Here is a 72,089-nt window from a genome sequence, read left to right as displayed (position 1 = left end):
ATTATTAATAAAATAATAGAACTTTGTTTTTAAGAAATATTAATTATGAAATTTTTTCCTACGTATGATCTATAATACACTTTATTTTGCCATTTTTTAAAGAATATTGGTACCCCAAAGATAGGTGTAGCAGTTATAATTTTTACATGTTGTTTCAGATGTGAAGGTTTCTTTTAATGATTGAAACTTCTTTCTAGTTAGTAGAAATTTCTATATTTGGACTTTTTATATCTGAAACATGAGTTCACATAAGATAGTTAATCGAATGCTATATCTGTTAAATCAATGTTTACAATTAAAATAATATGTATATAATTCATACAATTGCACATTCATGTATTCTTCTCATATTTGTTAATAACTTTTTGTGTTAGACTGTGTTTTGAGCATTGAAAATGCAAAGAATTAAGACAAGTTCTCTATACTCAAGAACTCACCATTGAGAGGGGAAGTTCTATTAATGTTACTTATCTTCTCTCACAGTTCTCTATCCATCCATCCATCCATCCATCCATCCACCCACCCACCCACCCATTCACTCAGTCTTTAATGATGGTCTATTGTGTTCCAGAAACTGCAAAAGGCATGAAAAGTAAATGTTGCCTTATCAAAATGAATCTTGGGCACTTGAAGCTGATGTGGAATAATTTTCCTAACATATGGAGTTTGTATAGAATATGATTTCAATAAGGGTATTCACTCAGCATGTGTTTGCTCAGGTGCTTCCTATGTGCTGGTACGGTGCTGGATGAAGAGATAAATCTGGGCCTAAGGACCTGGATTATATATAGGACGTGGGAACTATACCTAGCTCAGTGTTTGAGGAGCCTATGTGTGGAAGAAGTAACAGATGAGGTTAGAGAGAGAGGAACATTATGGAGAACTTTCAGCACTGTGGTAAATAAGGTAGATAGACTCTCACAGGACAATGGGGATCCAGAGAAGAGTTTGAAGCAGGCACAGGATTCTGTCTTCATTAGAGAGACCACTCCAGCACCAATGTGGAGGCAGTGGCAGCTCTGGAATGTCTGTATCTAGCAGGTTTAAGGAGCAGCAATCTGTTGGAAGGGGGAATTTGGAAATTATCTTGGAGCAGTGTTTTCATAGCAATACCCAATTCTAACCTATGGTGAATGCTTACTAGGGATGGAAGTGTTTAATGGGAGGGAATGACAGAAACTCATATTAGCAGGGGAGGCTGAAAGCTTCCAGTGATGGAGGAGGAAGTGAGGCTAGAGCAGGGTGATTAGTTAGGAAATTATAGAACAGGTCTGAATTAACAGAGGCTGTAGAGATGGAAGGAAAGTAACAGGTAAGAGGGGTTAAAATTAGTTTGTTCAGTGATAATGAGTTTCCATAAAGACACAAGAGGAATTTGGGGGCAGGGCCAGGAAAGAGTGGGCTGGATTGGAGTGTGGGGCTGGCAATGGGCTTCTCTACTTGTCTTGCCTCATGGTGCAGGAAGTAATTGGAAAGAAAAGTGAGGCCAAGCGAGGCTTTTTTTTTTTTTTTTTTTTTTTTTTTTGTCATGGAGTCTCGCTCTGTTGGCCAGGTTGGAGTACAAGGGGAGGCTATTTTTAAGGTAAGAGGAATAACAGCATATTTAATGCTAGAGGGACTGATTCTACAGAATGGGAAATTTGACTGAGGTAGGTTTACAAAAAGGAAGAATTGGTGGTATAATATTCTTAAGTAAGTGAGGGGGATGGGTCTTGTGCAAAGTGGAGGAGTGGGTCCTGGATGGGAGTGCAGAGAGTCTGTCTACAGTTGTAGATGGGAAGTGGAGTATGCAAGTGCAGATGTGGTAGGTGGGTGGATGTGGTGGAGGGAGTCTGCAAAAGTCCCATTCTGATTACTTCAATTTCCTCAGTGCATAGGGAGCCAGGTCATCAGCTCAAAGTGAGAATGTGGAGTGCGTATTGCAGGTTTGTGGAAAGAGAAGCAAGTATGGAATAGTCATTTAGGAGAACAGGGAAAACGAAAGAACTAAGGAAATGTAATACTGATTGCCAGGAGGCATTCAAGACCCATTTGAGGTTTATGGTCATTAATTGAGGCCAAAGAGTTGTGTGATTTTTCTTAGATGCCTATGATGAGTTACAGGTGAAGACTTTATTTTAACTAGGGTGGTGGTTTTGCTAAGCAAACACAACCAAGTGATAAAGGGACACTGGAGTTGAAAGTATAGGCACAGCAGTGATTGAAAATAAGTGATTATGTACAAAAATTAGCTGGGTGTGGTGGCAGGTGCCTGCAATACCAGCTACTTGGGAGACTGAGGCAGGAGAATTGCTTGAACCCAGAAGGTGGAGGTTGCGGTGCACCAAGATTGCGCCACTGCACTCCAGCCTGGCTGACATCTCTAAATAAATAAATAAATAAATAAATAAATAAATAAATAAGAAAATAAATGATTATGGAATTCAAGCTTGGTGAGTAGGGGGAAGTTAAGACATGAAAAGACCAAGGAAGTGTGAAAAGGTGGTAGGGTCAAAGAATTGGAGTTCCTACAGAGTTGAAGGATTTGTACTACAGGGTCTGGAGAGATGACTGAAATGGAGATTATGAAGGAGATGCCTCTAATGCTGATGACAGGTCTAGGGAATGACCACGATGGGTGGAGGGGAGTAGGAGATGAGTGAAGTAGTGTGAAGGACAAACTATTGAGGTGAAGGAAAAGAGTTTAAGGAATTGAGAGGCCAGGATGCTACAAAGATATTGAAATCACCAATTATTAAGACAAAAATAGTGATAGGAAAGGTAACAATAAGCTAGGGTTTAAATTATCAAGAAATGAGAGTATTCCTCAAAAAACTAAGCATAGAATTACCATATGACCCAGCAATTTCACTCCTAGGAACATACCCAAAGATATTGAAAGCCAGGACTAGAACAGACTCTTGTACAGCATTATTCTCAATAACCAAAGGGTGGATCCATACTACAATGTGATAAACCTTACACCACAATGTGATAAACCTTGAAGACATTGTGCTAAGTGAAATAAGCCAGATCAAATGACAAATATCGTATGATTCTAGTTACATAATATACCTAGAATAGGCAAATCCATGGACACAGAAAGTAGATTAGAAGTTACCAGGGGCTAGAGAGAGAGGGGAATGAGAAGTTGTTGCTTAATAATTATAGAGTTTCTGTTTAAGTTGATGAAAAAGTTTTAGAAATACATAGTAGTGATGATTGCACAACATTGTGAATATAATTAATGCCACTGAATTATACAATTAAAAATGGTTAAAATGGCAAAGTTCGCTGTCTACATTTACAACAATTTTTCAAATTAATAATGTAATATACCCCAAATCATTGAACTGTACCTTTTAAACGGTAAATTCTATGGTATGGAAATTATATCTCAATAAAGTGGTTAATAAAAAAGAAGTGAAATAAGGGGACTGTGCAAATGATCATGAGAGGCGCAGAACAGTGAGAGGCAGTGAGTGGCCTTGTGGGGTGACATGAGATGCAGACCTTCCATTGGGCTGGGGAGCAGGGGTGGGCAGAATGGTCTAGCAGCTTCATTATGTAGAAAACCTACCACATAGAAACCTCCAGCCCTAGACCACATCTAACGGACCAAATTGCAACCGGAAAGATTTGGTGGGAACCCCATAAAAGTCTGTTCTTATGACAAAGTTCATTCTAAGTCCACAGGTCAGAAAATCAAGCAAGTTGCAATTACCTTTCTCCCACCCACCCCACTTCAGGGAAATCCTGTTCCTACATGTCCTTTACCAGATGCAGGGGGTAGGGTTGCTCCTGTCCTGCACCAATAGAGTCAGACTCAGATATGACTCTGTTAGAATTATCAGAAAGAATATTTAACTAGTAATGATTAATATATTAAAGTATCCAGTGGAAAAGGGGGATAGCATGGATGAACATATAAGGGTATTGGCAGAGAGATCGAGACCATAAAAAGGGAACAAAAGGAAATACTGGAGTTGAAGAACACAATGAAAGACTAATAATTTTATTATTCTCAGTAGTAGACGTGACTGTGCTGAGGAAATAAGGTTCTTGAAGACAAGTCAGTAGAAACTGAAGCACAAAGGAAAAAATAGTGAAAACTAAGACAAAACAAAAATAAACTCAGAGCATACTATCCAAGAGCTGTGGGACAATATCAAACTAATAGTTACATAATTGGAAGCCCAGTCAGAAAACAGGCAAGGAGACTGAAGAATATTTGAAGAGATGATGAATAGAGTGAACATTTTATCCCTAGTGAAGGAATGAAAGGCTTTGCACTTTTCTTTGTCAGCCTGGGCCTACATTTGCAGTCTGATTCTTTGTTTCATTAATCTGATCTACTTGGACAAACTTACCTTTCTAATTCAAGTTTTAGAATGTGATGTATTCATTTATTCCATTTAAAATACCTATGAAGTATCTACTATGGGCTGGAACTGGGAGTTACTTTCTGAATTGATTTTATGGTCTAAATGGAGACCAGAGTAGCTAGTCTCTAGTTCTGTGGTCAGGGAAAAGAGTAGGACTTTGGAAAGAAGATAGCCATGGGTCTAAATTCTGGCCCTGCCATTTAATGTCTAGATCATATCTGAGCACAGCAGTACCTAGTTTATGAGGCTGTTGAGAGGATTACAGTAAAGTCATTGTTCTTACTGTGAAATACTTGGTTTGGAGTGGTCCCAGGCCTTCCCAGGTTTCCTTCCTATTTTTCAGGTGATGATGAACTGGTTGTCAGGGCAGAGAAGTACTAATGTAAAGTGTTGCATGGGACATAGTTGGCACTCAGCAAATGTCAGTGCACCTCCTATACCCTAACTAAACCTGGACTCACCCCCAAATCCTAATCATTGCCAGATGCATCCTCGAGGACAAAGCTGATTTCCTCTTTGTTATGATTGATATGGGGGATGGATGGAGTCAGAAGAGAGAAGGTCTCCAAGTGAGTCAGAACCTGGATGGGCTATGCTGCCTGTCTCATTTCCCAGGGATTACAGGGGGCCTGTCTCATTTACCAGGAATTACAGGGGGTTAAGACTTTGTCGTCCTTCCTTCTAGCTTCTCTCAGCACCTAGAGACCCAGGGCTTTAGCCCAAGGCAACATATGAGGCAGTCCCTGCCCTGTCAGAGGGGATAGTGCTCTCTTCCAATTTCTCTGCCCCCAAACAGCCACGTTTGTTGGATTTTTTGTGAACACACATACAAAAGATTATAGTATAAGACATTTATAAATTGACCTTTCAAAAGTAGTTGAATTGGCAAAATTTGATAGTTAACTGGTGATGGGGCTGATAGATATGGAAAGGTGTCTACATTATTCTCTGTACTTTTGGATGTTAAAAAATTGAGTCCTTGGTGGCTTATCTGTGCTGTCTATATTAATTGTACCTTTGACAGGAGAGTGACCTTGTAATATATTAATATATTCTTGGCATTCATATTTAGAGAGATGATTAAACTTGACCAGTTCAGCAAATATCCCGTATCAATGTTCCCACAGGATTTGACTAATTACAGTGAATTACAATGCAAAAAGAAATCCAGCATAGAGTATTTTAAATGTTTATTCTGTATTTATTTGGACTTTTTGGGGTTATTTTATTGATAGTCTGTAGGATAGGTGATTGGTTTTTTTTTGGTCCAAGTGAACTTGAGAAACATATAGGCATATTTGACTTTTTATGGTGTTTACAGAGAGCAATACAGTCACAGTGCTTGTGGTTATGTACTGAACCACTTGAAAGCACAGCTATTGGGCAGAGTAGTAGCTCCCTAGCTGTTTGAGTTAGATACACCACATCTTACTACAATAAATAGTAAATATTTAGAGGATAAAAACCATATCTTACATTGTGGGAGAACAGAATAGAACTAATTATTGGGACTTCTGGGGGCACTTGTCAATTTGGGTTATAGTTTTTGCTTTGTCCACCAGATCACTTCATGAAAAAAATGTAAGTACTTCTCAAGGAAGGTATTTAAGGGTAAGTGGAAAATAAGAACTATTTATTTTCTTAATTGGCATCTAGAGAGGGATGCATTGGAGTCCCAGGGTGCCCTGGGCAGCAGGATGGGATGTGGGCTGTGGTGGGATGTGGGGTGCGGTGTTGGGGAATGGAATGAGTAAGAGCATGTGCATGTGCATGTGTGCAGGATGCTGACCCAATGTGAAAGCGAAGGCTCGATTCAGATGTCTTCAGCTGAAATACAACATTTCAACTAAGCTGATAAAATCATGCATGAGGGAATGTTATTGTAGAAAAATCTCCAGAGTGGCACTATTTTTTTAAAGAGTAAAGATGGAACAACTTTTATGATGTAGCTTGCCCGGCTGGTTTATGTTGGAGCTGGGACTAAGACCCAGGTAATTGGCACTTCTTGCCTGACGCCCCAAGACACTTCCCGATCAAGTTCATGGTATTGTACCAGGTATTAGGGGATGGTGTTATAATTCCAGTCTCTTGCCCTCTGGGAGATTACAGTCATGTAACATGTGGCTAGACCAGTGTTTTTCAAATATCTTTTTTTTTTTAGAGGGGAAACTTGCCCCCTCATTGAATCTTCCGTGGAAAACTAAAATATAAAATAGACGAAAGTCAGAGCTGCTGTGACTGAATGTGTGTGTATACGTGTGGGGTCCCAAGACTTGCCACCCCAGCCTACTCCTCACAGCTCCTTCTCCTTGGACGATAGGGCTCCAGGGAACAGCTGGAAAGTTTGTGGTCTATCCTCAGGCTCCCATGTTGTGAGGCACAGGGATGGGAGTGTGCAGAGAGAGGGCTCTGTGGGTCTTATTGCCTGCCTGCTGTTTCCAAAGGGCAGGGGTTTGATGAAGATGACATGTCCTCCCAGTGCAGCATATATTTCCTTCAGTGATGGGGGAGCAGGGCATGACTGGCTTCTGCAGGGGTACCTGAGTAACTAATAGTGGCACAGCTTTTTCCAGGCTTGCTGGACTTTTCTTGTAGAATTTCATTTATTCATTCATTGGTTTAATTATTTATTCACTCATTTGTGAGATATTTACTGAGTTCTTGTTCTGAGAAAGATGCTGATCTAATATACTCTGGGGGAGGGGACCAATAGACCAGCCTGAAAACTGCCTTCCTTGAGGCAGTGATTTTGACAACCATTCTGAAGAGGGCAGGTGAACCAGCTCTCAACATAGACACCACTGGCCAACCCGTGTTGCCAACTCTTTCTGGACATTGAAGGCTCCTGGCTCCTCTTCACCAACACTAGAAACATGCAACTGCAAGTGAACTGTATCTTGGAGGAAGAGCTCAGGTCAAACTGTTGTATTTTTGGATCAAATGCTGGCTTTACTCTAGCATGAGGAAGACTTTGGGTGCGAATGAATTTAGAGTAAGGATGGCAAGAACATCAGAGAGCCCCGGAATGGCTATTGCTATTTTCACAGGCTCTAGATGCTATTTCAAAAAGCGAAGTATGTATAGCATGGCAGATATTGAAGAAATTAATGTATATCTTCTTTTTTGCTTAAAAAACTTCATGTTGTGGCCTGTAATAGTTCATTTGCTTATTTTTATTTTTAAATTTTTTGCAGGATTCTTTATATTAAAGTAAGACATATACAACATGGAATTTACCATTTTAACCATTTTTAAGTGCACAGTTAATGGCATTAAGTCCATTTACATTGTTGGGTAACCATTGCTACCATCCATCTCCAGAGCTTTATTCATCTTCCAAAATTGAAACTCTATACCCATTAAACAATAAATCTCCATTCCCCACTCTATCTGCCCCTGGCAACTACCCTTCTTCTTTCTGTCTCTATAAGTTTGACTACTCTAGGTATCTCATATAAGTAGAATCATACAGACAGTATTTGTTTTTTTGAGACTGGCTTATTTCACTTAGCATAATATCCTTAAGGCTCACCTATGTAATAGAATATATCATATTTCCTTTTCATGGCTGAATAATATTCCATTTTATGTACATACCACACTTTATCCATTCACGTGTTGATGGACATTTGGGTTGCTTCCATCTTTTGTTTGCTGTGCATAAAGCTACTCTTAGCAAGGGAATACGAATATTTATCTGTTTAAGTCCCTGCTTTTAATTCTCTTGAGTGTATACTCAGGAGTGGAATTGCTGAATCATATGCTAATTCAATTTAAAATTTTTTGCTGAACTACCATACTGTTTTCCACAGTGGCTGCACAATTTATATTCCCACTCAACAATGGGAAAGCGTTCTGATTTGTCTACATCTTCCCCAATACTTGTCACTTTCTTTCTTTTCATTATAGCTATCTTTTAATGGGTGTAGAGTGAATGAACACCTTTTGAACAAAAACAATGCATTCATCTTTCTACAATGTTGATTATAAAATAATTTAACCCATCTCTTAGGTACCTATTCTAAGTTTCACATGAGTGTTATACTAACCGACTTCTTTCTAAAACTTGGACAATTAAAGTCTGTTCTCAAAGCAAATAGAAAAGCAGTAGTATAGTAATATGATAAAATATTATACAGTTATTGCACCTGATTCTCTCGTGCCATGACCACACAACCTCAGGACTTCCCATTCATATGCTTGCTATCCAGTCACTTCCAACTGTAAGCACCTGCAAATCTTTGCCAGTGAGCTTTCTCTGAGTGCTGAAGCCCTCTGAGCCCCTTAGCAGGGCAGCCTTAAAGTACTGAGGATTAACACCCCCTGGAAGCATCTCTCAGCCATTCGCCGATGAGAGTTAGTGAATAAATACCCCAGCAGCTTCACTCCTTGGTTGGGTTAACTCTAAGGTGTGTTCCACACTGTCTCCCAGGGATCCCCGGTGGGGATTGAGCCCTGGTGACTCACAGTGGTAACTTGCTCAATAATACATCCTTCACTGGTTTCCTCATTTTTCCAATTTTCTGCAAGTGTTTCTTGGAATTGCCTCCTAAAAGAGCTATTTGTACTCACATCCATGTCTCAGCACCTGCTTTTTGGAGGGACCCAACCCAAGACAGTTGTTATGATGATGACTATGTAGACTTTTTTATTACATAGTAAGGAGTTTATAAAAGAATGCTAAGTTAAAAAAAAAGACTACATCTAGATTAAAATTACGGTTATGTGAAAATAAGCTTCAGAACTGACTATATACATTTATGTAAACTGGTTTTATTTTGAGCGGAGGCATTTTATGTGTGTTTTCCTGGTGAAGTTTCCTTGAGCATTTCAAGGCTTTGATCATCCTCATATATACATTTGAAAATGTTATGTCTCTGTTATCCTTAGAGTACAACCCATGTCCTTCTCAGATGGCTCAAATTACATGGCATGTTTCTGGTTCATATAGCACCTTACTGTGGAAAGATGGCTTCCTGCTCGCTCCTGGGTTTATTATTATTTCTAGCTATGCTTAATTTTAAAAGGTAAATAGGGTTTGAAGTTCTACTCTCTTAGCTTTACAAATGTAGACAAATATTTATTTCCTTTTCCTTTTGTGCCAGTAGATCTCATTTGCAAAATTTCAGGAAATCTCACCAATCAAATCTATGCCATTGTAACAGGCAATATTTTTAGTTTTCTTGTGATAGACCATTCTTTTGAATTTCCTATTACCAAATGTTACTTTCATTAGTGTCTGGAAGGAATGTAGTTTAATGATCCTATTCATGTTGCTTCTGGTTATGTGAGAACAGGACTCACCATATGTTGCATACTCTGTATCTCTTAAGTGAGGATTTATGTGGAATATGAAAAGTATGTCGGCAAGGAGTTGTTTTTGAGTTTTTAGTGTTGTTGGCGGTCTAAACATTTCACAGAAGATTCAGTACAAATATTTACATCAGATGAAATGTATAGCCAGGAGCTTAGGGAAGGAGATCTTACTGAGGGAGAAATGTTAGACCCCAAAGAGGTAACTTCTGTTGGGAAAATACAGTTTCCCTCAAAACTTTGGGGTCAGGCCCTGGGGAGCCTCAGTTGGTGGCTGACAATCCTATAAACCAACATGAAAGTTTCCTCAGAGAAACTAAACCTGTCATAGGTGACACCATTATTATTCTAAGGGAAACTGACCTTGCTGTCATGTTCACTTAGTTGTTACAAAATAGATGACAGCAAATTGATCTTCTCTAATAATTCAAGGCTGTTTAGAAGTGAGGCGTACAACTTAAATCTCCTTGTAAATCTTCCAACAAGACAAACATTCCTTACAGGCTCTTCCTTAGAACTCTGGGCAGGTGAGCTGAATTTTCTGAAAGGGTTAATTCATTTTGTTTAATAATCCCTTCTTTAGATAGGTCTTACTGCATTCAAGGACACTTAGCTTGCTTCTGAAGGTTGGAGGAACCAATAGTCAATAAATAAGGGCCTGATATCTATTGTGCACATATCAAACACCATGGTGGGCTCTGGGGACACCCTGATGAACAAAATCTTCAAGAGCAGGGATTATCTGTATCTTTGATCTTTAATGCTTAAGTGCATCCTGCTGATTTTCACCTATCCATTTGCTTCTTTGATCTTGGGGAGCAGTATTAAATGTAATATGAGTTTGTGGAGAGTGAAGTGGTGCTAAATCACCAGTTTATCTTCTTCATATTCATTCTTTCCCCATCCACCCTCTGTCTCTCACTAAATTTATTTTTGAGAAGATACAACTATAAAAATGATACCTATTATATTTTATTACAGGGAAACTTGTAGAAGACTGAGTTAGGCCTTTAATATATTCTATAGAGGGGTGACTATACAAGAGAAGTTGCAATTCAACAAATTATTAACATTGAAGAAACCAATAGATGGCAAGTTATGGTAAAAATTTGCAAACCTACACTAATATGGTGGAAGTGAAAAAGCCCTCTAAGATTACTTTAAAACTTCTTTACTTTTTTGTGTTACCTCCTTGGATGACTTGCCCCTTTGTAAAAATCCCATTCCTTTGCTAGTTCACCTTTCAGTCAATAATTCTTCATAAAGTAAAACACTGGCTGAGAGGTATGCTGGAGCTGGCTTGTCCTAGCTCACAAGAGCCAACTGTTAAATTTTTAGGGATTTTGAAAGCCAGTTGTTTACTTAGCCAATATTGAAAATTAAGTTAGATAAACTTACAATTAAATAAATCATATAAAAACAACAGTCAACCCTTGAAAAACATGCGTTTGAACTTTGCAGGTCCAGTTATACACATATTTTTGTCAATAAATATATTGGACAATTTTTTGGAGATTTGCAACAATTTGAAAAAAATCCAAAGATGAACTGCATAGCCTAGAAATGTTGAAAAGTTTTTAAAAAGTCAGGAATGCATAAAATATATGTAGATACTACTCTATTTTATCACTCACTTCTATAAAATATATTTTTACAAATATATTATAAAAAGTTAAAATTTATCAAAACGTATGCATGCAAATACAGAGTGTTTATGCTGCCATTTGCAGTTGACAGAAATTTCACCAAACACAAAGATGCAGTATTAAATAATAACTATATAAAATTGACTGTATTATACACTGTACTGCTGTAATAATTTTGTAGTCACCACTTGTTGGAATTGCAGTGATTTCAATTGTTGCGAGTATCCATTTAAAATGCTGGGTGCTGGCTGGGTGTGGTGGCTCACACCCGTAATCCCAGCACTTTGGGAGGCAGAGGTGGGAGGATCACTTGATGTCATGAGTTCAAGACCAGCCATGGCCCACACAGTGAAATCCTGTCTCTACTAAAAATACACAAATTAGCTTGGCGTGGTAGTGGGTGCCTGTAATCCCAGCTACTTGGGAGGCTGAGGCAAGAGAATTGCTTGAACCAGGGAGGTGGAGGTTGCAGTGAGCCAAGCTTGTGTCACTGCACTCCAGCCTGGGCAGCAGAGTGAGACTCCATCTCAAAATAAATAAATAAATAAATAAATAAATAAATAATAAAATGCATATGCCACTCATCATCTTCTTGTGAGCAGTTTATCTCTCCAGTAAATTACATATTGCAGTAAGAAGTGATCTTTTGTTGTTCTCTTGTATTTTTCAGTGTGTTTGATGTAATACTGTAAACCTTGAATAACACCATGAGACCCATAGAAAGTGTCACCAATGATGGTGGAAGTGCCCCCAAGTAGCAAAGAAAAGTCATTTCGTTACAAGAAAAAGTTAAATTGCTTAATGTGTATCATAGATGAGATCTGTAGCTATGTTTGCTCACCATTTCAGTTACATGATTCATCTTATAAGCAGACAACATAAACTTACAGTATTGAGAAATACAGTGTAGGGCTGCGTTTCTTTTCCCTTATGATTTGCTTTTTCTTTTTTTCTTTCCTTCTTTTTCTGTTTGAGACGGAGTCTCACTCTGTCACCCAGGCTGGAGTGCAATGACGTGATGGCATGATCTCAGCTCACTGCAACCTCTGCCTCCCAGGTTCAAGCAATTCTCCTGCCTCAGACTCCTAAGCAGCTGGAATTACAGGTGCCCGCCACCACATCCAGCTAAATTTTTTGTACTTTTAGTAGAGATGGGGTACCATGTTGGCCAGGCTGATTTTGAACTCCTGACCTCAAGTGATTCACCCCCCCTTGGCCTCCCAAAGTGCTAGGATTACAGGCATGAGCCACCACGCCCGGCCTCCCTTATGATTTTCTTAATAATATTTTCTCTTCTCAAGTTTACTTTATTGTAAGAATACAGTACATAATACATGTATTATACAAAATACGTGTTAATAGGCTGTTTGTGTTATCTGTGATGCTTCCCGTCAACAGTGGGCTATTAGTAGTTAAGGTTTTAGGGAGTTGAAATTTATATACAGATTTTTGACTCTGAAGAGGGTTGGTGCCCCTAACTCCCATGTTATACTTCTTAATTATTTTATCACATTTTCCTAATACCTATACTGTTGACATCACTTATGTCTGTTGTGTCTGCACTATGTAGTGGTGCGTTACTGAGCATCTCTTCCCAGCATCACATTTAGTGACGTCACATTAGTAGCCTGAAACTGGCAATGGTGGGAGTATTTACACAACGGAAATCAGCAAACAATACAAATCAGAGCTTTTTCTTTCAAGAGCTGGCTGCTAACCATTTTACCAGCCCACCACTGACTGCTGTGCTTTCAAGGGCACTGCACTTCCATCTCACCTTCACTGAGATCTGGGGGTCATCGTGAAGGTCAAAGCAGCAAACCTCAGCATTCTGAGATCCCAGCATGCTGGCAGCGAACCTCAGCATACTAGGATCTCAGGACATCAAGACACACAGAGGTTTTGCTTCTGGGTCACTGGCATAGTCTGTCTGGTGCTGACTGACTGGCTCAGAGAGGTTTCCTCTCCACGTTGAAGATGTGGTCAGGAATGACAAAAGGGTTGTAGTCATAACCAGTAGGTCAGACTGAGAACCTTGGCCATCGTGATTCTTGTGGGTCTACCTGCTTCGTGTGATCTCTCTGTGAGGCAGGAGACTAGGGTCTGGAGACAGGGAACCTAAGGCTGATTCACACTGACTTCCTAGAACTAAATAACAGGAAAACCCCAGCTTTCTATGACCATGTGACAAAAGGACCAGAGGCTACTCCCTTTACAACCCTCAGGCCCCTTTTCTGGGTGGCAGATGAAAAATTGAAAGTACCTCTGATTGGTCCCCTCTTGCAACCAATCAGGCTGGTCAGGGCCAAGTCTTCATGTGCATAGGAGTATAACTTTGTAATTTCACTTCAGCCTCCGATTGGTTGCTTTTCACAACCAATCAGACTGATTGAGGGCCTCTACTTAATTTACATAGGGTGTACACCAAGTAACCAATGGGAAATCTCTAGAGGGTATTTAAACTGCAGAAAATTCTGTAACCAGTGCTCATGAGCCACTTGCTGAAGCCCACTCCCGGTCTGTGGAGTGTATTTTTGTTTCAATAGATTGTGCTTTTCTTGTCTTGCTTTGTGAGTTTTTTCCCAGTTCTTTGTTTAAAATGCCAAGAATCTGGACACCCTCCACTGGTAACATCTGTACAGTGTGCTTTTCATTTTCTATGTTTTTCCTCTAACGTCATGAACTCTGCCTGCATTCAATGGATGATGCCTAATAGACTATCATTGTTTTTTTTTTTTTTTTTTTTTTTGAGACGGAGTCTTGCTCTGCTGCCCAGGCTGGAGTGCAGTGGCCGGCTCTCAGCTCACTGCAAGCTCCGCCTCCCGGGTTCACGCCATTCTCCTGTCTCAGCCTCCCGAGTAGCTGGGACTACAGGCGCCTGCCTCGTCGCCCAGCCAGCTTTTTGTATTTTTTTTAGTAGAGACGGGGTTTCACTGTATTAGCCAGGATGGTCTCGATCTCCTGACCTCGTGATCCGCCCGTCTCGGCCTCCCAAAGTGCTGGGATTACAGGCTTGAGCCACCACACCTGGCCTATCATTGTTTTTGAAGCAACATACATGACTTCATTCAGGACTTAGCTCTGTCTGGATTGGTTGGCCATTCACTCCCTGGCTAGAAACATTTCTATCTCTTCTAATCTTCTTGGTCTCCAAGGCTTCTCCAGGCTTCTAGTGTCTTCTTCCTAGGTAGCATCATTAGAGTGTCCACTTTCTAAAGGTTCCCCTCATACTGTTCATAGAGTTTAATTAAATCTGCCTAGTCCTCCATGCATTTGTTTTTCAGAACTTCCCCTCTCCCTTAGTAAACACAGCACAGATTCTGAGGTCAGTCCAACTTGGTGCAAATGCCAGCTCTGTTATTTACTGGTTGCTATTACTGTTACCACCTGTGGGCTAATATTACTTGTCTGTGTAATAGGTATGAAGCAAATAGCCCTTAAGTCTCACTTATTTGAGTATATAAAGGGGATTACATTCTCACTTTTTTGAGTTTATAAAGGGGATTACATTAGCAGGTAAACTCAAAATCTGCTGCTGTGCAAATGTTCCCACTCAGTGTCAGCAAGACCCCCTCCCTCTTTGCAAGGTTCTCCCCTATCCAGCTGTTCTGGGGGACGGTCTGGCAGATGTTGCCTCATCAGTTCCCACTGCATCTAAGCCTTTGAAGTCACTTAGATGTGGACTGCCTCTTCCTGCTCAGCCACAGGCCACTGTGTCTATAGCTCTGGATGCCCCTCCTTCCTCCCCCCACCAACTCCTCAGCTAATGCTACCCCTTTCATTTCTCTAGCGTGAGTCTATACATAGCCTTTCTTCTAACTTCCCTATAGAACTGTTCACCTGTGTTGTACCTTTTAATAACTCAGTGGTGGGGTTGGGGGGGTACCCAAGATGGCCAAAAAGGAACAGCTCCAGCCTCCACCTCTCAGCGTGAGCAACACAGAAGATGGGTGATTTCTGCATTTTCAACTGAGGTACTGGGCTCATCTCACTGGGGCATGTTGGACAGCCGGTGCTGATCAGCGGTTGCAGTCCGACCAGTGAGAGCTGAAGCAGGGTCAGGCATCGCCTCACCTGGGAAGCGCAAGGGGGAAGGGGATCCCTTTTCCTAGCCAAGGGAAACTGAGACACACAACACCTGGAAAATCGGGTATCTCCCACCGTAATACCGCACTTTACCAAGGGTCTTAGCAAATGGCACACCAGGAGATTATATCCCACACCCAGCCCAGAGGGATCCCACGCCCACAGAGCCTCCCTCATTGCTAGCACAGCAGTCTGAGATCTAACCGCAAGGCAGCAGTGAGGCTGGGGGAGGGGCGCCGGCCATTGCTGAGGCTTAAGTAGGTAAACAAAGCCGCTGGGAAGCTCGAACTGGGTGGAGCTCACAGCAGCTCAAGGAAACCTGCCTGTCTCTGTAGACTCCACCTCTGGGGACAGGGCATAGTTAAAAAAAGCAGCAGAAACCTCTGCAGATGTAAATGTCCCTGTCTGACAGCTTTGAAGAGAGCAGTGGTTCTCCCAGCATGGAGGCTGAGATCTGAGAACAGACAGACTGCCTGCTCAAGTGGGTCCCTGACCCCTGAGTAGCCTAACTGGGAGACATCCCCCACTAGGTGTAGACTGACACCTCACACCTCACATGGCTGGATACACCTCAGAGATGAAGCTTCCAGAGCAAGAATCAGAGAGCAACACTTGCTGTTCAGCAATATTCTATCTTCTGCAGCCTCTGCTGCTGATACCCAGGCAAACAGCGTCTGGAGTGGACCTCAAGCAAACTCCAACAGACCTGCAGCTGAGGGTCCTGACTGTTAGAAGGAAAACTAACAAACAGAAAGGACACCCACACCCAAACCCCATCAGTACGTCACCAACATCAAAGACCAAAGGCAGATAAAACCACAAAGATGGTGAAAAAGCAGTGCAGAACACCTGGAAATTCAAAAAATCAGAGTGCATGTCCTCCTCCAAAGGAATACAGCTCATCGCCAGCAATGGAACAAAGCTGGACAGAGAATGACTGACGACTTGAGAGAAGAAGGCTTCAGTCCATCAAACTTCTCAGCACTAAAGGAGGAACGACCTAACCAGCACAAAGAAACTAAAAACCTTGAAAAAAGAATGGATGAATGGATAACCAGAATAATCAATGCAGAGAAGACTATAAAAGAACTGATAGAGATGAAAACCATGACATGAGAACTATGTGACAAATGCACAAGCTTCAGTAACTGACTCGATCAACCGGAAGAAAGAGTATGAGTGATTGAAGATCAAATGAATGAAATGAAGCAAGAAGAGAAGTGTAGAGAAAAAAGAGTAAAAAGAAATGAACAAAGCCTCCAAGAAATATGGGATTATGTGTAAAGAACAAATCTACGTCTGATTGGTGTGCCTGAAAGTGATGGGAAAAATGGAACCAAGTTGGAAAACTCTCTGCAGGATATCATCCAGGAGAACTTCCCCAACCTAGTATGGTAGGCCAACATTCAAATTCAGGAAATACAGAGAACACCACAAAGATACTCCTCGAGAAGAGCAACTCCAAGACACATAATTGTCAGATTCACCAAAGTTGAAATGAAGGAAAAAATGTTAAGGGCAGCCAGAGAGAAAGGTTGGGTTACCCACAAAGGGAAGCCCATCAGACTAACAGCAGATCTCTTGGCAGAAACTCCACAGGCCAGGAGAGAGTGGGTGCCAATATTCAACATTCTTAAAGAAAAGAATTTTCAACCCAAAATTTCATATCCAGGCAAACTAAGTATCAAACGTGAATGAGAAATAAAATCCTTTACAGATAAGCAAATGCTTAGAGATTTTGTCACCACCAGGACTGCCCTACAAGAGATCCTGAAGGAAGCATTACACATGGAAAGGAACAACCAGTACCAGCCATTGCAAAAACATACCAAAATGTAAAGACCATTGATGCTAGGAAGAAACTGCATCAACTAATGAGCAAAATAACCAGCTAATATCATAATGACAGGATCAAGCTCACACATAACAATATTAACCTTAAATGTAAATGGGCCAAATGCTCCAATTAAAAGACACAGACTGGCAAATTGGATAAAGAGTCAAGACCCATCTGTTTGCTGTATTCAGGAGACCCTTCTCACATGCAGAGACACACATAGGCTCAAAATAAAGGGATGGAGGAAGATCTACCAAGCAAGAAAACAAAAAAAAGCAGGGGTTGCAATCCCAGTCTCTGATAAAACAGATTTTAAACCATCAAAGATCAAAAGAGACAAAGAAGGCCATTACATAATGGTAAAGGGATCAATCCATCAGAAAGAGCTAACTATCCTAAATATATATGCACCCAATACAGGAGCCCCCAGATTCATAAAGCAAGTCCTTAGAGACTTACAAAGAGTCTTAGACTCCCATACAGTAACAATGGGAGACTTCAATACCCCACTGTCAACATTAGACAGATCAATGAGACAGAAAGTTAACAAGGGTATCCAGGAATTGAACTCATCTCTGCACCAAGCAGACCTAATAGACATCTACAGAACTCTGCACCCCAAATCAACAGAATATACATTCTTCTCAGCACCACATCGCACTTATTCCAAAATTGACCACATAGTTGGAAGTAAAGCACTCCTCAGCAAATGTAAAGAACAGAAATTATAACAAACTATTTCTCAGACCACAGTGCAATCAAACTAGAACTCAGGACTAAGAAACTCAATCAACACTGCTCAAGTACATGGAAACTGAACAACCTACTCCTGAATGACTACTGGGTACATAATGAAATGAAGGCAGAAATAAAGATCTTCTTTGAAACCAATGAGAACAAAGATACAACATACCAGAATCTCTGGGACACATTTAAAGCAGTGTGGAGAGGGAAATTTATAGCACTAAATGTCCACAAGAGAAAGCAGGAAAGACCTAAAATGGACACCCTAACATCACAATTAAAAGAACTAGAGAAGCAAGAGCAAACACATTCAAAAGCTAGCAGAAGGCAAGAAATAACTAAGATCAGAGCAGAACTGAAGGAGATAGAGACACAAAAAACCCTCAAAACATCAATGAATCCAGGAGCTGGTTTTTTGAAAAGGTCAACAAAAATGATAGACCACGAGCAAGACTAATAAAGAAGAAAAGAACGAAGAATCAAATAGACACAATAAAAAAAGATAAAGGGGATGTCACCACCAACCCCACAGAAATACAAACTACCATCAGAGAATACTATAAACACCTCTATGCAAATAAACTAGAAAATCTAGAAGAAATGGATAATTTCCTGGACACTTACACTCTCCCACGACTAAACCAGGAAGAAGTGGAATCCCTGAATTGACCAATATAGCAGGCTCTGAAATTGAGGCAATAATTAATAGTCTACAAACCAAAAAAAGTCCAGGACCAGATGGGTTCACAGCCGAATTCTACCAAGGTACAAGGAGGAGCTAGTACCATTCCTTCTGAAACTATTCCAATCAATAGAAAAAGAGGGAATCCTCCCTAACTCATTTTATGAGGCCAATATCTTCCTAATACCAAAGCCTGGCAGAGACACAGCAACAAAAAAGAGAATTTTAGACCAATATCCCTGATGAATATCGATGCAAATATCCTCAATATAATACTGGCAAACCGAATCCAGCAGCACATCAAAAAGCTTATCCACCATGATCAAGTGGGCTTCATCCCTGGGATGCAAGCCTGGTTCAACATATGCAAATCAATAAACGTAATCCAGCATATAAACAGACCCAAAGACAAAAACCACATGATTATCTCAATAGATGCAGAAAAGGCCTTTGACAAAATTCAACAGCCCTTCATGCTAAAAACTCTCAATAAATTTGGTATTGATGGAACGTATTTCAAATAATAAGAGCTATTTATGACAAACCCACAGCCAATATCATACTGAATGGGCAAAAACTGGAAGCATTCCCTTTGAAAACTGGAAAAAGACAGGGATGCCCTCTCTCACCACTCCTATTCAACATAGTGTTGGAAGTTCTGGCTAGGGCAATCAGGAAAGAGAAAGAAATAAAAAGTATTCAGTTAGGAAAAGAAGAGGTCAAATTGTCCCTGTTTGCAGATGACATGATTGTATATTTAGAAAACTCCATCATCTCAGCCCAAAATCTCCTTAAGCTGATAAGCAACTTCAGCAAAGTCTCAGGATACAAAATCAATGTGCAAAAATCACAAGGATTCTTATACACCAGTAACAGACAAACAGAGAGCCAAAATCATGAATGAACTCCCATTCACAATAGCTTCCAAGAGAATAAAATTCCTAGGAATCCAACTTACAAGGGATGTAAAGGACCTCTTCAAGGAGAACTACAAACCACTGCTCAAGTAAATAAAAGAGGACACAAACAAATGGAAGAACATATCATGCTCGTGGATAGGAAGAATCAATATTGTGAAAATGGCCATACTGCCCAAAGTTATTTATAGATTCAATGCAAATGGCCATACTGCCCAAGGTAATTTATAGATTCAATGCCATCCCCATTAAGCTACCAATGACTTTCTTCACAGAATTGGAAAAAACTGCTTTAAAGTTCATATGGAACCAAAAATGACCCAACATTGCCAAGACAATCCTAAGCCAAAAGAACAAAGCTGGAGGCATCAGGCTACCTAACTTCAAACTATACTACAAGGCTACAGTAACCAAAACAGCATAGTACTGGTACCACAACAGAGATATAGACCAATGGAACAGAACAGAGCCATCAGAAATAATACCACACGTCTATAGCCATCTGATCTTTGACAAACCTGACAAAAACAAGAAATGGGGAAAGGATTCCCTATTTCATAAATGATGCTGGGAAAATTGGCTAGCCATAAGTAGAAAGCTGAAACTGGATCCTTTCCTTATTCCTTATACAAAAATTAATTCAAGATAGATTAGAGACTTAAATGTTAGACCTAATACCATAAAAACCCTAGAAGAAAACCTAGGTATACCATTCAGGACATAGGCATGGGCAAGGACTTCATGTCTAAAACACCAAAAGCAACGGCAACAAAAGCAAAACTTGACAAATGGGATCTAAATAAACGAAAGAGCTTCTGCACAGCAAAAGAAACTACCATCAGAGTGAACAGGCAACCTACAGAATGGGAGAAAATTTTTGCAATCTACTCATCTGACAAAGGGCTAATATCCAGAACCTATAAAGAACTCAATCAAATTTACAAGAAAAAAACAACCCCATCAAAAAGTGGGCAAAGGATATGAACAGACACTTCTCAAAAGAAGACATTCATACAGCCAACAGATACATGAAAAAATGCTCATCATCACTGGCCATCAGAGAAATGCAAATCAAAACCACAATGAGATACCATCTCACACCAGTTAGAATGGCAAACATTAAAACATCAGGAAACAACAGGTGCTGGAGAGGATGTGGAGAAATAGGAACACTTTTACACTGTTGGTAGGACTGTAAACTAGTTCAACCATTGTGGAAGACAGTGTGGCGATTCCTCAAGGATCTAGAACAGAAATACCATTTGACCCAGTCATCCCATTACTGAGTATTTACCCAAAGGATTATAAATCATGCTGCTATAAAGACACATGCACATATATGTTCATTGTGGCACTATTCACAATAGCAAAGACTTGGAATCAACCCAAATGTCTATCAGTGACAGACTGGATTAAGAAAATGTGGTACATATACACCATGGAATACTATGCAACCATAAAAAAGGATGAGTTCATGTCCTTTGTAGGGACATAGATGCAGCTGGAAACCATCATTCTCAGTAAACTCTCACAAGAACAGAAAACCAAACACTGCATGTTCTCACTCATAGGTGGGAATTGAACAATGAGAACACATGGACACAGGGTGGGGAACATCACACATCACACACCGGGACCTGTCTTGGGGTGTGGGGAGGGAGGGATAGCAATTAAGAGAAATACCTAATGTAAATGATGAGTTAGTGGGTGCAGCACAACAACATGGCACATGTATACCTATGTAACAAACCTGCACGTTGTGCACATGTACCCTAGATCTTAAAGTATAATAATAATAATAATAAATAAAATAAATATCTTTGATTAAAGATTTTAAGTAGAAAAAAATAACTTGGGGTAAACAAAGGGAATTATATTATGAAGAGTGACTATCAACTGGCTACTGGACGTGGCAGCCCTTGGGGTCCACAAGCCCAGGAGCCTCTATCTTGGTCCCTTGTCAGACCCAGCCTGCTGTTCTGGAGAAGAGCCAATGTCTCCTTCCCCACAAACTTATTTCTACTCCTCAGTATCAGGTTCTCTGCAACCTGTGCCGCCCATTCAACCTCAACAGAGAGGAAGAAGTTCTCTATTGCTATATTATCATTCATTTACTTTAAAATCGATCACTAACAATATTAACATTAATAATAATAACAACCACAGTTTATACTTCTATAGAGTTTACTATATAAAGCATTCCATATATTAACTCATTTAAGCCTTATAGCAACCCTGTAAGATTAGTACTATCATCATACCAATTTTACAGAGGATGAAACTGAAATACAGAAAAGGTAGGTAAGTGATTTAAGGTCAAACATTGACTAAAGGGTGCATCTAGATTCAAAAGTAGGCTCTAGAAGCCATGTGATGCACGAGTGTATGTGCAAGTGTACTTTTTTGTGTGTGTGAGTGCATGCATGCATGTATGTACATGCACGTATGTGTGTACAATATTGTATATTTATGTGTGTGAATATGTGTGTGTGTGTAGATGTGCATATGTATGTGTGTATGCATGTTTGCATTAACATTCATCCACATCCTGGTTAGGGATGATTCACACTCAAGGGAGAGTTAGATTTTGAAGGACTCTAATGAAGAGTTTTCACCACTCAGAGGTACTTCAAAGTTCATTATGTAAATCTGTATCAATGTACTGTTTAGGTAGCAGAAAGGATCATGGGAATGCATTTTCATTGATGAAATGAGTCATGTCAAAATATAGCCATGCATTGCTTAATCATGAAGATACATTTTGAGAAATGTGTTATTAGGCAATATTGCTGTGTGAATATCACAGTTGTACTTACACAAACTAAGATGGTATAGTCTACTACACACCTAGACTACACTGTATATCCTATTGCTCTTAGGTGACAAACCTGTAGAGCATGTTACTGCAGGCAGTTGTAACACAATAAGTATTTGCATATCTAAAAATAGAAAAGTACAGTAAAAGTATGGTTCTACTGTGTAATCTTATGGCACCATTGTTGTATATACAGTCTGGCATTAACTACAACATTGTCTGTGTGGCACATGATTGTAATAGGACTGTTTAGAAAGATTATGTAGACACCTTAACCCTTGAATGAATGACATATAAGAATCAGGGGAGTTCTTCAGGAAATAACTGCAGGGCTAAAACTGTGTGGTCTTGTGTGGTATCACTTAATGGTAGGAGTCTGTCCTATTACTGCTGTCAGAAATTTTGTTGTATTTGCCTTAGAGGTAATATTTCATGCAATGGGCTTGTCCGAATTTCTAAAGGACAGCTAGAGATTTTCTGAGCCCCCAAGTCACACTGAATATTTTTGTTCCTGCTTGCTGAAAAAGATGTGGCAGAATTCTGTCTGGCAGGAAGTTCTAGGGAAGAAGACATGCAGCTCCCATTCACCTCAAAACTAGAGGCTCCAAAACTAGATTTTTAGAATTAAAACCTGATGTATGTGAAATGCACACATTGGCTTAGGTCAGTTTGCAACATTTTCCCATTCTCAGTCTAGGGCTCATTCTCCAACTTCTTATTTGTTTTTATGGGTTCTTTTATTCCCAGGATGGTTAACAGTGGGAATATACACCCCTTTCAGTTTCAGAAAACCCCATCCCCTACCCATTGTGGGTGGTCTTACCTTTAGGCCCCCAAAGAGCACTCCTATTAGTTTATGAGTACTTCATCAGTTCATTTTGCCAAAGCTAGATAATTTATTCTTAAATAATTCCACAAATAAGACAAAAGTACTAAGCTTTCTCTAGATTGGTTCAGTTCCAGTTTCAACTATAATGAGGATTCATATCTTGACTTGTGGTTTCCTGTGAGCAAGTCAAATGAGGTCATATATCTTTCTCTGAAACAGAAAATGAATTTCAGGCCCTATATCTTTGCTTAGGAAAATATATTTTTTACTAAAGCAGAGGTTGTCAATTGGCTACGCATAGAGTATATTCTGATGACTGTCGTGTTTAATTTGGTCTTATGATGTGTACCAATACATTGTTTTAAATAATTTAAATTCATTTTCATCATTTTAAAATACAGAAATTACATATAAAAATCTGGATGCCTGCCTTCTCCTAAAAGGTAAGAATATCTAATAATATTAGACTTACAATCTCCTTCATCAACAACCAGGAAGAAGTAAGTAGCAGCTACCACCTTATACAGTGCAATTACCCTCCAGTTTGCCACAGTCCCCAGCACTCTCTGTTGTCCCACCATAATGAGCTCTCTACTTACCATTTATTATTGTGCTTATACTGTTGTTTTCCTTATAGTTGAATTAAATGGATTATGAAATGTGTCCTGTACTTGTGTCTCAATTATGAGTGGGAACCAAATGCAATCTTGAGAAATTCACCTGATACGGTTTGGCTATGTCCCCACCCGAATCTCATCTTGAATTATAGCTCTCATAATCCCTATGTGTCATAGGAGGGGCCCAGTGGGAAGTAATTGAATCATAGGGACGGGTTTTTCCTGTGCTGTTCTTATGATAGTGAATAAGTTTCACAAGATATGATGGTTTTAATAAAGGGCAGTTTCCCTGCACATGCTCTCTTGCCTGCCGCCATGCAAGACATGTCTTTGCTCCTCCTTTGCCTTCCACCATGATTGTGAGGCTTCCCCAGCCAGGTGGAACTGTGAGTCTATTAAACCTCTTTTTCTCTGTAAATTACCCAGTCTTGGGTATTTCTCCATAGCAGTATGAGAATGCACTAAAACACCACCTGTACCCAACATATCCAGGTTTCAATCAAAAATAACTCATTATACTAAAAACTGGGAAGAGCTCAAACTGAATGAAAAATCACAAAAATTTTAACACTGAGATGACAGATATTAGAATTATCTGACAAAAATTTTAAAGCAGCCATCATAAAATTACAAAATGCTTAAAACAAATTAATAAATAGAAAGTCTCAGCAAATAAATAGAAGATGTAAAGAAGAACCAAATGAAAATGTTTGAACTGGAAAATACAATAAACAAATAAATACCTCAATAAATGGGCTTACTAGAAGAGGGGAGGGAACAGAGGAAGAATCTGTGGACTGGAAATTTTGTGACCTGAACAACAGAGAGAAATAGATGAGAAAATATGAACAGAGCCTCAGGAACCTGTGAAACTAAGCAAAAGATCTAACATTTGTATCATCAGAATTTCAAAATGAGTCAAGGAAGAGGTTGGGCCCAAAGAAATACTCAAAGAAATAACAGCTGAAAATTCCCCAAATTTGGCAAAAGAGATAAACCTACAAATTCAAGAAGTTGAGAAATTCCCACCCAGAAAAACCCATACTAAGATACATCACAGTCAAACTTCTAAAACTCAAGACAAAGGAATAGCTTGAAAGCCATATAAGAGAAATAACATCTTACTTTTAGGGGAGAAATAATTCAAATTACAGATGATTTTCACCAGAAATCATGGAGGCCAGCTGGAAATGTGCAATATTTTTCAAGTGCTGAAAGAAAAAAACTGTCAGCCCAGAATCCTATATCCAGTAAACCTTTAAAGAATAAAGAGGAAATCAAGACATTTTCAGATGAAGGAGAACTAGGAGAGTTTGTTTTCAGCAGGCCAACCCTAAAATAATGGCTAAAGACAGTTCTCTAAACAGAAAGAAAATGATGAAAGAAGGAACATTGGAACATGAGGCAGTAAGAAAGGACATAGCAAGACAAAATATGCCTAAGTACAATAGATTTTCCTTCTCTTGAGTCTTCTAAATGACTTGGACACTCAACAGATATTACTTGACTATCATCATAAGTTAGAGGTATAGCCTATAGCTCTTGGAAAACTTTCTCTAGGCCTGGTTGTTATTTCCCCTTCCCCCTCCCTCAAAGCATGGGCAATAAAGCAGATCAAATAGGAGCTGAGTTTGTGGTCCTGCTTAGGGTCAAAGGGACTTCAAACTGTCCACAATAGGGGGACAGCCAGTCCAAGAGAATTCCCAAAAGCAATGTTGGTCGACTTCGGAGGGCCAGATCCTTCCTGCGATTATAGCTATTGCTTCTGCAGCCTGTCAGAGGAATATGCTGTTCTGGCCAAAGCCCATAAATTTCAGGCCTACATCTTTCATATGTGGGCCTCCCATTTGTGATAAGATTTAGTATGGAGCTTTAGTTTAAGCCATTTCTGCCAGCCTTATTATCTTTATTTTCTTACTTTCTCACTCTTTTTTTTCTACCATTTTCATTTTCAGGGCAGCAGAAACATAAATAAACATAATGGCAAACAAACTGTTTCTGGAACTTTAAATTGCTGGCAGACCCAAATGGACCATTAATTAGTTAAGAGAAGTACAGTAGTCCCTTCTTTTTTTTGGGTATGATTGTGACAATGCCTGGGGGAGCCTGGAATTGACAAACTGTTGAGTGAAATGTGCTTTGGCTGGATAAAGAGGGTAATTTTTTTATTTTAAAAATCCTATTGTGGTAAAAACACTTAAGATGAGATGTACCATCTTAACAAATTAAGCATATAATACATTATTGTTGACTACAGGTACATGTTGTATAGCAGATCTTTGGAGCTTATTCATTTTGCTTGACTGAAATTTTATGTTTGTTGATTAGTAAATCCCCATTTACCCCTTCCTCTGGCCCCTGGCAACCACCATTCTACTCTTTAATTCTATGCATTTAACTATTTTAGCTACCGAGATAAAGAGAGTAATTCTTAACAACCAGGTATGGGAGGAGAGTCATTTCTGGCACAACCCAAGGGGAAGTGTGCAGTGCTTGCCATTGGTTCAGTATAGCCTGCATAAGTTTTGCTTAGGGAAAACTGTGTCTGTGGCCTTTTGTGACAGGGACCTTATATGATCTGTTTCATAATCACTTTACATGATCATCTCTCATCACGTTTTCTCCCATCCCATGCTCCAGCCACACAGAGTTACTTACTGTTCCCTTCTCTTTGATGCCTCTGTGCCTTTGTTCATGCTGTTCATTTTGCTTACAATGACATTGGCGCCTTATGCTTGGAAAACTCCTTCTTATTTTTAAAACTGGCTTAAATATCTCTTTCTCTGGGGAGACTTTTCTACATTTACTCCACCCTCCCCTCCACCCCATCCCTGTGAATTACTTTCTCCTCTGTCTCCTATAGCTCCTTGTATGGATATCTATTATAGTCTGTATCACTTTGTACTGTCCCTGTACTTGATTGTGAAAGTGAGATCTTGTGCATCCTCATACCTTTGGGGACTAGCTCAGAGTTGGGGATATGGTAAGAACTCAACAAATTCTCATTGAATTAACAAACAATTGAATGAGGATATACCCAATGTCATAGTGACAAAACATTGCCTAACACATCACTGTTAGAAAAGAGGGATTAAAAAATGCAATGTCAGGCTTTAACTTCTGGGAAGATGGAGTGATGCTTTCCCTATTCCTTTTGGATAAAATATACGTTTCCTCATTTCTTCTGGAGTAGGATATACTTTTCTCTATTCCTTCCCTGGATATTATATAAAAAACAAACATAACAAGACTCTGAAAGTTGGAGAGAAGAAGGCAGACTAGATAGCACCTTGAGACCTAAGGAACTCAGTGGTGAGTTCTGCAGGTTTTCTTTTCTCTGCGTGGATCCCAGACTTATTGCCTCAGAAACTGGCAACCTGGAAACAGGAATGTTCATGGACAAAGAAAATAAACCTCAATGAAAGCCTGATCTTTGTACTCGGAGGGCCAGGAAAGGAGAAGCCTCGCAAGGCAGAAAACTTTTAGATAATAGCCACTCTACTCCAGCCAAATACCATAAAACTGTGTACCCTCCTTCTCACCATGCCAGCACAAACCACGTGGGGAATCCCAGACTTCTATCTAGTCTGTGATAAGTCTTTCCTGATCTCTCTTCTAGGGGCTAGGACCTGTATTCCCGCTGAGTGGCAGTGAGCTGCCTGTCTCCACTTGGTGCTGGTGGAGGGCCTGGGGGAGCAGTCATGAGGCACTCCTAAACTCCCACTCTGGGAGGTACCCATGGGGACCTAGTGGGAGCCAGAACTGTCCCATCTTCCCAGAGTAATGAAGGACTTTCTCCCTGTGGGTGTTGATGAAGGCTGAGTCAGAAACCTGGACTTTGGCTTCCACCTGGCAGTAATGAGGTAGATGGTGTCCCCTTTTCCCTTGCTGGAGTGGTGTCAGAGGATGCCAGCTAAAACAGAAGGTTTAAAGTCAGACTTGTTGCACAGTAACTTTTTCATTTGCAATGGAAAGAGGTGTTGCCTATGAAAACCCTGGATTCATCAATTTATTCAGCAAATGTTTATTGAGTATCTACCATGTGCCAGGTTCAGTGTGGGACATTCAGACATCAGACACAGATAGACATGGTCTCTGCCCATGAAGCTTACATCCTAGGAGGGGAGACAGACTTCACAGAAATGAATGACTTATAGCACAATGAAACAATCACAGCGTCACTAAGTAGTGCAGACTTCCATAAGAGAACCACACCATCACTAACCCTTCAGTGGTGCCTACCATGCTCTTAATGGAGAAACAAACACTTAAGACCTAGACTCTATTATTTGTAGTGGTTTCTTTTATAGTGGTTTATCTATTTTATAGTGGTTACCACCACTTCCAACCCCTTGGTAAAAAAATTGGCCAAGAAAGAGAGCCCAAGACTCTGTGCTTCACTGAGAGTATCTTTAAAAAATACATATTTAAAATGCATTAGCTCAGAGAAGTTTTTGGACTCACAATATACATTATGCTACCTTTCTTACAGATAAATGAGTCTTTGAAAAGATTTGCATTAAACTCACCAACATTTTCCAATTTTCACTCATGTAACTAACTGGTCTACTTGTAGATTGCACACATAAATGGTTGAGTTCTTTACTCGGCAAACATATTGAGCATCTACTATTTGTCAGAAACTGTACCAAGACTTAGAGACACAAAGATATAGAAGACACAAAGTGATGACAATTGAAGCAAGGAGAATTTTTCCAATTCTTTATGTGTGAAACTTAAAAAAAAAAGATAAATGAGACATCGTATTTATTGCAGCATTATCTGGGATTGAAAAACACTGGAATGAATCCAATTGTCCATCAATAGAGGACTGGTTGAATAAATTATTAATATATCCATACATTGCATACCATGTTGCTGTAAAAAGGGATAAGAAACAGTCATCTCTCCATATACATGGGGGATTTGTTCCAGGACCCTGCGTCTCCCCACCCTTGTAGTCACTCCTGTGGAATCCACCTACACTAAAAGTCAGGGTGTACATCCCATGAATACTGTATTTTTGATCCATATTTACTTAAACAAATCTTCATATAAGTGGACCTGCTCAGTTCAAACCTGTGTTGTTCAAAGGCCAACTGTGCTGCTATGCAGCTATATCTTCAGAATACGATATTAACAAAAAGAAAAAAAGGAAAAAGAACAAAAAGTAAGATGGTAAAGTATGCTAAATATGCTATCATATAAGAAAGCTAAATTAAAAACCAATGTTAATAACATTTTTAAAAAGAAGGATAAAATTAAATTTTAATAAAGTAAAAACATAATTGTCTAGTGGAAAAGGAAGGAAAAAGACTAATCAAAGCTGTAGTTCTCTGAATAGCTCTTGTTTTGTAGATTTGATTTGAAACTTAAGTGACACAGGAATTTGTCTGCAAATCCTTAATGGGACATACACTAAAGGAAAAAAAATTCTTGCAAGACAAACAAAACTTCCCCAAACAATAAAATGCCCTTAAACTGTTTTCAGTAATCATATTTTAGTGATAGTATTGATATCATCATTGTGAGACCATTATGCTTTATTTTCTGAGAAAACAAATGAGTAATTATGCTTTTTGTCCTTAAAAGCTGGGATTTCAACATGAGAGAAAGGAGATACAAATGTGAGAATGAACTTAGACAAATATTCTGTGGACCCGATTTCAAACGAGAAGAATCAGTATGAACTTATATGTTTTCTTAAAAAACAAACAACCTTCCCCCCAAAACAAAAACAAAAATCCAAAATCTCTTTCCTAGCTATACCCCTCCAAAGAGGCCTAGAAACAATGACTGACCCAATAACAAGGATCATTCTAATGAATGAATTAAGGGATCTAGGCAGTGATCAATGCTGCTAACATCACACCAAAGGAGACTGATATTATGTACTCCTAACAGAAATACAAACCTTACCTTGTCCCCAAATTGAACCTTAATCTGCTCAAGCCTCTAGAACTCACCACCAATTATCAGAAAATTGAATGGAGAGAGTAACATTTTAAATGACACCATGGAGATGTAATACTCAGAATCCACTCTGGCAAACCCTACAGGAAAAATGGCCAGTTTCTTCAACAACTAAATTACAAGGAAACAAAATGATGTCAGAAAAATCCTATACATTCAAAGAGATTTGAGGGACACATTAATAAATTTCAATACATGAGCCACATTTGGATACTAAGTTGAATATATTACTTGTTTAAAAAATGAGACAATTGGAGAACTTGGACATTGAATATTGTTTGGTATTAAATAGCTAATGTTAATTTTAGAAAAGATCTAAATAAGATTTTAAAAAATCACAGTAAGGGTATCATGGTTATGCTGTCAAAAATAGTCCTTGTCTTTTAGAGCTACATAGTAAATACTTACAGGTGACATGACGTAATGGTGGGGATTTGCTTCAAAATAATCTAGAGTTGAGGGGACTGGATGGGGTAGAGATGAAACAAGATTGGCCATGAATTGAAAGTTGTTGAAGGCAGGTGATAGGACTCATGAGAGTAAGCTCTCTAGCATATGTTAAAAAACTTTTCATAATAAAAGGTTAATTACAAAAAGAGGCAGCCTGTTTAGTGTAAGATTTACACTCTGATTTCACTTAGGCTTGATCTGAGTCTGTTTAGGACCTGTCATGTGGCTCCTGTTTCCTTAGATACCAACAAATATTGTAAAAAGAAAAATGACTTTGCTGAGATACTTTTTCCACGTGCTCCCCTCATGTAAGAAAAATTGGGGGATGCCAAACCTGTGAAACTGAGACTGGGACAAGGAGCCCCCTGTGGTTGCTGACTAGCTCTTTAGAGCTCTGCTTCTTGTGTTTGGTGTCTGGTACTTATATCCAACAGTCATCTGTGACTGTGGCTTGGAAATCATGTGGCATCCAAAAAGGAGGGAACTCCAAAGGCAGGGCTATGTCAATTGCTCAAAAAAGGGGAATGGAAGATGTTGCCTCCATCCAGCAGCATAATAATTGAGAAACATTTTTGAATCCAGGATCATGGATTTTTAGGGCTCTTATGAACTTTATATTTTGTGTAGTCCAAGTCACTTATGTGGCAGGTGAAGAAATGGAAGCTCAGAGAAATGAAGTGACTTGGTTAAGGTTGCAAAACTAATACATTGTTGGGACCTGAACCCATATTTTACTGATTTCCAGAGTTCAGTGCTCTTTTCTGCACATTACATCTGGGGTGGTGCACCTTGATTTGTTTCTTTGATTTCATTATGAACTCTCTAGAATCTATTTCATGAATTCTCTGGAGTAATGTGCTACTGTGATGTAGAATTTTCTGTTCTTTCAGTACAAGGGGAGACAGGGGATATTGAGGCATGTGTTGGGGTGTGGGGGAGTGGGGTGATTTTAAAATAGTCGGTATAATTGGCTGAAAGAATCTCCTTAGGGTGAATTGTGGCTCATGCTTCATATGAGGAAAGCTGCATGAGTTTGTGCTTTCCAGACCCCATGAAGGATGTTATGGGACAAGCAGGCTTTAGAGTCAGATTACCTGAGTTTGAACGCATGCTCTTCTACTCTTTACTCATAGTGTGACCTTGAACAAGTTAGTGATCTCTCTGTACCTCATCTATGAAGCGAAAATAATAATAGCACCTACATCATGGTCTCATTGTGTAGATTTAATGGGTTAATATAGGTAAAATTCTTAAACCAATATCTGGCACCATGCAGGAAACGTGTGTGATCTCAGAGGGGAAACTGGATGCAAACAGCAGTCAATGGGCATGACCAATAGAACATACACATGAGACTGGTAGGTATCTTGGAAGTTCAAATAGGGCCTACTTGCTGAACCTACTTGCAGGGTATGATTTCAGGGTGTTAAAAATCTCCTTCTTTCCAGAGCCAGTTGGGTGCCTGAAAGTCTCAGCTCTGGATTGACTGTGTTACAATCCAGTGTGTTATCTGGAAGTAGCAAATGTAATCATGTAAGTCATTCACGTCTCATAGACAACTCACTTATCATCTGAAGGAGCTAGTCATGCAGTCAAGCTTTTCTGGTAGGAAACATGGTCAAGGAGTAGTGAGTGCCTCCAATGCAATTGTAGCAGATACCATTGGTGCCTCCAGCACTTGCCTACACAACAAAAGCTCCTTGCTATAAAAAACCAAAAACAAACCTGCAGCTCTGTCTGAGAATGTTTTGTGTTTTTTTTCCTAGCCTTGGGAGTACATTCAGCCAGTATTAGTCCATTTTCATGCTACTGATAAAGACATACCTGAGACTGGGTAATTTATAAAGGAAAAGAGGTTTAATGGACTCACAGTTCCACATGGCTGGGGAGTCCTCACAATAATGGTGGAAGGTGAAAGGCACGTCTTACCTGGTGGCAGACACGAGAGAAAAAGAATCATGCAAAAGCGGTTTGCTCTTATAAAACCATTAGATCTCGTGAGACTTATTCACTACCACAAGAACAGCATGATTCAATCATCTCCCACTGGGTTCGTGCCACAACATGTGGGAATTATGGAAGCTAAAATTCTAGATGAGAATTGGGTGGGGACACAGCCAAACCATATCACAGCCCATGAGCAGGACAAGCTGGAAGGGCTGGAAAGTTAATGACCCTGGAGTGGCTCTCAAACAATGATGGTGGGGTGTTGGTGGGTAAGGATCCCAGCTTCCTAGTCCCTCATTTGGAATAGCTCTGAGGAGTGCTCCACACTGTGTCCTGGAGTTCTCAGTGGGATTGTACTCCAGTTGCCAATAGTGATAAATGCATACAAATGTACCCTTTATTGGCTTTTTATTCTCTCCCTTCTCACTTCCCTACTTTCCTATCAGTTTCCTGGTATTGCCTTCCAATGAGACTCTTTGTACCAAATCTGTACCTCAGGACCTGCTTTTGGGGGAGCCCAAACCAAGACAGCCTCATCCAAGTGTTTGGCTTGGGTCTCCCAGCCTCTTATTTCTTCTGACTCTGAATTTCCCACATCTCCAACCACAATTCCAATCCTCAAATTTAGAGATTATTTTTCTAATATTATTTTTCTATTTTAGGGATTATTTGGCTACTACTTCAGTGTGAAACACACACCCTGTTGTCCTCAAATATTTCTATTGCATTCTATTTTGGGTAGCAAGGAAGTGGGTATTGAGAACTAATGATTATCGGTGCCATATAGAATGACACTTAGGAAGGGGAAAAACTGTCAAAACACCATTTCTCTGCAGAACTCAATACTTCAATCCCCGTGACAACCAATTCCTAAACAACATCAGGGAGTTCCAGTTTGGGCTAGAGGTAAGTTATCTGACATCTCTTGTATCAATACCACCATCTATAGATTTGCGGTTTATACCTGTCTTCAGATTTACTGACCCTGATGGTATTATTATAACCACCGCAAATTCACCAAACTCCTTTGAAAGTGTAATTTTATACAGAATTGGAAAATGTTAACATTTCTAAATCCTTTACATATGCAATGAACTGAAGAGAACAAACATTTTAGGAACATTAATAAAGTAATTTACAGCTTAAAGTTCAATATTGCTAAAAGCTGACCAAACTACTGTAGTATTTAGACAATGATGACAAGGACAAAACAAATAACTCTGAAAGTAATCGCTTTCAGACCAAACATACTAATCATTTTCATAACCTTTTTTTCCTCCTTAGAAAGCAATGGCAATACTTACTAAGTCTTATATAAAAGATGGCTCATGGAAACCTCCAAATAAATAATAATAATATTCAGTGTTTATATAGTGCTTTTTTTCCCCATCGTGGAGCTCAAAGCATTATCAAATAATTATGAGATTATTTCTATTTTATGCCCAACATAATCCTTTCCTTTATGAAGTAGTTATGAAGTGTTATTATATATGTCCTTAAATGATTCCAGAAGCAGAGAGTTATTAATTGATCAGTCACTCATTCAATCATTAATCATTAATTAATACAATAAATTTTTTCATTCATCCATCCATTCATCCTTTCCCCCCGTCTATCAGTTTACAAATACTTATTAAGTAGTCGCTGCATATGAGGTCCTCTGCTAAGTTCTGGCTGTACAGTGTTGATCAAAACAATTATGGGCCCCAGCTCTCATGGAGCTAATAGCATAGTGAATTCTACAGCACAAATTCTAGTAACATTCTGTGATTATACTATTTCTATCTAAAAAAATTTTTTAAAGGCCAGTCAAGTGAAGCAATGGGAGTGGAGGAGGAACAAAGAAATCCATAACGGATTGTGATCAATTAGTTTAAACACCATTGCACTCAGACCGGCCTACAATGTTTTGTAAAATATGTTTTTCCTAATTAAAACTCAAACAGTTAATTTGAGGCATAATACTTTTAATTACGTAGATTTGAAAATGAGAGCACTTGGACAGAGAACAGAGGTCTTGTATAAATATGGCTGAATCTGGCAAACCTTAATGTGTAGTCTATGCAGATTACTGTGGTTTGATCACACTATGAGGTGGGAAACTCTCCAGCACCAGTCCTCCAGTATGGTAAGGCAGGACAGCAACCCACAGAAACCAGTACATCAGCCCACTTCTGTTTTAATGTTGCTGAGTTGCCTTTATTTGAAAAAAATAAAAATTAAGAGAACAGAGGTGACAGGTAAGGCAAAGTTTGGGATAGGTATGTTTTAGAGTTTCCATGCTTGGGGAGTTCACAAATTCCTCTGATTCCAAAGCTTCTAAAAGGTCAGATAAATTTTTTTTTTTTTTTTTTTTTTTTGAGACAGAGTCTTGCTCTGTGGCCCAGGCTGGAGTGCAGTGGTGCGAGTTTGGCTCACTGCAACCTCCACCTCCTGGGTTCAAGCAATTCTCATGCCTCAGCCTCCTGAGTAGCTGGGACTACAGGTATGTGCCACTACACCTGGCTAATTTTTGCATTTTTAGTAAAGATAGGGTTTCTCCATGTTGGTCAGGCTGGTCTCAAACTCTTGACCTCAGGTGATTCTCCCATCTCACCCTTCCAAAGTGCTGGGATTACAGGCATAAGCCGCAGCACACAGCAATAATCATTCTTGATTCATGGAAAAAGCTGAATCATCTGTTGCTGAGGGAAATGGAAGAGTTCCTCCTGAGACATCTCTGTTGGTCATGTGTTTTGCTTTGGATTTCTCTATGGAAGACCACAGAGGTGTGGGAGAGAGCTGAGTTCTTAAAAGAAATAAATGTGCTCACCTTTATTGACATAGTTTTACAATAGGAATTGCTGTAGCTTGTATTTCCTTTTATCTGATTGGAGTGGGTTGTACAAATCTGGTGATTTAGATCTTTCCCTCTCTTTACCTTAGGAAATTTTTGAATCAGGTCTTATCTGCATAGGCCTAGCCTGGTAGGGCCAATTATTTGTCCTTCAGGAATTCTGAATGACTGACTTATGCCTGAGGTAAGTCGGTTTTCTGTCTCATGTGCATATCTGCACTATAATCATTTTTGTGCACGTCTCCATTGTAACCAATTTTGGAGCATAGTATATTTGTTTATTTACATTGTATGTTTATTTGCATGTAAACATGGACATGTCTAGACTATGAGTTCTTGCAGGGCAGCAATTGTATCTTTTCCTCTTTCTACAGTGACCAGGTCAGTGTCTGGCAAATAGAAGTGCTTGATGTGTTTGTTGAGTGAGTGAGTGAGTGAATGAATAAATGAATATCTCTCTCTCTCTCTCGATGCTAAATGGTGGGGATTCTGGAGTCTATTTGTATTGGTTGTTAACATGGCCATCCCATGTGTTGTTGACTGATCACATGTGGGACTGCTTTGATTTTCTACAACACTGCTAATATTCAGGATATTACTGTATCCAACTGTCTTCCAATAGAGTTGCTTTTGTAGTTTGATTTGGAAACAGTGCTATACTACTTCAAATGATTGTCAAATAATAAAACAAACAATAATAACCTGAAATGCCAGAAAATATTATTTTCATGGCAACTTTTCAAAAACAGTTCTACAGGATCCATTTACAAAATATACATGGATGGGGTTGGGCATGGTGGCTCACACCTGTAATCCCAGCACTTTGGGAGGCCGAGGCAGGCAGATCACGAGATTAGAAGATCGAGACCATCCCAGCTAACATAGTGAAACCCCATCTCTACTAAAAATACAAAAAACTAACCGGGCGTGCTGGCAGGCACCTGTAGTCCCAGCTACTTGGGAGGCTGAGGCAGGAGAATGGTGTGAACCCGGAAGGCGGAGCTTGCGGTGAGCCGAGATCGCGCCACTGCACTCCAGGCTGGGTGACAGAGCCAGACCCCATCTCAAGAAAAAAAAAAAAAAAAATACACCGACAGATTAAAGCGTATTACAGACTACTGAGTGATATGTATCATTTTTATAATAGAAACAAAAATGTTTGCCATATAGCAGTATGTGGTAAAGATAAAAATGGCTTGTCAGGTAGGCCAGGGAAGTTTCTCCATAGTAAGCTATAGATGGAGCAGTGAGGGGGAAATGGTTTATTGACTATAACATTTAAATGTTACTTTTTCTGAATTGATTCTTGTATGAATAAGGGAAGGTGGAAAGCTAAAGCCATTTAGGATTTGAGAGGGTCTGGGTATAAGGGGATAAAGGCACATACTTGTCATTGTTTGGAGCATATATCAGGCATAGAAGTTTTAGGTTTCCAAATTTATTATTAGGATTAGGTGGGATGTATACAACAGAAAGCTTCAAATAATAGTGGATTAAATAGTTTTTATTTTTATTTCATGTAAAAGAAAAAGTACAGGATTGGTATGGAGGTGCTTTGGTCATCAGCTGCTTCTTTCCACTTCATTGTCACTAGCACTTGGCTTTGATTTAAGTTTGCCTCATGGTTCAGCATTATTGCTGGAGCTCTAGCCATCACATCTGCAATCCAGGCAGTAGGAAGGAAGAAGGGGGAAAGGGCACTCCTTCCAGCGGAATCAGCTCCTTTTATAGGTACTTCCTAGAAACCTCGGCCAATCACTTTCACTTATTTCTCATTGACCATTACTGGCAAGGAGAGAGGCTCGAAAATGGCTTATTTTGGCTGTGCACATTTGTCTAACCTTCAAGCAGATTACAGGTAGTCTTGTAGGTTTGGGAATGTCTCATGTCTCTTCAGAGTGATTTTATGTATCTCTGCTCCGACCTAATATGCATAAAGTTTAAATTTGAACTTTCAGAGAGCAATTTTATTCAACTTATTTGTAAGTTCTCAGGGAAAGCCTCAGTGTAAATCCATATGCTGACTCTTAACAGGCTGTCACACAGATATTTATGGCTAAAGCCAGAAAAATAATGTGATCCTTTCATGGTAGAACATGGTAAGTGACGAGGAGATTTTGTCAATCTACAGTGGACTGATATGACTCAGCAAAAAGACTGGAGAAGTCAACAGGAAGTCAGTGTGTGAAAGCGTGAAAGCGGGGCTGAATCAGTTAAGACACAAGGAGCCCAACCATTCAGCCAGGCTGCCCCTGGTCCTCAAATAACTCATCAGACAACATACGGATAGCTTTTCAGGCATGTTTCAGTAATCTTTTGAAACTGTAGGGCTGTTGAGACATCAGCTGCCCTGCCCTTGGGCAGGTTGCACACAGTGTCCTTTCTCCCTCACCACAGGTGTGTCTGGCTTAGTCAACTTGGGATGCTATAACAAAATACTGCAGATTAAGTGGCTTAAACAATAGCAATTTATTTCTCATGATTCCGGAGGCTTGGAAGTCTGAGATCATGGTGCTGGCCTATTCATTTTCTGGGAAGGGCCCACTTCCTGGCTTATAAATGGCTACTGTCTCACCGTGTCCTCACATAGCAGACAGACGGAGCAATTGAGCTCTCTAGTTCTTTTCTTGTAAGGACACTGGGATCTCATTGGAGCAGGGCCCTGCGCTTATGATCTTATTTTACCTTATTTACCTCCTTATAGGCCCCACCTCCAAACACAGTCACACTGAGGGTTAGGCCTTCATCATATGAATTTGGAGCAGACATGATTCAGTCTACAGCAGTGTCCTTTCCCAAACCAAGAGCTTAGTAAAAAAGGAAGCACTTATTTGATTGACCAACAGTACCTTCCTTTATTCAGATAGTTTTCTAAAAACAACCAAGCTTGAAGCACTGCTCTTCATATCATTTTAGAGTGAGTTGAGATTTAATATGTGCAAGAACTAAGAGAGTCAGAAGGTAGGACTAGTTCTGCTACCTGGTTCTAGACTGGTTTAATTGCTTATTTGAATCAATTCAGATGTATTTCATGCATTATATCTGGACTTAGTGCTGTCACTTTCTATTATAACAGGGTGGACATAAAATAAAGCATAAAGCCTTCTTTTGTATCTGTGGGGAAGGCAAATATACTCTGTCCACAACCACAAAGAAGGGAGGAAGTGGAATGATTAGAATGACAACATCAAACCACTTTGCCCTAAAACCTTTGAGCAGTTTTAAAATCCGGATATTTGCTTCAGTTTGACCCTCAACTTCATTTTGAGGCCATAGATAGAATCAAATAGGCTCTCAAAGACAGAAGTTTCCAAATAAAATACTCTATTCTTTTAGGGTATGTTTGGGAGATACTGGTACATTTAACAAAACACGACTTTCCTGAAGGATAAGGAATGCATTTCAATTGCAGTTTCTATCATTAGCTGCTTGTCAAAATAAACTGTTTATCTTCCAATTTCAGAGTTGCCAGGTCTGCCACAGCTGTTGAAAGGACCTTTTCTGGCAACCTGATCAGGTTCGACTATTGGATATTAACAGCAGGGAATCTAAAATCAAAACACAGCTCTCAAGTTTTAGTGACAGCTTTTCAGGATAACTCATCAGCTGGAATTATGGGCAATGGCAATAGTCCTTTTGGTTAAAAAGATTTGTAATGATATGTTTCATGGATTTGAAATTTAGAGAAAATAGACACAGGATTATTTTTTAATGGTAAGTCCAGAGAATCTACAATTTTTTCCTTTTCTTTTTCTGTTGTAAAATATAGTCTGGGATTTCATAATCAGTATTTTTTAATAAATCAAAATGATACAAGATGAGATATTTAAATAACCTTCTTTTACTATTTTCTCAATAATTTAAAAATTATTATTCTTAATAATTTTAGTTAGATTGCCTTTTTAACCCAGTGCTTCCATTTCTGTAAGTATTCATAGTGCGGGGTAGTGCTGGTTAATGGTTTCTAAGAACCATGACAAAAGATAAGCAAATAAACATACTACCAAAAGCATCTATTTCTATATGCATGTAAGAGAACTTGATGATGTTGCCTGGAAATGAGAACTATTTATCCCCCCAAACTCAAATTAAATATAGAGGCTGAGATTAATCTTTTGGCTTCTGACTGTTGAAGCCATCCCCCACCAATCTCCCACCATGTTCCTCCACCCAAATTAGAAATTGCTACTTCTCTAATCACTGGATGACCACAGCCCAAGACAGCTGAGATCCTCCAGTGATCTTACTGAATTGCCTTTTGGTCTGAAGCCATCAGTTCACACTGAAAGATTTGTAACAATCCCTTGACATCAATTTTTGTCTTTATTATAAGAAGTTACTAAGGAAGTTCATTATCAGTGGCTTTCAGATTTGCCCATTTATCAGCATCAACTGAGTTGCTTTGAAAAAAGCACAGATTTTCAGGCTCACCCCAAGCCTATTCAATCTGAACTTCTAGGTAAGAGGTCAAGGGAACCTGTATTACAGATAATCTTAGGTGGTTCTGATACAATTGGTGGGGATATGGGAAACATAGCACAGTGTCCTTCTTCTTCTTCTTTTTTTCTTTTTTTGAGATGGAATCTTGCTATATTGTCCAGGTTGGAGTGCAGTGGCACAATCTCAGCTCACTGCAAGCTCTGCCTCCCAGGTTCACGCCATTCTCTTGCCTCAGCCTCCCGAGTAGCTGGAACTACAGGCACCCACCACCACACCCGGCTAATTTTTGTATTTTTTTTTTTATTATACTTTAAGTTCTAGGGTACACGTGCATGACGTTTATATCATGTATACTCCCCAATGCAATCCCTCCCTCCTCCCCCCTCCCCATGATAGGCCCCAGTGTGTGATGTTCCCCTTCCCGAGTCCAAGTGATCTCATTGTTCAGTTCCCACCTATGAGTGAGAACATGCGGTTTTGGTTTTCTGTTCTTGTGATAGTTTGCTAAGAATGATGGTTTCCAGCTGCATCCATGTCCCTACAAAGGACGCAAACTCATCCTTTTTGATGGCTGCATAGTATTCCATGGTGTATATGTGCCACATTTTCTTAATCCAGTCTGTCACAGATGGACATTTGGGTTGATTCCAAGTCTTTGCTATTGTGAATAGTGCCACAATAAACATACGTGTGCATGTGTCTTTGTAGTAGAGTAATTTATAATCCTTTGGGTATATACCCAGTAGTGGGATGGCTGGGTCATATGGTACATCTAGTTCTAGATCCTTGAGGAATCGCCATACTGTTTTCCATAATGGTTGAACTAGTTTACAATCCCACCAACAGTGTAAAAGTGTTCCTATTTCTCCACATCCTCTCCAACACCTGTTGTTTCCTGACTTCTTAATGATTGCCATTCTAACTGGTGTGAGATGGTATCTCATTGTGGTTTTGATTTGCATTTCTCTGATGGCAAGTGATGATGAGCATTTTTCATGTGTCTGTTGGCTGTATGGATGTCTTCTTTTGAGAAATGTCTGTTCATATCCTTTCCCCACTTTTTGATGGGGTTGTTTTTTTTTTTTCTTGTATATTTGTTTGAGTTCTTTGTAGATTCTGGATATTAGCCCTTTGTCAGATGAGTAGGTTGCAAAAATTTTTTCCCATTCTGTAGGTTGCCTGTTCACTCTGATGGTAGTTTCTTTAGCTGTGCAAAAGCTCTTTAGTTTAATTAGATCCCATGTGTCAATTTTTGCTTTTGCTGCCGTTGCTTTTGGTGTTTTAGACATGAAGTCCTTGTCCATGCCTATGTCCTGAATGGTACTACCTAGATTTTCTTCTAGGGTTTTTATGGTATTAGGTCTAACATTTAAGTCTCTAATCCATCTTGAATTAATTTTCGTATAAGGGGTAAGGAAAGGATCCAGTTTCAGCTTTCTACTTATGGCTAGCCAATTTTCCCAGCACCATTTATTAAATAGGGAATCCTTTCCCCATTTCTTGTTTCTCTCAGGTTTGTCAAAGATCAGATGGCTGTAGATGTGTGGTATTATTTCTGAGGACTCTGTTCTGTTCCATTGGTCTATATCTCTGTTGTGGTACCAGTACCATGCTGTTTTGGTTACTGTAGCCTTGTAGTATAGTTTGAAGTCAGGTAGCGTGACGCCTCCAGCTTTGTCCTTTTGACTTAGGATTGTCTTGGCAATGCGGGCTCTTTTTTGGTTCCATATGAACTTTAAAGCAGTTTTTTCCAATTCTGTGAAGAAAGTCATTGGTAGCTTGATGGGGATGGCATTGAATCTATAAATCACCTTGGGCAGTATGGCCATTTTCACGATATTGATTCTTCCTACCCATGAGCATGGTATGTTCTTCCATTTGTTAGTGTCCTCTTTGATTTCACTAAGCAGTGGTTTGTAGTTCTCCTTGAAGAGGTCCTTTACATCCCTTGTAAGCTGGATTCCTAGGTATTTTATTCTCTTTGAAGCAATTGTGAATGGAAGTTCATTCCTGATTTGGCTCTCTGTTTGTCTGTTACTGGTGTATAAGAATGCTTGTGATTTTTGCACATTAATTTTGTATCCTGAGACTTTGCTGAAGTTGCTTATCAGCTTAAGGAGATTTTGGGCTGAGACGATGGGGTTTTCTAATATACAATCATGTCATCTGCAAACAGGGACAATTTGACTTCTTCTTTTCCTAACTGGATACCCTTGATTTCTTTCTCTTGCCTGATTGCCCTAGCCAGAACTTCCAACACTATGTTGAATAGGAGTGGTGAGAGAGGGCATCCCTGTCTTGTGCCAGTTTTCAAAGGGAATTTTTCCAGTTTTTGCCCATTCAGTATGATATTAGCTGTGGGTTTGTCATAAATAGGTCTTATTATTTTGAGGTACGTTCCATCAATACCAATTTATTGAGCGTTTTTAGCATAAAGGGCTGTTGAATTTTGTCAAAAGCCTTTTCTGCATCTATTGAGATAATTATGTGGTTCTTGTCTTTGGTTCTGTTTATATGCTGGATTACGTTTATTGATTTGCGAATGTTGAACCAGCCTTGCATCCCAGGGATGAAGCCCACTTGATCATGGTGGATAAGCTTTTTGATGTGCTGCTGAATCCGGTTTGCCAGTATTTTATTGAGGATTTTTGCATCGATGTTCATCAGGGATATTGTTCTAAAATTCTCTTTTTTTGTTGTGTCTCTGCCAGGCTTTGGTATCAGGATGATGTTGGCCTCATAAAAAGAGTTAGGGAGGATTCCCTCTTTTTCTATTGATTGAAATAGTTTCAGAAGGAATGGTACCAGCTCCTCCTTGTACCTCTGGTAGAATTCAGCTGTGAATCCATCTGGTCCTGGACTTTTTTTGGTGGGTAGGCTATTAATTGTTGCCTCGATTTCAGAGCCTGCTATTGGTCTATTCAGGGATTCAACTTCTTCCTGGTTTAGTCTTGGGAGAGTGTAAGTGTCCAGGAAATTATCCATTTCTTCTAGATTTTCTAGTTGATTTGCGTAGAGGCATTTATAGTATTCTCTGATGGTTGTTTGTATTTCTGTGGGGTCGGTGGTGATATCCCCTTTATCATTTTTTATTGCGTCTATTTGATTCCTCTCTCTTTTCTTCTTTATTAGTCTAGCTAGCGGTCTGTCAATTTTGTTGATCTTTTCAAAAAACCAACTCCTGGATTCATTGATTTTTTGGAGGTTTTTTGTGTCTCTATCTCCTTCAGTTCTGCTCTGATCTTAGTTATTTCTAGCCTTCTGCTAGCTTTTGAATGTGTTTGCTCTTGCCTCTCTAGTTCTTTTAATTGTGATGTTAGAGTGTCAATTTTAGATCTCTCCTGCTTTCTCTTGTGGGCATTTAGTGCTATAAATTTCCCTCTCCACACTGCTTTAAATGTGTCCCAGAGATTCTGGTATGTTGTATCTTTGTTCTCATTGGTTTCAAAGAACATCTTTATTTCTGCTTTCATTTCGTTATGTACCCAGTAGTCATTCAGGAGCAGGTTGTTCAGTTTCCATGTAGTTGAGTGGTTTTGATTGAGTTTCTTAGTCCTGAGTTCTAGTTTGATTGCACTGTGGTCTGAGAGACAGTTTGTTATAATTTCTGTTCTTGTACATTTGCTGAGGAGTGCTTTACTTCCAATTATGTGGTCAATTTTGGAATAAGTGCGATGTGGTGCTGAGAAGAATGTATATTCTGTTGATTTGGGGTGGAGAGTTCTATAGATGTCTATTAGGTCCGCTTGGTGCAGAGATGAGTTCAATTCCTGGATATCCTTGTTAACTTTCTGTCTCGTTGATCTGTCTAATGTTGACAGTGGAGTGTTGAAGTCTCCCATTATTATTGTATGGGAGTCTAAGTCTCTTTGTAGGTCTCTAAGGACTTGCTTTATGAATCTGGGTGCTCCTGTATTGGGTGCATAGATATTTAGGAGAGTTAGCTCTTCCTGTTGAATTGATCCCTTTACCATTATGTAATGGCCTTCTTTGTCTCTTTTGATCTTTGATGGTTTAAAGTCTGTTTTATCAGAGACTAGGATTGCAACCCCTGCTTTTTTTTGTTCTCCATTTGCTTGGTAGATCTTCCTCCATCCCTTTATTTTGAGCCTATGTATGTCTCTGCATGTGAGATGGGTCTCCTGAATACAGCAGACTGATGGGTCTTGACTCTTTATCCAGTTTGCCAGTCTGTGTCTTTTAATTGGAGCATTTAGTCCATTGACATTTAAGGTTAATATTGTTATGTGTGAACTTGATCCTGTCATTATGATATTAACTGGTTATTTTGCTTGTTAGTTGATGCAGTTTCTTCCTAGCCTCGATGGTCTTTACATTTTGGCATGTTTTTGCAATGGCTGGTACCGGTTGTTCCTTTCCATGTTTAGGGCTTCCTTCAGGGTCTCTTGTAAGGCAGCCTGGTGGTGACAAAATCTCTAAGCATTTGCTTATCTGTAAAGGATTTTATTTCTCCTTCACTGATGAAGCTTAGTTTGGCTGGATATGAAATTCTGGGTTGAAAATTCTTTTCTTTAAGAACGTTGAATATTGGCCCCCACTCTCTTCTGGCTTGTAGAGTTTCTGCCGAGAGGTCTGCTGTTATTCTGATGGGCTTCCCTTTGTGGGTAACCCGACCTTTCTCTCTGGCTGCCCTTAAGATTTTTTCCTTCATTTCAACTTTGGTGAATCTGGCAATTATGTGTCTTGGAGTTGCTCTTCTGGAGGAGTATCTTTGTGGCGTTCTCTGTATTTCCTGAATTTGAATGTTGGCCTGCCCTACTAGGTTGGGGAAGTTCTCCTGGATGATATCCTGAAGAGTGTTTTCCAACTTGGTTCCATTTTCCCCCTCACTTTCAGGCACCCCAATCAGATGTAGATTTGGTCTTTTTACATAATCCCATACTTTTTGCAGGCTTTGTTCATTTCTTTTTCTTCTTTTTTCTTTTGGTTTCTCTTCTCGCTTCATTTCATTCATTTGATCCTCAATCGCTGATACTCTTTCTTCCAGTTGATCGAGTCGGTTACCGAAGCTTGTGCATTTGTCACGTATTTCTCGTGTCATGGTTTTCATCTCTGTCATTTCGTTTATGATCTTCTCTGCATTAATTAGTCTAGCTGTCAATTCTTCCACTTTTTTTTCAAGATTTTTAGTTTCTTTGCGCTGGGTACGTAATTCCTCCTTTAGCTCTGAGAGGTTTGATGGACTGAAGCCTTCTTCTCTCATCTCGTCAAAGTCATTCTCTGACCAGCTTTGATCCGTTGCTGGCGATGGGCTGCGCTCCTTTGCAGGGGGAGATGCACTCTTATTTTTTGAATTTCCAGCTTTTCTGCCCTGCTTCTTCCCCATCTTTGTGGTTTTATCTGTCTCTGGACTTTGATGATGGTGACGTACTGATGGGATTTTGGTATAGGTGTCCTTCCTGTTTGATAGTTTTCCATCTGACAGTCAGAAGGACTGTCTGTTGGTCTGTTGGAGATTGCTTGAGGTCCACTCCCGACCCTGTTTGCCTGGGTATCAGCAGCAGAGGTTGCCGAAGATAGAATATTGCTGAACAGCGAGTGTACCTGTCTGATTCTTTCTTTGGAAGTTTCCTCTCAGGGGTGACGCCACCCTGTGAGGTGTGGGGTATCAGACTGCCCCTAGTGGGGGATGTCTCCCAGCTAGGCTACTCAGGGGTCAGGACCCACCTGAGCAGGCAGTCTGTCCGTTCTCAGATCTCAACCTCCGCGTTAGGAGATCCACGGCTCTCCCCAAAGCTGTCAGACAGAGTCGTTCGCGTCTGCAGCGGCCCCCGCTGCTTCCCTATTGGACTGCAGCTGTGTGCTGTCCGCAGAGGGAGTCTACAGAGACAGGCAGGCTTCCTTGAGCTGCTGTGAGCTCCACCCAGTTCGAGCTTCCCAGTGGCTTTGTTTACCTACTTAAGCCTCAGCAATGGCGGGCGCCCCTCCCCCAGCCTCGCTGCTGCCTTGCGGATAGATCGCCGCAGACGGCTGTGTTAGCAGTGAGGGAGCCTCCGTGGGTGTGGGACCCTCCCGGCCAGGTGTGGGATATATTCTCCTGGTGTGCCTGTTTCCTTAAAGCGCAGTATTGGGGTGGGAGTTATCCGATTTTCCAGGTGTTGTGTGTCTCAGTTCCCCTGGCTAGGAAAAGGGATTCCCTTCCCCCTTGCGCTTCCAGGTGAGGCGATGCCTCGCCCTGCTTCAGCTCACGCTGGTCAGGCTGCAGCAGCTGACCAGCACCGATTGTCCGGCACTCCCTAGAGAGATGACCCCAGTACCTCAGTTGAAAATGCAGAAATCACCGGTCTTCTGTGTCGCTCGCCAATTTTTGTATTTTTTTAGTAGAGACAGGGTTTCACTGTGTTAGCCAGGATTGTCTTGATCTCCTCACCTCGTGATACGCCCGCCTTGGCCTCCCAAAATGCTAGGATTACAGGTGTGAGCCACCACACCAGGCCGTCACAGTGTCCTTCTTTTGGAAAAGAAGGACCGTGGAAAAAAGTTCTCTCTAGTTTTAGTTCCAGCACCAGGGGTCCTACTTCTGGGTAAACAATTTATTTTTATTTCCCGGACACTGTAATTCATATAATTGATTGTGTTGCTCTTTCTTGCATTGGCCAAAGCATACAGTCAAATGAGAATCCTTCTAGCAAATGTATAGAAAGAAACTTGTGGCACTATCAGTACCATGTGACTACTCCAGTCTTCATCTTCTCTTTCTTACTCTCATTTCCCCATTGTCCCAATACTTTCATCAATTTGTTTTTAATTCTGCATTTTGTTTTGTTGCAGGCATTTTTGTACATTGCTTTAAGTTCTTTCTAGAACAAAATATGACATATATAAATAAAAAAATACTGTCCAAACATTTGTATAAGCTGCTTGCTTGAATTGGGATATTTATATTTATGATTTATATTTAAAAAATACAAACTCATAGAAGCTTAGAGTAGAATCGGGTTGCCAGAGGATGGGAGTGGTGGGGAAATAGGGAGCTGCTATTCAACTGGTATGAAGTTTCATTTATAGGAGATGAAGCAGTTCTAGAGATCTGCGCTGCAAGATCATGCCTATAGTTAACAATAATGTTTCACACCCTTAAACATTTGTTGAAAGGGCCTATCTCATGTTTAATGTTATCACAACAATGAAAACAACCCAACAACTCAGGATGATCCAGCAGAAGTCACACCTGGTTGAAGGTGGTACCATTACTGTTTTGTTCAGTGACTTTATAGCCCTTTGGGGAGTGTGGGTGGAATGGGGGTAGATATTACTTCATGTGATAAAAGACAAACAGAGAGTCTTCTAAATTTTATTTAGAATAAAACCAGCATGGTAGAAATACATCAGTGATACAAGAGAAAAAGAACTTGATTCCTTAATAAAATGACTTACAAATATAAAAATGGACCCCATCTTGTGTTCTGCTTTACTTACATCCAACTCTAACCTGTGAGCATATTAGGAAAAAAGAAGCAAGTGCATCCAAGAAAATCATTTGTAACTTAATTTGTATGAGGTGGGGCAAGGTTGCTTTTGATCCAAGTCTGGTATTTCTTGGTTAACAGGGTGTAGATTCCAGGCTTTTTGGCAACACCACATTCATGACCTCCAGAGACTATGGCATGGAAGACACCTTTACAGATCAAGGGGCCCCCTGAGTCACCCTGGAAAGAAGAAAAAGGGCAAATATGTGGTGAGAAGCTGTTGGGATTTTTTTTTTTTTTTTTTAAGCACCAACTGTTAATTGTTCAAAGGAGTATTATCTGGGTCATTGCTTTCTTTATGTCCTGGAGAGTGTCTGACACTGCCTCTTACTCGTTATAGGTTCTCTATATGCCTGTCTCTGTCTAGGACTATGTTTCTGCCTACTTGCTTCTCTGTTTATGTCTCTAACTATGACTATGACTAAGCCTCTGCCTCTGTCTCGGTGTACATGTTTATGTCTCTGTTTTGTCCCTATCTATGTCTACTTTCCTCTGGGAATCAATGACTATTGACTATTTATTAAATAATGGATAAGGTTTTAAATAATCCACTGAAATATAATAATCTTTTAAAGTTGTATATTTCATTTTGAGAGTAGCAGAAAAGAGCAATGTATTGTGGTAAATGTCTTGATGGCAGGAATTATATGTTCTCTGTTACTTATTTATTTTTTTGCATCCTCACATGGTTGGACATAGTGCTATGTATATGTACCATACTTAGTAAATACTTAGTGAATGAAATGATTTTTGAAGACTCACTCTAACAGCAAAACATGTAACTAAATCCTATCAAGTGAAGGGAAAGAGCTGTAGAGGGGATGGCAGGTCTTTTAATGAAGAGCTGGCTTCTTTGAAGACCAGCCTTTCTCTTTACTAATGTTCACATTGGAAACTGCAGTGCCTTGTACTTTGGTCAACCGTGATAACAGATGTTTAGGAGGGTGATGGTCTTGGGTACTGCAGATGCAAAAGACATTTGAAGTCATCATATCCTCTCCCCCAATAATACTTAATATAGTATGAAATGAATACTATATTCTAATTTTTTAAAAAATTAGTAATTCATTTGTACTATATATTAGTATAGTTCATATAAACATGAACACCTATTTTTTTTCTTTACCATCTCAATAAACAAAAGACTTTGAAAAATATAATGACTCTTGTTCCTTTTTTTCTTTTAAGACAGGATCTCATTTTGTCACACAGGCTGGAATGCAGTGGCAAGATCTCGGCTCACTTCAGCCTCAACCTCCTGGGCTCAGGTGATCCTCCCACCGCAGCTTCCTGAGTAGCTGGGACTACAGGCGTATGCCACCATGCCCGGCTAATTTTTGTATTTTTTGTAGAGACAGGTTTTCACCATGTTGCCCAGGCTGGTCTCGAAATCCTGAGTTCAAGAGATCCACCCACCTTGACCTCCCAAAGTACTGGGATTACAGGTGTGAGCCACTGTGCCCGGCCTTTTGTTTCTTTTTGTTAGTCAGCAATATGGTCTGAATGTTTGATTCCTCCGAATTCATATGTTGCAATCCTCACTCCCAAGGTGAGGGTATTAGAAGGTGGGGCCTTTGGGAGGTGATTAGGTCATGGAGGTGAAGGCTTCATAAATGAGATTAGTTTCCTTATTAAAGAGGCCTAAGAGAGACCCCTCACCCCATCTACCATGTGAGATTAGAGTGAAAAGAAGCCGTTTATGAACCAGAAAGTAGGCCCTCCCTAGACACCAAATGTGCTGGTGCCTTGATCTTGATCTTGAACAGAATAAAGTTCTGTTATTTATAAGCCACCGAGTTTATGGTATTTTGTGGTGGCAGCCCAAACAGACGAAGACAGTCAGTCAACATTACTTATGAAACACATACTGTATATTTGAGCTTTTTGCATTTGAGTCTTATGAGACCTCCTTATTGATTAATCTGCAAGGTGGTTCTTTAAATAAGTTATCTTCTAATCGCCACTAGTGACTTCAGGGTTGGTAGACTTTCTAAGGAGGATAACACCTCTCATAGGAAGCCGGTAAAAGTTGTCAGATATAGTCTATTATCCTGATTAACAAACATTTACTGGGTGCTTATGAAGCATTGGGGAAGTTTTTACAATCCATTCACATTGGTAGATGAAAAAGAATAGAGAATGCTGTGCAGGAATGGAGAGAAAGTGTTTAGAATTGTGGTTTTGTATTCTCTATGCCCCTCCCTCCTCCTCAGTGTCAGTGAGCAATAGAAGCTTGGCTACTGTACAGAGCTCCGAGACGCCTGTTTAAAAGAGAGATTCTTACCTTACAGGAATCCTTCTGGCCTTTGGCATCTCCTGCACAGACCATGTCTTTGGTGATAAAAGGGTCGTGATTGTAGTAACTTTGGCTGTTGCAAAGTTTTCGACTTATGACAGTAACAGTGACTTCTTGCAGGGTATCAGAAGGTCTTAAGAAATCTGGGTCGGTGGTTCCCCAGCCAGTAACCTCGCATTTGGTTCCAGATCTAAGATAGGTTTTGGATCTTACGTGGAGCAGCCTGACATGTTTATTGAGTTTTGCGGCTGTTTGAAGCTGACAGATTGAAAAAAGATTGAATTATTTCTTTCCCAGTAGTATTCTGATGCTAGCCTGTGCATTGTATGTGTGGTCTCCGTCTTAGGCGGGCGTCCCTGTTCTGGAATCTACTTTGGTGGTGGCCTGCAGCTGCATTTGTGGTTGTTGCTTTTCTGACCATGCTCTCTACTCCCCAAGGAGCTCACTGAGGCTTGGGGAGGGAGCTTATAGAGAGCAGGAATTTTGTCCAGTCTCGAGCAAACTGGCCTTTGCCCTTCATTGGATGGTTTTGTGTGGAGTAACATCCATAGGTCATGACTTTGAGGGCTGGGCTGCTTCCTGCTGGATAGGACCCTTGAGTATGGTCTAGACCAAGTTTGGACTAGACTAAGTGTGGTCTAGACTAAGTTGTAACTCACTGCTGAGCCCCTGAAGTCACTTGGTTGGCTCTATTGTATAAACAACTGTTGTATTTTTTACTTGCTAATGAGAAAAGCATTTGGGAGAAAAGCTTTCAGTTGGATCCTTGGGCTTTGTAAGATGTTCCCCTCCTACATATGTGAGTATCAGAGTTGCTTTTCCTTGTATAAACGCAGCCCTGATACATTTGTCATAAATTCTTGTTTCTTTCAAGGCAGTATATGGAATAACATGGGCCCTTATAAAATATATCATAATCACCTCAAACATGGGGAGGGTGCTAACAAAATACTTTTGTGTAGGTGATTAACTAATTGAGCCATCCTGTATAAAAATGTTGACAAAACAGAAGGAAGGCAATGCTGCTACCTACCTTAACCAGCATGATATCATTTGATTGAGGATGTGATGTAAATCTTGAGAATGGTATAAATTTTTTAATCTCCAATGTTTGTTTGGAGGCCTCATTCTTTGAGAGAGAGTGTGCGCCTAAAACCACAGTGGGAGACTGGCCTTTGGTAAACCTAAAAAAAGCAAAGAGAATGAAAGCAGCAGAATGATTCCCAAATCCCCCAGTGGGGAGTGGTGATGGTGGAGAGGGTTATATACATAGAGAAACAAAGGCTATCTCCAAGGTAACCTGCTTAAGATTGGGTGGAGTGACAAAGGTCTTAGTGGACCCCAGCATGAATTGATATTAAGGGCCAAATGACTTGCCTTTAATCCCACCCCAAACCAATTGCCTGGAATTGCAAAAGAATATCAGAACTTGTATCCAACTGGGGAAGGAAAAGGAGTGAAATCCTAATTGACTTAGATCAAGTTTAAAACAAAATTGTGTTCATTTATGTAAAAATAAAGGAAATTATATTTCATGAGTTTGTAGTTTGAGATTTACACCAACTACCATTAAAATTTTTTTATTGTGGTAAAATATACATAACAAAATTTACCATTTTAACCATTCTTAAATGTACAGTTTGGTGTTATGAAGGACATGTATATTGTTGTTCATCCACCACTATCATCTCCAGAACCCCAGAACGTTTTTATCTTCCCAACATTAGGTGTTTTAATAATTGAGGTAACCAGGTGCAATGGCTCATGCCTGTAATCCCAGCCACTGGGGAGACTGAGGTGGAAGGATCATTTGAGGCCAGGAGTTTGAGAGCAGCCTGGGCAACATAGTGAGACCCCATCTCTAAAAAAAAAAATTAAGGGGCACAGTGGTGCATACTGGGCATGGTGGTGCATGCCTATAGTCCCAGCTGTTTGAGAGGCTGAAGCAGGAGGGATTGCCTGAGCCCAGGAGCTGGAGGCTGAAGTGTCACAGCCTGGGTGATAGAACAAGGCCCCGTCTCTTAAAAACAAACAAACAAACACCACGAAGACCCCCACCCTACACTTGCTCACCCACATGCCTAGACCTAATCTCAGGTCAATGTGGGGAAGTAAGGCCCATTACATGGCAGTCAGATATGTCAATTTGTCCTGTCCCCTCAATTAGAACAAAGATTTGGACAAGAAAGGAAAACTTTCCTCAAGGGAAGAAAATAGTGCTAATTTGAAATGAAGATACTTTAAGGTTAGTAGTCATTCCATCAGGGAGATTTATAGGGTACGAACTGGTGAGTCAGGTGAAGAAATAGATTTGTTTTTTGGCTTTTTTTTAACCTTTTCTTTTTGAGACGGAGTCTTGTTCTGTTACCCAGGCTGGAGTTCAGTGGCGCGATCTCGGCTCACAGCAATCTCTGCCTCCCAGATCAAGCGATTCTCCTGCTTCAGCCTCCCAAGAGGCTGGGACTACAGGTGTGTGCCACCACGCCTGGCTAATTTTTGTAGTTTTAGTAAAGACAGGGTTTCGCCATGTTGGCCAGGATGGTCTTGATCTCCTGACCTCAGGTGATCTACTGGCCTCAGCCTCCCAAAGTGCTGGGATTACAAGTGTGAGTCTCCGTGCTCGGCCAGGTTTGTTTTTTAAATCTCTGGTCACACACAGTTCTAGTACCAGTGTTTCAACAGTGCCACAATTGATCAGATTTACTCTTTGTTGGATAAAATTACATTTACAGCAGTGATAAAGTAGAAATAATTTTTAGAGATTTTGGCAGTACCGTAGAGCCATTTGTATACTACAGATATATTCCATTACAGTGTCTGTCTTTATGAAGTCCACATCAGATCTTTTAATTGTATTTGTTTATGTGTAACTATTTCTTTGGTACTTGAAAAAGCTACAAAAGTAGATTGCAGTAAAAACACACATACTCATGCATACAGGTTAATAAAGATTAATAAAAGTTACAAAGAGCACAGAAACATACAGAAAAAGGAAGACATGATTGTTTCAGATTTGGAAAATGAGCAAATGCCTGTGGTGGAGTGGGTTTGCTTATGACAGAGCTGTGACCGCCTGGAATGACCACTTTTTGGTTTGTACCAAAAGAGGTTATTTTTATTTATTTTGGGAATTCCAGCTCTATTTGTTGAAAAGTTTGTCTATTGCAAAATCAGGATGGGGTGGAAATTTCTCATAGGATGTGGACTGGATTTCCTAGGATTGATTTGAATTTAAATTGAACATACCCACTAAACCCAAAGCTTTGTAGGAGAAGGGTGACATAAAAATCTTCAGGATGAATGCTCTAACAGAAAGGTGGGCACATGCCTAAATGACTCACACAAAGAAGGCTGTGAGGTACAAATGAAAGGTATGGAAGGTGGATTTTCACTAAGGGAGGGGTGTTGAAAAAATGTCTGGGTTTTTTCATCTTTTACTAATTTCCTCGGCGAGTTATTGCCTTTGAAATGTTTTGGTTATTTTTGTCTCCACTGGGATGTGTTAAGACCAAAAACAACCCAAGCAGACCATTATTCCTTCTGAACTTTCAATTTCTAGATATCCTTCAACTGTAATCTGTGCTACTTGAGGTCAAGTTTTCTGCCCATGGGATACCTGGAATTACTTGAGTTCTAGGATCCCACCTCCTTAGCTAAACTGAAGTCTGAATTCACACAAAGGAGAAGTGATAATACCAGTGTTTTTCAGTTGCACAACACAGTGTTTCCCCAAGTGCAGTCTTCAGACTTGCTTCAGAATCACCTGGAGGTATTGGCTTAAAATGTGGTTTCCTGAGTCCCACCCTGAACTTTCTTGGAAGAGAATCATATACAGAGCAGAACTACAGTGGGGCTTATAGTAGGTCTGCTGAAGACATCTGTAAACATTGTCTCAACTGAGCCTAACAACAACCTTTCTCAGGGTTGGTAAAGCTGACGGGCTGTGTATTCATTACCAGTAAAATATTGTTCTCTGACTGGTCCAAGGTGACACACCTCATAAATAGGGGAATCAGGATCCAAATTTGGCTTTTGGTGACTCCCAGTCCAGTGCTCTTTCCTCAGTCCCTCTTTGAACCCCATGCCAATCCCCTTGAAGCCTCTTCTTTTCTCTGCCAGCCTGCCTGGACACTCAGCAGTGTTTCTGCTTGGACCCACCCCTTCAGGTCTGGCAGCAAAGGCAGGATCCCTATGTCTTGGAGATTTCTCTTGCCTAAGAGAGAGGGAGAAGAACTTGGCTGTCAGACAGGGAGGTCTTCCCAGTCTTATCTCGTCAACATCAGATTAGTTCCTTGGTTATTACCATGGAAGGCACAGATAATTGTATACTAGTACTCGATAACATCTATTAAGTTCTTTGTGTTCTGTGTTAAGCATTTTACAAAGCTTCCCTCATTTAAACCTCACAACAGCGTGGTGAGATAGGTATTATAACAATCCCCATTTTATAGACGAAGAAATTGAGGTTCAGGTAAGTGAATAAACTTGAGGACCTTTGCCTCCAGGAGGCAAATCCAGGCAGGATTAAAGCCCATTTGGCTTGAATCTAGAGCCTGAACATTGAACCATTTTGTTCCAGGAGCCTTGAGCATTTGAGATGGAGTGAGGCCGTGTGGAAGGGGCTGTGGAAGGTTCCATCTAACACCTTGCTAGGCAGGTTGGGGCAGGGGGAAGTGCTCCGTGAGGGGGGCCTGGGAGAGAATCAGGAGAACAGGGTACAATAGCTGGTGAGAGTTTTGCTTCTGGTAAGTTAAAATGCTGAAAATAAGTTTGTACAGGACATTTTAATCAATTTCCTCTTGTATTTGACATGGCAACTAATAAAGGGGCCAGGATACTGAGGGAGGAGCTGTGTGGATGGCTGGTGAGAAGGGATCACTCCCAGGTTTGACCTTCTTCACAATTTTGCTGAGAGAGAGGCTTGGGGCAAACTATTCCCACAGGATACTGGGGAGTACATTTGTGGGACGCCACCATTGAGCTATTTCGTAAATATTTTGAATTTCATAAAGCTTAATATTTTTCCAACCACCGATCTGCCTACTTTTTACACCCAAGTGTCCTGTAGAGGAAATGTGTTCTACATATTTTGGAGTTCTTTATACCCCAGCCATTTAAAATGATATTTAGCAATAGTTTGTCTTAAGAAAAAAAAAAAAAAACCAACCTCTAAGACCTCTCTCCAGTCTTTTTTTTATAATCTCTTTCCCCAGTTTGGGAATCCACTTCTTGTGACTTAAATCCACTTGACAAAATTTAAAATTCAACTTAGTAATATTATTTAACTTCCTATAACACTTTATGGCTAGTGAAGCACTTTTTCATACACCATGTTTCAGACCTAGTCAAAGAAAGAAAGAAAGAAAGATCTTTCAACGTATTTCTTTCTTTCCATCCAATGTTTGTTGAACATTTAAAAGTCAAGTTCTTTGCCTGGGGAGGTTATAGACCATTTGAATGTGTATCATGAGCATATTTGAAGATGTGCATATTTTCATTAAATGAACATTTACTGACAGTTCCCCACTCTGTCTCCCTCATCTCGCGGGGGCAAGTGCCCTGGAGAAGAGAGAAGTGATGGGGATGAGAGTGTGATTTCTATGAGGGCAAGAACCCCATGTAAATGAAGTAACCATATTAAATTGGAAATCAGTGGGTTGCTATTTAGAGATAGCAGAAGATCTCCCTGTCTGCAGGCTTCAAAACTTCAATTTGTGACCAAACAGTTCCATTTAAATGAGGCAATCAGACAAAACCCCCAAAGCATGGAAAAGCAAATCAATTGAGTTGTTCTGTTTATATATAGACAATGCCTGGAGAGTAAACCGTAAGAGCTAAGAGAGATCTTTAAGTGAAAGAAAAGGAGAAGGCTCCATTTCAGCTTATTAGGCAAGGAACATAAGGAAACATATACACAATCAAAAAACAAAACCAAAACCCCCAAGCAAACAAACAAAACAACAAATACCAAATTAGTTTTCTACTGGTATTTCCTTTTGTGATGGTTGCAGCATCCCAAGAGGGGTTTTGTGCTTTATTAGCTGAAGTAAGAGAATCCTATGCCAAAATGGACTTTGGGAGGTTTTATTCTGTCTTCAGAAAAGCTTTCATTCTAAGTATCCGAGAAAATAAATCTCTCATTATCTTTCTCTTTTTAGAAGTCATCAATAACTTTTTTTTTTTTCCACCTAGGAAAGTTGTAAGTGGTGAATAGCTACTGTTAGGAGTGGCAAAGTAGGCTTCTCATGCGTATAATACTAATGATAATAGCTGCAATTTTTTTGTGCTTACTAAATGTGCCAAGCATGCTAAAATACTTAACAGAAACAGATACTATTCTCAAACCCCACAAAGCAGATATGATATTATTATTACCCCTTTGTAAAATGGGGAAGCTCAGAGCACAGAGCAAGCTCTGGTTGTCTGATTTCCTCTTGAGCAGTGGATCTAACAAGGTCAAGAATACTGTTGCTTCAAGTATTACTGTTACTGTGTTCCCTGCATTATACAGAGGACTTGAATTTGTCTAACATCTTGCCTGGGGAAAGCAGCTCAGTTCTCTCTGAAAAGGAAAACCCAGGCCAGAAAGCATGGATGTGGAAGAAGGTAAGTAAACGCGACCAGTTGGGCAGTGACCACAGAAACTAACTATAGATCAAATTCTCACTCAGGAGAGGTAAGCTTCTCTTGTAGCTATAATAAGTTGCAGAAAAAACACATGCCTGGAAAAGTGTGGCAGACTCACCAATATTGGCAGTGGGCCGCTGTCAGCACCCACTGTGGATCAATCAGAACACCTCCACAAATGTGATGTCCGCCACACTGGATGGAGGCCATAAATGGCCTGGAGTGAGGTGACACTTCTTTCCCTCCAATAATTTCCATATTGAAACCTACAAAAGTAGACCAAAAGATTTCACACAAAAGATCTAAACAGACTGTTTCATGTAATTCTTCCAATACCAGGCACTGTATTATTTTCAAAGCTTAAAGAACAACAATAACCCTACCTAAAAGCTACAATAATTTTACTGATGAAAAATTTGTATAATAGATTACAGTTCAGAAAGATAGGAATGATTGTGAAAATAATTTTCATCTATAATATAACAATATGGTCAGTAGAAATTCATTTAAAGTTTACATGTAGATATAGGAGATACTTACACACAGGAGTCATACAAGCCCCAGCTATTAGGAAAAACAGAGAAAAGGAAGAAAACTTAGTCATTTTAAAGACTTAGATTTAAGAAGCCCAGATGAAATGCTTTGATTGTGTGATGAAGGAAGAAGATTCTGAAGACAGCGTTTTGTTCTTGCAAGTTTTGACTTTCTCACCACAAGTGCTCTAGGGGTAAGATTTTTTTCACACCTAGGTGTAAACGTTATGTATCAGTTTGGGGACTTTCAGGTCTGTGCTTTTAGCACTTTTTTTGTTTTGTGTTGTTTTGAGACACAGTCTCCCTCTGTCACCCAGGCTGGAGTGCAGTGGCGCGATCTCGGCTCACTACAGGCTCTGCCTCCCGGGTTCACGCTATTCTCCTGCCTCAGCCTCCTGAGTAGATGGGACTACCTGTGCCCACCACCATGCCCGGCTAATCGCTTTTAGCACTTTTTTGGGAGAGGTATGTGGGCCATAAAGAACTCCTATCTGGAGATACCATCTGTAATATCTGTATCAGAGTACTTATGCTATAAATGAAATTTATACTATATATGTATATAATATTTATAAATGAAAAATATCCATGCAGTAAGAATGTAATGAAGTTTCAGACAGAGTTCAAAGATGTCCATTGCTCTCAAGCAATACTTACTATTTTTCCTGGCACAAAATGGTGCCTATCGTATTTCATTCTTCTCTCTTTTTCATTTGGACATAGATATGGTTACTTCACAATGTGGCTTAGCTAAAGCCTCAGCACCATCCAGAGAAAGCCATATGTTTTGCAGCAAACATCCCTACTCAGGTCGTTTTTCTAAGTTTACCCAAATTAGGTTAAATTTTAGTTACATTTTTATGAGATTTCATAATGTTATTAAAGGTGAGCATTGGCAACTATTTTTGATTCAGAGTCTCTCTTTTACTCATTTTTAATTGAAAATGGCCATATGTTTTTCCAGGGACTTAATAATAATGTCTTTTAAACATAAAGGACTGCATTTTCTACTTCTCCCCAGAACAGATGACAATGCATTGCCAGGCCTTCAATACAAAAGGTATTAGACTCAAGATTCTACAAGATTCTGTTTGTGCCAGACACTGATCAGCAGTGCAAATATAAAATGAATACAAATAGATCACGCACCAGAATGCCAACCACTTTCTAGAAATACTGATAAAAATTTGCGTTACGTCAACAGATCTTTCTTTTAAGATGTATGCATTCTGTCTTCCATTCATTTTAGAAAGGAGAATTAAAATCCAGAGCTTTTATGCTCAGCAGATTGCAAGAGACTCCTATCACATTGTTTTCTAGCACAGAAAGTAGGAATAATAATAAATAATATTATAATTATATATTATACATTATAACTTAATGGTATATAAGTAAAATACCTTAAGTTATTTCCAAAATTCTTTTTATGTGATCATTTATGGTTTCATTTCTATGTCTTTGAGGAAAGCAGGACAACTATTATATTTACATTACAATGGAAGAAATAAGTTCCAAGAGGCTAAGTAATTTGCCCAAGGCAACACAGCTTGTGACCTAGACCAAATCACCTGCCTGACCTCCCTGTATGTTAACTTGTATGTGAATGAGTACCCTGCCAGAACACAGAATTTTATAAAAAGCCTGCTTCCCTTGTACAGGGATGTGGCAACAGTAAAGCCTTCTACATGTTAAACAGCATGAACAAAACCAATGCAGAGTAGTGACTTCCTGCCGGAGAGAGCAGAAGGTGAGATAAGGAGGAGCCAGGTTAAGAAAAGCCACAAGCTTAATAAATCAAACTTATTACTCCCACTCAAATGTCCCTGTGAATTTTCAAGTCATCTTTGTCACTGTTGATGTGCCTTGGATGGCTTTACTGTGTGCCATTGTTCCACACTGGAAGGCGGACAGGATGGCGTCTGTTCCCTGCTACATCCCAGCGATGCTGGGATCATAAGGAAGATGGTGTGTGACAGGTAGAAGTCATCTGAACTCTAAGGAAGAAATAAATTGTAAAGGACAAAACTTCGTGTGTGTGTGTGTGGTGGGGGAAATGGGAATGGTTAAAACATCTCTCAGCTGCTTATTTCTGAGGAGTAAGGACTAATGTCCACATAGCATTGTACAAATTACTGAACTTTTTTAGCAGTATTTCCAGGGAAGTGGTTGTCCTTAGTCTTGTTTTATGGATAAAGAAACTGAAATGCAGGGACTTGCTTGAGATTACCGAGCTAGTAGGTGGCCCTTAAGCACCTATGTGCTGGCTCCCAGCTCCATGTTCCTTTCAACCTGACTATATGCCTGCCTCTTTTGAGAAGTCCCTGGGGGCTTAGATGCTCTGAGAGCCAAGTTGGCTGTGAGAAGAGAAAAAGGGTTTAGCCATGTACACTGCGTGCAATTAGACATGGGTGATATTTAGTTGAGTTGGGAAGGGTCTCATAACTCTTTCTTGTAGCTGACCTGGAAAATTCTGAGAATTATGTTGGTTAATAGCAATGAGTTATTTGATTTTGGCTTTAGACCGATTCGCCAGTTAATAGTATCATTTGTTATTATATTCAAGATCCTGGATTTGAGAACAGTGGGCTGTGTAACATGATGAGCTCGGTGATCTAATTTATTTCTGGGTGTTGGTTTTTGTTCTGTTGAGTCTGCTGCAGGGAGGGCCGTGTTTGCTTTGGATGGCTTTACAGCAGCTGTACCGGACCGAGCAAGTGCAAGGCCGTGCTCAGAGCAGGGCTGGCCTTCACACGTCGTGGCCTTGTGGTTCTCCTTTGCTGTGTTTAGCTGTCTTTCTTGCTGCTCTTAGAGATGTTGTTTCTGCCTCTCCTGTGTTTCAGGATACCTTTATAGAACAGCTGTTCTGCCGCTCCAAAGGCCTCGTGTGGTTCTACCCCTTGGACTGCCTTTCTTCAACAGCCCAGACAACTGCTCCGTCAGATTTATAAGCCACACCCCCTAGAGCCATGTCAATCAAAGCATGACCCGCAGACCTGTGCCAGTCTCCAAACCTGTTTCTTACTGATTTGGAGCAAGATGGGGACAGAAATTGAGAGCCAGAGTTTAGAAACTGTAACAGCTACTTAACATGTCACTGTATTAATTCATTTTATTAATGAAATATAGTTTGTCCAATATAATAAAAATTGGGTGTGTATTCTGTATGCCTTTGTTTTTTATTTAATTACTTTTTTTCTATTTATTTGTGTTGCATAAACATATCAGTTCACAATGGGCTGAAACTGAAAACAAACAAATTAACAAACTAAAAGTCCAAACATGCTGGTCTCTCCCACAGGTAGTTTGAGAAACACTGCCCTGTAGACATAAGTGCAAAGCAGATTTGTTTCAAGCCCTTCCCATTTATTCCCTTTTACATTCCTTTGAAAAATGTTCTCAACATCAAGGTTTCCCAGGCTGTCCAACCATCCCCAGCCCTTGGTACTTTACATCAGGATTTGGCAGAATTTCCCTGGGTCCCTCCCTTGTAGCCCACCATCCTCCGGGCCTTGACTTCTGTCCAGTAGTGGCTTGGCTAATTTGGTAAATGAATCTACTAACACCCGTAGTGGAACTATGGCAGCTTTGAAAATTGGGCTTGGGAAGGATATTGGGGTGCTGTATAATGATATTAAGTGCAAAGTTCTCAAGAAAATGTAAATTCCACCTCAGATTACAGTCATCCCTACCACGAGGTCCTTAAAATGAATGAGCTTAAGGGCAGTTGGCAAGGTAAGCAAAGTACCCCTCAACTCAGAGCTGGGGCTGTAACATGCGTTGGGGCACATGGAACACTGCCTTTTCCTAAGCAACTTAAATGTAAATACTTCAGAGGGCTGCTCTAGGGCCTCCCCTTGGTGTAATGATGGTGGTGGCAAAGGTGAGATTGAGGGAAATTTGTTTTGTCTTCCTCTACCTCAACTTTAAATCAGAATATATTTTGCATGTTAAATCTTCCTTTCATAAATATGAAGACACGTTTTCTAAACCATCATTATTGAGTTAAATCACACAATAGTATGGCAACTTCCTTTTCCTTTACTCCTCTCCAAGTCAGCTATGAAGTGACTGGAATGGATGAGAATTGCGTTGAGTGCAGGATCCTGATACATGGAGTAATCACAGGAAAATACCTTGAGGACTTGGCAAATAGGGATATCCCAGCACTGCTGGTGCTGTCTGCCTGGTCATACACTGTCCCTATCTCAACTTTGTTTCCAGGCCTTACTCTGCCCTTTTATGACTCCTCTTCTTTTTCTTTTCTTCTTTAGAGAAGCCTTTGATGTTCATTTCAACTGAGTTCAAATGTTATGGGAGGATGAGGAAAGTCCCACATGGGGTGGTCCCTGTGATGTTGCTGGACTCAAGACAGATCACTTGCATTGTCTGCAATACTTGTCCTGAAAGATTTGCACATGTGGAAATTCTTTCAATAGTAATGACTGCCAAAGGAAGGTTTTCAGCTCCAGGCTTGTGGGTACCCTGGCCTTGTACAGAGGAAGGTGAGGACTATATGAGACTACCATTGTTTTAGGGAGAAAACTGGGGTAAATATGTAGGCCAAGTTAAGGGAAAAATACCAGAGAAGGACCAGGTAATAAAGACCAGAGGAAAGGTGGAGGAAGGAAGGGAAGGGAAGGGAAGGGAAGGAAAGGGAAGGAATAAAGAAATACTGTTGAATAAAGAAGGAAAAACGATCAATTGAGGATGGGAGGCCTTATAATGGAACACTTCCATTTATATTTGAACATCTCAGATACCATACTGTGATACAGTGCTGTGCCCCAAAGGCAGATGTGTTATCATTATTTTACAATAGAAACAGATACAAACTGTTTCTATTAACATGCTGAAAAGCAATTAAATTGTTTAAACTAGTCAGGATGATTTTACAAAATAAACAAAGTCACAGCAGGCAGAGTAGTAGGAATTTCAAAATGAACGACCACGTTCATTAATGAGGGAAACACAGTAATTGCTATGGCCAAGCTGGAACACAGCAAGTGTTATCGATTGATTCAGTATTCACTAATTATTCACTGAGAATCAATTCAAGTAGAACTCTAGGTATGATATAAATACTTTTTCCAAAAAGTGACCAAACAAGACACATACACACATACACACACTTCCCCTCCCATCATTTTTTCTATGAGGAAATGAAATCATTATAAACACTAAATGAGATGGTAAATTAAAAATAATGTTTAAGAGAGGAAGGCATAAAGGAAACTATCAATAAGTTAGAGCACAGAAGACTTTTGTAAGGTAGAAAATACCATAGGCAATATCCAAAGACATGACAAAATGTTTGTCACTTACATTGAAAACATTTCCCCCCAAAGAGAGTATCTTTAATATGTGAAGGGTCCTTATAAATAAAAGTAACAATAAGTGGCTCAATGTGAGCAAATCAATATAAATACAAATACAACAGTATTTTAGTTAAACAAACTCACTAGGGACCTGGTATATAAATAAAATTTAGAAATAATCTTGATGACTGTTACAGGATAAATAATGAAGCACATTTTACATTTTTGAAACAAACATATGTGTGCATGTGTCTTTATAACAGAATGACTTACATTCCTTTGAGTATATACCCAGTAACGGAATTGTTGGGTTGGATGGTTATCCCAGCACTGTTTATTGAAAAGGGAATCCTTCCCCCATTGCTTGTTTTTGTCAGCTTTGTTGAAGATCAAATGGTTGTAGGTATGTAGCCTTATTTCTGGGCTTTCTATTTTATTTCATCAGTCTACGTATCTGTTTTTGTAACAGCACCATGCTGCTTTGGTTACTGTAGCCCTGTAATATAGTTGGAAGTTGGACAGCATGATGCCTCCAGCTTTGTTCTTTTGCTTAAGATTGCCTTGGCAATTCAGGCTCTTTTTTGGTTCCATATGAATTTTAAAATAGTTTTTTTCTAGTTCTGTGAAGAATGTCATTGGTAGTTTGACAGGAATAGTATTGAATCTATAAATTGCATTGTAACATTAAATCTATAAATGTCAGTATGGCCATCTTAATGATATTGATTCTTCCTGTTTATGAGCATGGAATACTTTTCAATTTGTTTGTGTCATTTCTGATTTATCTGAGCAGTACTTTGTAGTTCGTCTTGTAGAGATCTTCACCTCCTTGGTTAGCTGTATTCCTAGGTATTTTATTATTTTCGTGGCAATTGTGAATGAAAGTTTGTTCATGATTTGGCTCTTGACTTGCCTGCTGTTGGTGTATAGGAATGATAGTGATTTTTGCACATCAATGTTGTATCCTGAGACTTTGCTAAAGTTATTTATCTGCTAAGAAGCTTTTGGGCTGAGATGATGGGGTTTTCTAGATATAGGATCATGTTATCTGCAAATAGGGATAGTTGGACTTCCTCTCTTCCTGTTTGAATGCTGTTTATTTTTCTTGCGTGATTGTCCTGGCCAGAACTTCCAATACTATGTTAAATAGGAGTGGTGAAAGAGGACATCCTTGTCTTGTGCTGTTTTTCAAGGGGAATGCTTCCAGCATTTGCCCATTCAGTATGATGTTGGCTGTGGGTTTCTCATATATGGCTCTTATTATTTTGAGGTATGTTCCTTTAATACCTAGTTTATTGAGAGTTTTTAACATGAAAGGATGCTGGATTTTATTAAAAGCCTTTTCTGTATCTATGGAGATAATCATGTGGTTTTTGTCTTTAGTTCTGTTTACGTGATGAATCACATTTATTGATTTGCATATGTTGAACCAACCTTGCTTCCTGCAGATGAAGCCTTCTTGATTGTGGTGAATAAGCTTTTTGATGTGCTGCTGGGTGGATAAGCTTTTTGATGTGCTGCTGGATTCAGTTTGCCAGTATTTTGTTGAGGATTTTTGCATCAATGTTCATCAAGGATATTGGCTTAATTTTTTTTAATCTCTGTCAAGTTTTGGTATCAGGATGATGCTGGCCTCACAGAATGAGTAGGGGAGGAGTTCCTCCTTTTCAATTTTTTAGAATAGTTTCAGTAGGAATGGTACCAGTTCTTCTTTGTACATCTGGTAGAATTCAGCTGTGAATTCATCTGGTCCTGGCCTTTTTTTTGTTGGTAGGCTATTTATCACTGCCTCAATTTCAGAACTCGTTATTGGTCTGTTCAGGGATTCAGTTTCTTCCTGATTCAGTCTTGAGAGGGTGTGTGTATCCAGGAATTTATCCATTTCTTCTAGATTTTATGGCTTGTGTGCACAGAAGTGTTTATAACATTCTTGGATAGTTGTTTGCATTTCTGTGGGGTCAGGGGTAACATCCCCCTTTTCATTTCTGATTGTGTTTATTTAAATCTTCTCTCTTTTCTTCTTTATTAGTCTAGCCAGTGGGCTATCTATTTTATTATCTTTTTCAAAAGATCAGCTCCTGATTCATTGATCTTTTGAATGTTTTTTCATGTCTCTATTTCCTTCAGTTCAGCTCTGATTTTGGTTATTTCTTATCTTCCACTGGCTTTGAGATTTGTTTGCTCTTGGTTCCCTAGTTCTTTTAGTTGTGATGGTAGGTTGTGAACTTGAGATCTTTCTAACATTTTGATGTGGGTATTTAGTGCTATAAATTTCCGTATTAACAGTGTGTTAGCTGTCCCAAAGATTCTAGTATGTTGGATCTGTGTTATCATTAGTTTCAAAGAACTTGATTTCTGCCTTAATTTCATTATTTACTGAAATGTCATTCAGGAGTTGTTTATTCAATTTCTGTGTAATTGTATGGTTTTAAGTGAATTTCTTAGTCTTGAGTTCTAACTTGCTCGCACTGCTGTCTGAGAGACTGTTCATTATGATTTCACTTCTTTTGCATTTGCTAAGGAGTGTTTTACTTCTGATTATGTGATCAATTTTAGAGTAAGAGCCATGTGGTGATGAGAAGAATGTATATGTTGGTGTTTTTGGGTGGAGAGTTCTGTAGATGTCTATCAGGTCTGCTTGACCCAGAGCTGAGTTCAGGTACTAAATATCTCTGTTAATTTTCTGTCTTGATGAACTGTCTAATATTGTCAGTGGGATCTTAAATCTCCCACTATTATTCTGTGTAAGTCTAAGTCTCTTTGAAGGTCTTTAAGAACCTACTTTATGAATTTGAGTGCTCCTGTGTTGGGTGCATATATATTTAGAATACTTAGATCTTCTTGTTCAATTGAACCCTTTATCGTTATGTAATGTCCTTCTTTGTCTTTTTTGATCTTTGGTTTGGTTTAAAGTTTTTTTTGTCACAAACTAGGATTGCAACCACTACTTTTTTCTGTTTTCCATTTGCTTGATAGATTTTCCTCCATCCTTTTATTTTGAGCCTATGGGTGTCACTGCATGTGACATGGGTCTTTTGAAGATAGCATACCAATGGGTCTTGGTTCTTTATCTGCTTGCCACTCTGTGTCTTTTAGTTGGGGCATCCAGCCCATTTACATTTAAGGTTAGTATTGATATGTGTGGGTTCGATCCTGTCATCATGATATTAGCTGGTTATTTTGCAGACTTGTTTATGTGGTTGCTTTATAACATCACTGGTCTGTGTTCTTCAGTGTGTTTTTGTAGTGACTGGTAATGGTCTTTCCTTATCATATTTAGTGCTTCCTTCAGGAGCTCTTTTAAGGCATTTCTGGTGGTGCATTTGCTTGTCTGAAAAGGATCTTACTTCTCCTTCACTTATGAAGCTTATTTTGGGGTATGAAATTCTAGTTTGGAATTTCTTTTCTTTAAGAATGTTGAATATTGGCCCTCAGTCTGTTCTGGCTTATACAGTTTCTGCTGAGAGGTCCATTGTTAGTCTGATGGGCTTCCTTTCGTAGGTGACCTGGACTTCTCTAGCTGCCCTTAACATTTTTTCTTTCACTTGGACCTTGGAGAATCTGAGGATTATGTGTCTTGGGGATGACCGTCTTGTGCAGTATCTTATTGAGGTTCTCTGCATTTCCTGAATTTGAATGTTGGCCTGTCTAGCTAGTTGGGGAAGAATGTAACTGACCTGATAGAGCTGAAAAACACACTATAAGATACATAATACAATACAATAATACAACTACTGGATGATATCCTGAAATACGTTTTCCAAATTGGTTATATTCTCCCCATCTCCCCATGCCTTTTGAGGCATACCAATCAGTCATAGATTTGGTCTTTTTACATAATCCCATTCTCCAGTTTTTTGAGGTTTTGTTCAATCCTTTTCATTCTTTTTTCTCTATTCTTGTATGCCTATCTTATTTCAGAAAGAAAGCCTTCAAGCTCTGAGATTCTTTCCTGTGCTTGGTCTATTCTGTTATTAATACTTGTGATTGCATTATGAAATTCTCGTAGTGTGTTTTTCAGCTCTATGAGGTCAGTTATTCTTCACTATACTGACTGTTTTCTCTGCCAGCTCCTACAATGTTTTATCATGATTTTTATTTCCCCCTCATTGGGTTACAATGTGCTCATTTAGCTCAGTGAAATTCATTATTATCCACATTCTAAAGCCTGCTTCTGTCATTTGAGCCATCTCAGCTTCAGCCTGGTTCTGAACCCTTGCTGGAGAGATGCTGCAGTCATTTGGACAAAAGAGGACACTCTGGTTTTCTGAGTTTTCAGCATTCTTGTGCTGATTTTTTGTCATCATTGTGGGATTATCTATCTTCAATCTTTGAGGTTGCTGACCTTTGGATGGTTTTATTTTTATTTTTAATTTTAACAGCCTGGCCACTTTTCCACTGGGCTGCTGTGGTTTGCTTAGGGTCTGCTCCAGTCCCTAGTTGCCTCAGATTTTCCAGTGCCTGGAAGTATCACAAGCGAAGGTTGTGAAACAGCAAAGATGGCAGTCTGCCCTTTCCTCTGGGAGCTCTGTCCCAGGGAGGTATGGACCTGTTGCTGGTCCAAATGCAACTGTAGGAGGTGGCTGGAGATCCTGGTTGGGACTCTCACCCTAGTCAGGCAGAATGGGATTGGGAACCTGCTTAAAGAAGCAGTCTGGCCATGCCTTTGTAGAGCAGCTGTGCTGTGCTGGGGTATCACTTCTGCACCAGTCAGCTTGAGCTCTCCAAAGCCTGCAGGCTGGAACATCTAAGACGCCAAAACAGCAAAGATGGTGGCCCACCCATACCCCCAGGACCTTTGACCTAGGGAGAATTCATACCTCTGTAGGCCAGAGAACATCGGCAGGGATGGTTGGAGGCCCCAGTTGGAAGGTCCAGCCAAGTGAGGAGGAACAGATTGGGGACTTGCTTAAAGAAGCAGTCTGGACACATATTGGTAAAGCAGCTGTGCTGTGCCAGGGGATCCCGTCCACCCCTGGTTGTTTTGGACTCTCCAAAGCCTACAGGATGGAATGGCTGAGTTGCCCAAACAGGAAAAATGGAGGCCCATCCCTCCCCCCAGGAAATCCATCTCAGGTGGTTGTGACACTGTTGTGGGTGGCTGGCTGGAATTCCAAGTGGTGAGTCTTAACCTGTGAGGCACTGTGGAAGTGAGGCCCACAGACTATCACTGCTTGGCCCCCTGGATTCAGCCTCTTTCCTAAAAGTATGCACAGAGGACCAACCTCCCACTTTGCTGGGTTACTTTTCCTGGTTACTTTTGCCAGGAAGCCAGAGCTGGAGTATGTAAAGCTCCTGGGCCTCCGTGCATGCCTGAGAGGCTGATCTGCCTAGACTCCATGTAGTTCTGTGTGTCAGACTGATGACCCTAGTGGAGTGGGTTCATGAGGGGCTCTCCTGAGCTGAGGGTTGCAAAGATTTGTTGGAGAAACGTGGTTTCCTGGGGTTGCACATTCACTCACCACTTCTGTGGGAGGGGGAGGTTCCCTTGGCTCCATGTTGCTCCTTGTTGCTCCTGGGTGGGCCGTCATTTTGCCTTGCTTTTCTCTGTTCTCTGTGGGTCAAATTGCTTCCTTGATTAGTTCCAATCCGAGTACCTGGATGCTTCAGTCAAAGGTGCTGTGTTTACTCGCCCCTTTCATTCCTCTTTGTGAGAGCCACGTACCCTAGCTGCTTCTAGTTGACCATCTTGATCACTCCCCCTCTTTTTTTTAAAAGAGATGGGAGTTCTCACTATGTTGCCCAGGCTGAACTCAAACTCCTGGGTTCAAGCAATCCTCCTGCCCAAGCCTTCCAAGTAGCTGGGACTACAGGCATATACCATCTTGCCTGGCTGGCTTTAGTTCTGGTATATGACTTCTAAGGTCCTTTGAATCCTAAGGTATACTGTTAGTAACCAAGGGGTTATGTGGTACGCTAAGTTTCTGGGACTTTCTGGGCCACAGACCATTTCTTTTTATAGAGCATAGTTTTCACAGATTCCACAGAACTCAGGCTGGGGGACACTGTGAAGATTTTTCCCACTCCCAGAATGTCAACTATCAACTGCATTGTGCATTTTTTTCTACCTTGACCTCTCTTCATAATATTGCTCCAACAACTTTTTCTTTTACGGCTCTCCTCTTAATTCCTTGCTATTAAGTAAGAATTGATTATTTTCTACTCACTACCTCCATGCCAGTCAAGCACTTACCATATTGCTCACATGTTATGGGAAATACCACTTTCTCCACAGTGTTTTCGGATCATTCCGGATTGAAGTGTTTTTTCCTTTTCCCAAAAGCAGGAGGGACCCATAGAAGTGACGGAGTCAACATCTTGCACAATATTGTTATTATATTTTCATATTCCCCCTATTTATCCCTCTGTTCATCTCTGAGATTGGTAACTTCCTAAGGGCTGCATCTATGTACTTTGTACCAGCAAGAAATACTCTGAACTGCAAATAACAGAGAATCTAACAGAAATGGATTTAAGCAATGAGGAAATTCCTTTTATCACATAACAAGAAGCTCAGAGGGAAGGTGGCACTGGGGTTGATCAATACAGTGCTCAATGTTGCTATCAAGACTTTGATGTGCTTTCCAGTCCTCACACTCACTAACCTTGTGTCCCAGGTGTCACATCTGGCCACAACGAGGATAAAGGAAAGGAGGGAGCAGCTGTTCCTGTAGGTACCTTTTAGGATTGCACATTTTCCCAAGAAGCACCTCTCCCCTCTCACATCTCACTGGACAGAACAAGATCACATGCCTTCCTGAAACCAATCACCAGCAAGAAAATAGAATTTTCCACTGGACTGACTTAGACACATCCACCGAGTTGAGATTTGGGTCATCATCAATGAGGAAGAGAGACATGAACAAAATAAATGTTCCATTAGCAAGGTTGGGAATGGCATATGTTACACCTTAATATTCTTCTGTTCAGCTCCCACAGAGTACGCTGCACATTCTCTAGACTTGCTAAGTAGTAAACAAAGGGTTGTGCCAAATGCATTTAGTCAATATTTTATAACTTGTCATCTGTCTACTACCTTTCCTGACTTTCTATGGGGAAGATTAAAAATTTACCTTACAGCGGAAATATTCACAGGTGAACATTTATAGTTGTTAATTGTATATTCTAAATACTAAAGCCTTTTCTCCCTGTATTCTTTACACCAGTAATATCAGGAACTAGGGATATAATAGAGTCATTTTGAATAAAGGTCTCCAAGGGAATTCACAATGATAAAATCAAAATAACACAAAATAGATTCCAAATTAAGATTTTCATTGTTTTCCTCAACAAAATTTTAATGTTGGAAAGCTTCTTTTCTATTTGCTCATGTCCAAGATAGCAACCATATTTCATTGTAAGTGAGTTGATGCCAATAGTTGAATCAGTCTGTATTTTAACTTAGTATTTCCTCCAGACATTCTTTGAACATGTGTCAACAGGAAAGAACATGTTTCAAAATCCACTTCTGCCCATTTCTCTCTTAATAAACAAAATGAAGTTTCAGTATCTGTCTTTTAGTTCCCTCCATGCTTTCTGAAATTTGCCAAAAAACACAGGATTATCAGAACTGGTCAAATCAATTCAAGATCAAATTTGGAAGCAGGTGAAATTGGCCAAGGGTATCCTGCCATCTCCACTCTCAGTATTTCTGTTTCTCTGAACAGTCCTCTTTTGCAAGGGTTTAATTGTCAGCAAATATCCACCAACATCTCACTGCTCAAGAATAAAGTGTTGTCACATTTCAGTGTATTCTCATTTTATTTAGTATTTCTTAAATATTAAAAAAGTTGAAAATTCAGAGGAAGGATTTCCAATGATGAGATGCCCAGAGTGACGACAGGGATGGAGATAGTTTGGATTGAGAATATTCCTTGTTCCTGTTAAATCACACCACACGGGCATCACCTGCTTTGAGTATGTAACAATCTGGCTCTGGGCATGATGTTTTGTTTTTGCATGTTGTTGGATCTCAGATGAGCCAGAAACCTTTGCGTGGTTGTTGCCCGGGGATATTTAAAACTGTCACACTAAAAGGACTAAGGAAATGCATTTTTCTGCCCAATGTGTGTGTATGTTATGTGGAAGATGACTAGAGAAATATTTTAAAGTTTGGATTTCAGTCAGAAAGTACTCTTTTCACTAACATGAGTTTTAAACACCTCTCTGAAGAAGCAAAGAACCTTAAGAGTGAGGGCCCCAGGCAGAATATGGAGCTTCCGGCCTACAGATTGCATTCACGTGCACATATACACATGCACACATGAATGCACACAGGTATACAAGCCATTTCCAGGGTAATAAATAGTAAGACTAATGGAAGTAGGGCAGTGGCATAGCGTGATGTTAGGGAAGAAGGTCTAGTCCTGGACTAGCACTTTCCCTATGTTCCTAACTTGCTTTAAGAACAAAGTCTTCTGGAGTCAGAAGTCAGAAAAATATCCTCATGACTCATTCAATAGGACCCAAGGACCCAAGCCAGCAGGTTATAGTACTGTCTGACATTATGCAAAAAGCAAAAACAACCCAAACCAAAGCCAAGAATGCTTGTTGTGGAATCCAAACCAAAGTGCTCAAAGTTTTCTATAAGACAAGGAAGTTTTCAATAATTCAAAATTCAGGAAGGAAAACTCTCCTAGCAGACCAGTCAGCTTTCCATCCCAGACATCTAGAACACTTCCATTGTTTATTCTTAAGGTTTTTGTTTCCCGATGTTGTTTTGTGAATGTGTCAGAAGAGATCCAGAGAAAGGAGACTGGTAAAGAGGAAGATTATGTGCATCCAAATGGCCAATACATTTGCAGAAAAGGGTCAGAAAACTGATGGGAAATCCCTGGGTCAAAAACCAGCAGATGGTAAACCTATCTTTCATTTTAGAAATAACTTTCTGAGGCCGGGCGTGGTGGCTCAAGCCTGTAATCCCAGCACTTTGGGAGGCCGAGACGGGTGGATCACGAGGTCAGGAGATCGAGACCATCCTGGCTAACACGGTGAAACCCTGTCTCTACTAAAAAATACAAAAAACTAGCCCGGCGAGGTGGCGGGCGCCTGTAGTCCCAGCTACTCGGGAGGCTGAGGCAGGAGAATGGCGTGAACCCGGGAGGCGGAGCTTGCAGTGAGCTGAGATCCGGTCACTGCACTCCAGCCTGGGTGACAGAGCGAGACTCCGTCTCAAAAGAAAAAAAAAAAAAAAAAAAAAGAGAAATAACTTTCTGGGGGAAATGTCTTCATTTTCAAATTTTAAAGTAGTAATAACAACCACTGGCAACAGTTGGCATCCTGAAATATATTTTCAACTTATTGAATAAAGATTACTCTTCCAATGGGAGAACAAGGGATAAAAGAAGTAGGCAGCCAGCATTTTGCCAAGTAAATCAGAGCAAAGCCAAGACTGTAGCAATTTAGCAATGAAGGCTCAATGCCTGTTGAAATTTATATTATAGACAGAGAGTCAAGTAAGTCCTGGACATAAAACAAGATCAACAGGGAGCATACATAGAAGGATTATCAGAATGTGGACAATGCAAGTAAGAGACAAGAGATAATTCAGATAAATCTACAACAGATATTATTCTTTTATTTTTATTTTTTATTATACTTTAAGTTCTAGGGTATATGTGCACAACGTGCAGGTTTGTTACATAGGTATACATGTGCCATGTTGGTGTGCTGCACCCATTAACTCATCATTTACATTAGGTATTTCTTTTAATTGCTATCCCCCCCTCCCCACACCCCACAACAGGTCCCGGTGTTTGATGTGTGATGTTCCCCGCCCTGTGTCCATGTGTTCTCATTGTTCAATTCCCACCTATGAGTGAGAACATACGGTGTTTGGTTTTCTGTCCTCACGATAGTTTGTTCAGAATGATGGTTTCCAGCTTCATCCATGTCCCTACAAAGGACATGAACTCATCCTTTTTTATGGCTGCATAGTATTCCATGGTGTATATGTGCCACATTTTCTTAATCCAGTCTATCATTGATAACATTTGGGTTAGTTCCAAGTTTTTGCTATTGTGACTAGTGCTGCAATAAACATATGTGTGCATGTGAATTTATAGTAGCATGATTTATAATCCTTTGGGTATATAGCCAGTAATGGAATTGCTGGATCAAATAGTATTTCTAGTTCCAGATCCTTGAGGAATCGCCACACTGTCTTCCACAATGGTTGAACTAGTTTACAGTCCCACCAACAGTGTAAAAGTGTTCTTATTTCTCCACATCCTCTCCAGTGCCTGTCGTTTCATGACTTGTTAATGATCGCCGTTCTAAATGGTGTGAGATGGTATCTCATTGTGGTTTTGATTTGCATTTCTCTCATGATCA

General features: G+C 39.9%; 1 protein-coding gene across 1 annotated transcript; it reads right to left on the bottom strand.

Annotated features, from left to right (window-relative positions):
- Window positions 1-46,795: 46,795 nt before the first annotated feature.
- On the bottom strand, window positions 46,796-56,613 carry GZMK (granzyme K). The gene is made up of 5 exons (XM_033179564.1): window positions 56,450-56,613; window positions 56,028-56,175; window positions 50,316-50,466; window positions 49,271-49,540; window positions 46,796-47,166 (listed from the first exon to the last, which is right to left on the bottom strand). Exons 1-5 carry the CDS (start codon window positions 56,511-56,513, stop codon window positions 47,005-47,007), a joined length of 795 nt encoding a protein of 264 aa, XP_033035455.1. The 5' UTR covers window positions 56,514-56,613; the 3' UTR covers window positions 46,796-47,004.
- Between the last annotated feature and the right edge of the window lie 15,476 nt (window positions 56,614-72,089).

Source organism: Trachypithecus francoisi, unplaced genomic scaffold (assembly GCF_009764315.1).
Source record: "Trachypithecus francoisi isolate TF-2019V2 unplaced genomic scaffold, Tfra_2.0 Lachesis_group2, whole genome shotgun sequence".
Lineage (NCBI taxonomy): Eukaryota > Metazoa > Chordata > Mammalia > Primates > Cercopithecidae > Trachypithecus > Trachypithecus francoisi.
Note: the sequence above shows the minus strand (reverse complement) of the source record. Positions and strands in the feature narration are given on the sequence as shown.

Coding starts and splice junctions, on each gene's coding strand:
- GZMK (XM_033179564.1), bottom strand. CDS start 56,513: ATGACTAAGTTTTCTTCCTTTTCTCTGTTTTTCCTAATAGCTGGGGCT. Junction 50,467..56,027: donor GCGGCCCACTGCCAATATTG/GTGAGTCTGCCA, acceptor TGCTTTTTTTAG/GTTTACCAAAGGCCAGTCTC. Junction 49,541..50,315: donor ATGATATCATGCTGGTTAAG/GTAGGTAGCAGC, acceptor TCAATCTGTCAG/CTTCAAACAGCCGCAAAACT.